This window comes from Curcuma longa, chromosome 4 (assembly GCF_044706935.1).
Source record: "Curcuma longa cultivar G26 ecotype Majalengka, Jawa Barat chromosome 4, ITB_CL_G26_1.1, whole genome shotgun sequence".
Lineage (NCBI taxonomy): Eukaryota > Viridiplantae > Streptophyta > Magnoliopsida > Zingiberales > Zingiberaceae > Curcuma > Curcuma longa.
Window position 1 is genome coordinate 2,888,884 of NC_133864.1, and position 72,089 is coordinate 2,960,972.

The window sequence follows — 72,089 nt, forward strand, 5'->3', positions numbered from 1 at the left end:
ATTTGGGTCTAGACAACTATCGAAGTTAAGGGTCTCAAGAGGCAATGCCCATCCTTAATCTCCATTCAGGATCTTAGGTATGTTGTTGCAATAATGACATGACTAGTACTCAAAGCTTGGTTTTACTATGAACTACCAATATTTTAATTATGATTATTAAATCAAACTTGCTGTTTTTTACTATAGACACTCAAGGTATCCTAGCCAGATTTGAAAGTCGAGATTTTCCTTAGGCATATTCAACTTTTGTGCTAACTATTCAATTCTTGTGCTAAATTTCACTTAATTAAGACCCAATGACCTTGAAAGGAAAAAATACTTATTAGTTGAAGAATAAATCTAAGAACCAAGATAACTTGTCTGCTAGATGAGTATGATTTACCATATTCACACAATTGATTCCTTACAGATAACTTGCTAGACTATTAGAGACTAAGGTGAATAAGGATCCATCAAACATGGAATCGTCAAAATGAAAAGACAATTGACAAAAAAATATGTCTCACTAAATGATTTACCATATTCACACAATTGATTCCTTACAGATAACTTGCTAGACTATTAGAGACTAAGGCGAACAAGGATCCATCAAACATGGAATCGTCAAAATGAAAAGACAATTGACAAAAAAATATATCTCACTAAATTTTAGAGGACTATCTAATAAGTACGCAAACATGAAACAATGTTTCTTTAGTGAACTAAAAAAACATGCACAAATTCTTGCATAGATCCTAGTTCTACAATCTATGAATTTTTAGTTAAACGAAAGAATTTTGCAAAGAAAAAACCAACAGTAACTTAATCCTAAGAAATTCTCTATCAATATTTTAGAGAAAACCTTCAATAACAACTTAAATTGGCCCTTTAATGATACAATCTCAAGAGATCTTCCTATTGACTTGCCCTCTTTATCATATCTCGTTATAGCTCATTCATGTTACTTAGAGGAACCAACATGAACTAGCAATGCAAGACACCAACTATAAATTTGCAAATCAAATTCCATACTAGTTATTTATGACTTCAAATTTCGAATATGAATTTTCTCATAACATCTACTTTAGGAGTATTAATATCCTTTATATTTACTTTATTTGACTACATTGTGACTTTATATTTACTTTATTTGATTATATTGTGAAAGAGACCAATTATAATTCTTCTTTATTTACCTTTCCAATTCACTTAACACAAGTTTAATTTTTAAATCAGGGAATATGCTAATTTGCTTGAAAATTTCAAGTGTCTCTATTTGCATGTTGAGTTTATCACAAAAATGCAAAATCATTCTCACCATTACCCCCTTCATGCCTCATGATTTCAATAAGGCTTGGACAAGAATTCACCTTATTCGTTGGAAAGAGAGAGTGAAAAGGAACAAAACAAAGTTAATGTGCGAACAACAGAGCAAAGTGTGTTGATCTCTTCCTTATTGAAAGGGAATCTAAAGGAAAAGAATAATAAAATATATATATATATCTAATAAAAGCTAGTGAAATGATTATTCTCTATACTTGAACATGATAACCCAAGAAGAGAAGCTAATAATCCGCCTAGAGTCATGTTCTCCTCAATTTGATAGAATAATGCAAATTAAAAAAATCACAAATAAATTAGAAAACAATTAAAACTTGGCACATCTTCAATTAGAGGAACAATTAGGAAATAATTCAAAATTGAAACATCTGCAATTCAATTTTAAATTTCTATTTATCATTTGGCAATTTAGGGTTGTCAAGTTTTCTCTTTTGTATAATCAAGATAATTGTATTCCTAATTATGATTTAGTTGTGTTTTCTAATTTGGATTATTTATTTTCTAATTTGTTTAGGACCAAGTCTATGAAATATGTATCATGTTATGTAATATTTAACTTTTAAAATTAATGATATATTATACTTTTTCAAATTTGTGTGATTAAATTTTCCCCTTCACTTTCATATAGATGTAGGATCATGTGTATTGCAAGGTTTGGCATGCCAAATGGTTGGCGAAATAATAAAATTCAATTATGCAAGTTGTTTCTTCTCGATATTTTAAATTATCATCTATGGAGATTCTTTTTATACTAATGTCTAGTTGAATTTTAAATTATAATGTCAAGCATAGTAGAATAGGACACATTACTATCAATCTATGTTGAGAATGACCATTCTTGATTTGATCGCTAAACTCTCATATGATTTTGATTGTTAAAGTAAACTTTGTACATGATTAATACAACATATAACCCTTTTGAACTCTTTCCTTTTAAGGACACAACTATTAAGATCAATACAGTTAAACTTTGTACATGATCAATACAATATATAACCCTTTTGAACTCTTTCCTTTTAAGGACACAACTATTAAGATTAATACAGTGATGTCAGTGATTCTAATAAAACAACCACAAGAGTACATAGAAATACTTTGTGATGTATGATCACTCCAAGTATTGCTATACCTATCTTTTAAAATCTATCGATGATCTTAAACCTTTAAAGCCCAAGATGAAACTTGAAAATCAACTTCAAGAAAGATAAATATCTTTAAATTTGATAAATTATAGCTTGAACAAATTTTTTTTCTATTCTATGAAAAGCATGAGATAGTTCATCAAGTATTCCCCATAATCTAATGGAGTTGCTGAAAGAAAAAATTATTAGGTATGATTAGTTCCAATTTTCCCTAGAACATATGGGGATGCGCACTTGTTTGTTTGTGACATTTTAAATTGGATTTCAGCAAAGGACAAATGCATAGCTAGATTTGAAATCTTGAATGGTTATACGTTGAAACAGGAATACTTTAAAATGTGAGTCTGGCCAGAATGATTTTAACTTTCTCAATGACCAGAATGAATTTCCCGATCTAAAGGTTCTAACTGACTCTGGATAAAATCTATGAAATCTTAGGTTGGGATGTAGATCACTAGTTGACATGTTTTACCAATTTCTAAGATCCTGTTTGAAATTTTTCAAGCATGTACATGAACAAATCAAATAGAAACCTCATTATACATCTATAGACAAATTGCATAATTATAAATGTTTACCTGAAATAAGTTGTTTCAATTGAGTAATTAGCTTTACAGATAGAAGAAGCTTTGACTGAAGTAGAATTGGTCAAACTTGAACTGATTTGACAAACTTTCTCCAGTTCATGATGTTTTGAAACCCACAAAAGAGGATGAGAGAAATGAATAAGTGAAGGCAAAGAGAAAAAGAGCCTGTAAATTGACTATGAAAAGCACAACTTGCCCAGTCAGTTTGCTTGCCAATTCCAATCCCCTAAAATGAATCAGTTTTATAGATAAACATGTTGCAAGAGGAATTTCCAAAAAAAACACTTTAATCACAAAGAAATATAGGCCAACTAAATAATTAAAAAGTAAATCTTTTTGTATCATCAGAAGAAAAACACACACACAAACATACATTGAATAACCCGACAATCTTCAAATAATACCAACCTGCCTAATAGTTTCAGATAAGACAGAAAATAAGCAAGAGATAGAAAAAAAAAGTAAATAGAAAAGAAACAGTAACTGGTAAAGAGCATAGACATTAAATTAGTAGAGGAATCATATACAATACTTAAAATTTCAGCTATTTGCAACATAGAAGTTTTACTAAAATCAACATAAATTAACATAAAGGTACCTTTCTCAAAGAAGAGGCCTGCTCTTCCAATCTCTCAATTTCATCTTCATCCATTTTCACATCCAACGCACTTGTCTCCTGTACAAGCAACCAAGTAGTTAGTAACTAGCTCTAACTGTGTATCCTCAGCCTAGAAAATGCATACAAACAAAAAGATTGTGTATATCATATTGCTTTAGAGGCCAACATGCAAAGATATCATTGTGAATACAGTAACTAAAGATGGCATGGTGTTTAAGCAACAAGGTGATCCAACGAGATCCTTAGGTACATCTTTTTGAGAATATGAAATGATCATAGACAGAGTAGTTACCTAGATTGTCTATCAATAATCCATTCAGAGAACAGATCGAGATCAATACTAGAAGTTAACAGAAAGAGGGAACAATCAATGGCAATCTTCAATGGTACGAGCAATTGGATTCAGGAAAATAGTTTAAACTAAGGTATGAAATCAGGCTCTTCAATATTATTCCAAATTACTCGTTCATTCCCCAAAAGTATCATCAATCTCCCATATGGATAATATTATAGCATATACAGGAACCGAATATGACGGACTTCTTATAATAAAAAAGCAGAAGATCTAGTTAAGCACGATCTATACCTGGGTGGAGCTGGGAATAGCAGCGATACAAGCACGAAGGGAAGCAACAGCAGACCTGTAACGCAGCCGTGCCTCGTCAAGGGCACCGCCACCGCTTCCGCCTCCAGCTCCTTCCGACGAGTGCGATGAGGAATCGACCGATGCGTCTCCAGTACCATCCAATGCGGCGGCAGAGTGGCCGTTAGAGTTCGCAGACCAGAGGGCGGGGTTGCAAAGCTCATCGTTCATGGAGGAAAGGATTTGAAACGCAGCATTGATAGTTTCTTCGAGGTGCCTCTGCCCCTCCAACCCCAGCTCCTGCTTGCTCTTTGCCGCCATCAACATACCACCACTTCCATCTCCGATATCCTTGTAAAACCTAGTTGAAACTTTTTCTCAACAAGCCCCGTGGTTTCTCTAATTGTAAAAATATTCATTAGAATTTTTGAATTGGTGATTTACCAAAACGCACACTTAAATTTTTAAAAAAATTGTACATTACATATTATTTTTTATTTATTTAAAAATATTTTTTTCTCAAGATACTTTTCTATCTAGCAACTCCAAAATAAAGTAAAAAAATAATTTTTTTTCGAACTTCATCCAATGAACCACTATGCTGTCTGGAAACGGCATTTACACCGACGTCCCCGTTTCCGAAACGGGGGGAAACGTTTCCACGGATAGAAACTTACCAGAAACGGGATCTGGTCCGAGAATCACTCCGGCGTGGAAAGCCCGAAGCGAAGAGGGCAAGCCCGAAGCGAAGAGGGCGTACGAAGAGATATTTGAGGTTCATTCCCAATTTCCGAAACTCAAAGCTTTAGAACCGATCAAACTTACCCGAATCTGGCCTTCCTTGCTCGGTTTGTCGCGCCGATCGCCGCCGTCCTAACAGCCGATCGCGCCACCTCTGGCAATCAAGCAACCACACGATCGAAGATCTGGGACCTCCGGTAGCTTCCCCGTCGCCGGCTCCAGCTGCCAGCCCCTCCCTCCGCGTCGCACGATCGGAGCGAAGAAGAGGAAACAGGGGTGGCTGCGGGAAAGAATCGCGAATTTTGGGGAGAAGAAGAAAAGCGTAGCCGGCTTTTAGGGTTTAGGCTTTCCTTAACGGGTTCAAATCCTATACCCCTTTAGCCTTTAACCCATTAACCCTTTTTACCCATTAACCTTTAACTCATTTAATCAATTACTCTTTAATTGCATGAAACTTACTAAAGCTAATTGGGTCTCAATTGGGCTTCCTAATAGACTTATTAGGACTAATCTAATTAACTATGTAAGTAGGTTGGGATTTAACATTTAATTAGGGTAAATTTCTTTACGAATTACCCCTCGAATCCAGAGGCATGGAGAGGGGCGACGGTTTGGAAGAGGGATCGGCCGAGGAAGAGGAATAAAAGGGTCGGCGTTTCCAAAATCAGGAAACTTCAACTATTGCCGTTTCCTGTTTCCGTTTCCGCGTTTCCCGTTTCCCGTCTCCAAGTTTTCAGACAGCATAGATGAACCAACTTAATATTTAATTATGTTATCAAGTATTTTTAATTAATAATTATTAAAAAATAAAAATCTCATATTGATATTAAATTAATATTATTGCATTAATCATCCCTAAATCTATTTATTTTTTAAATTTAAAATTTATTAAATGTATTAATAAGTCTTAACCAAAATTTTAAAAAGCTTAATATATTTTAATTTATATCATTATACTCCTAAATCGATTCATATTCTTATTTTTAAATTTGAAATATCAATAAAAATAAAAAAAACCTAAATTTTTTTTAGTCTTCTATTTTTATTAACTAATTAAAAATAAAGAAAAGAAAAGAAAAATAAGAAAGAAAATTAAAAAACTTTCAATTTATATTAAATTAATACTATTGTGACTCTCACAATTTATTCATATTAAAAAAAATAAGCCTCTTAGTCTACTTAATGATCTTTAAAAAATAAATCCTTTAAATCTATCCATATTTTTATTTTCAAATTTAAATTTTTAATAAAAATAAAAAACTAAAAAAATAGAAGAGAACCTTAATAAAAAAATCTAAAAATATAACTTTTTAATTTTCTATTTTTAATAGTTAATTATAAGAAAAAAAGGAAAAATACAAAGTTAAATAAACAACCTTCGACAAAGCAGCTCGAAGGTATTTTTTAATTTCTATTTTTTATTTCATTTTTTCTCATGTAATTAGCTATTAAAAATAGAAAATAAAAATATTTTTTATTTTTTATTAAGATTATTTTATAATTTTTAGGTTTTTATTTTTTATTAAGACTCCAAATTTAAAATTAAATTGGTGCAAGTAGGCATTAAGTTATTTTATAACTAAAATATGTGTAAAGTATGTCGGTGCAAAAAAAAACTTGAAAATAGGATCTGTTGGTGCAAGGAGCACCATCAGATCGAACCTTAGTTTTGATAATAGTACTAAGTTCAAGTTAAGAGTGTATTGGACTAATGATATTAATCTAAGTGTGCAAGGAGCACATGTTTGACCTAAGTCTTAGTGGAAGCTAGGCATTGGAAAGTCCTGATCTGGAGGATCAGACAGAAGCCTTGGCAGAGTCGAAGCACCAAGTGAAGTCTGGCTAGTCTGGAGGACCGAGCCGCAGCAGAAGTCTGGATTGGTCTGAATGACCAAGCCGCAGCAGAAGACTGAACTGATCTAGAAGATCGAATCGCAGCAGAAGTCTGGCTGGTCAGGGAGGACCGAGCCGCAGCATGATGTGCGTAGGATATATAACTGTTTCTTATACTTTATTCGCATATCTTTCTGCTTTTCATGCTATATCTTGCGTACATTACATCCTTTATCTATGCATTTGGTATTGTATTCACTATTTCCTAGTTCGGAGGACTGCTCATGTATTTGTGTGTTTCAGGACGGAAAATGGAGCAAAACAAGCGAAATGGAGCACTAATTGAAGACATGGCAAGACAACGCCGTGCTTCATAGGCACGGCCGTGTCTATCACCTCCTGAGACCATGCCTCAAGGGCACGGGCGTGCCTTCAAAACAGAATATCAACAAGCCCAGACCATGCCCCAAAGGCACACCCGTGCCTTCCTCCTATAGCAGCCAGACATGGCCGTGTCCCTCAGACACGGCTGTGTCTCCTCAACAGAGCCATGCCAAGGCATAGTCGTGTCTCCCAGACACGGCCGTGTCTCCCACCAGAGGAGCACCTGCCCATGGCCGTACCTCAGAGGCACGAGCGTGTCTTCCAACAGAGAAGAGTCTGTCTCTTGTCGTGCCTCCCAACAAAACACCAACTCTTCTTGGTCGTGCCTCCACCACAGCAGGGCGGCCACACATGGCCGTGTCTCCCAGACAAGGCCGTGTGACGGGGGCGTGCTTGTTTGTTCATAGGGCAATTTCGTAGGGCCCTATAAATAGACCCCCTTAAGTGCCCTGAAAGGGGGGAAGACCTTGGAGAGCCACCGGAGCGTGCTAGAGCCACCAACGCCTCATTCCGGAGCCAGATTCGACGATTCGTTTATCCGTCCGAACACTCTACCACATCCACGTCTCACCTTCGTAGAGATTGCAGTCCGGAGAAGAAGAAGCTCATCGATAAGTCCTATTTCTTATTTTCTTCTTAGATTCTTGGAATAGGAGATTACTTTTTTTCATAGGACTAAATCGATCATTACTAAAATTAATCAGTTCGAAGGATTAGATATCTTATTAAAAAATATTATATTTCCTTATAGTTTTTTTCTTTTTCTTTTCTTTTAACTTTTGCGGAGGAGAAAAGGCAGATTTACAAGTTCAACCCATAAATTTTTAGAATAAAACACGATTTCTAAATGTTAAGGGTTCTTTATGTAAAATTTAAAAGACGGTGTTTTCTATAAAATGCAAAAAATATTAGGCTGTCATTTTTTTAAAAGGGCTTTTGGTAAAAATACCAAATAAATCAATAGGTATCTGCGGTGCCCTTGTCCCTTTCTTTCTGATTACCCTCCGGAAGGCGACCCAACGACGACCCAACGGGCACGACTTCTCCTCTCACGTCGTCGTCAAGTGGCCGGTAACAGTAGGACTGTTGTTGATCGACTCTCTGGAAGTCTAGCTTGTATGCGAAGGGTGATATGATTCTTGGTTCCTATGTCGTCCGACTCCCTCCTCAAGTGGTGTGGCTGATCAGCAACCGTACCTTGACACCGGCAGCGACGTTAGAGATTATCCATTAATTTGAGTGCAGTTGGAGGTAGCTTGTTGGTGAGTTAAATTTTCTGGAACCTTTTTGGCGAGTTAGGTTTAGTTTATCTATTTCCCTGGTGTTCTAGAGTTTCTTTGTCTGATGGATGCGTTTCTTTAGTTTTTACTTTATAGATATTCTTTGTACTTTTTTTTCTGGTGGATAGTATCAACAAGCATGAGACTCTACTGGAAGTAGTTCAAGTCTCACAGATCTTAACCTTATTATCAGGAAGGCCTACATATCTTCCGATAGGAGTTGGTCCAAGAATAGTATGTTTCTTTGCTTTGTATTGCGGGAATCATCTTTGCTTCTCTCTCTCTCTCTTTTTTGATTTGAGGAATTTACGTTTTCTCTTCCGTTTTCTGTATTTGAAGTGATAGACCAAATGAAAATAAAGTATTGAACAGAGAGGTTATTTTTGACATTCAAAAGGTTCTTGATTTTTTCATGCTTTTCTTTTAATTTATGGCTCTCTAATTTTGTTGCAATTAAACAAACTAGTAACTTAGCTAACTGATAATGCATGAATTACTTCAAATAATTATTTGAGTTGTCATAACCCAAAAGCATTTGCTGTCAAGCAATGACCAATTTATATATTTGTAGTTTGCTTCCTCCTCAAGTTTTTCCTGAAATAAAAAATTCTTCTAATCCTCTCATTCATATTATAAATAGGATTGAGAAACAAGAACAAGCCTAAAGATCAAATGTGTATGCAAAATTAAGTCTATTCACAAGCAGTTAAATATGTGAAATGTTGAGAGTGAGAGTTAGTGTTGAAGTTGGCAACATAGATTGATAAAATTAATAGTTAGGATTGAAGCTGGCAGTATGTATTGACGGCATCTTGGAGATTTGAAAGGATTAATTAGTTTATCAGTTCAGAATCTAATTTGTGTATTTATGATTGGGAAACTGACATTGATGTCAAAAGTTTCTCTTGACTTTTAGATAATTTATAACTCTTTTTTGTATTTTCTCTCAAATTGCACGGTATATAACATATAATTCCTTTAGTTCAGAGAATATTTATGCAGTGAAATAATTATGACTTTTTTCAAAATATGGGCATACTTAGAGGATCTATTTGGATAAATTTTTAATTATTTTTTTCTTAATTTTGACATGTAATTTTTCTCTGAAATTTTACTCTTTTTGTTTTTGAGAATATATGTTGTAAAGTTGTTGCCGTGTCATCTTGTAGTCACGGTTTTGAATTGTGGAAATAATCTATTGCAATGCAGGGTAAGACTGCGTATAATAGATCGAATATGATTTGACTCTTCATCGGGATTTGCATTCACGGGAGCTTCGTGCATCGGGTTGCCATTTATATATTATATTTAAAAATTTGTTAGTATTTACTTAGTGCACAATGTTAGAAAAAATCCTGGTTGCAAAATGAGCATGACTACTTGGATTTGTTTGTCGTGTTGACATAGGTACTGGTAGGTATATATGTCGAATCTAACTAACAAAGCTATTGACCATCTATTGTTGGTTAAGCTAGTTGTTGATTTTCATATAGGTTTGCTTTTGATAATGTGCATGAAAGAAGCTGCAAGTCTGTGTCATTGCAATCTTAGGATCAAACTCTACCAGGAGAAACTAATGAACATGTTGAAGGACTGTTAGACTGTAGCTTGCTTCTAACTTTTCCTAGGCTTTGAATGGTGGTGTTTTCTCTTTCGGTTGTTTTGCTACTGATAGTTTAGAGTAAGAACTTGACTCCTTTGTATAGTAGTTGTGGATGGGGCAAATTCATTTTGCAGAAATTTTCTTATGCTACACTAGTTGCTCTCTTGTTAGTTAAAAATTGTTACTACTGTATCCCCTTAGGTCCTCTGATTTTGAGCAAATAGTCAGATCACCTCTTCCTTCCTTAGAAGTTCAACAGAAAATTTTTCAGTTGGGTCTTTGATAGTAGTTTTCTCAGATGCTTCTTTTCATGAAATAGAAAACATTTTTTTTCTCATATAACTGGTTTCGCTAGGCAAAAAGAGCTCACTTCTTTCCTAACATGAAATCCATTGGTTTGTAATCAGTGCTTTTTCCTCTGTTACAGCAGTGCCAAATCTTGGATCGACAAACACTTGATTATAAATGAAGTAGCTTAATTTATTTAGCATAAATTGCTTTTGGATATTCAGAAAATGTCTTCTCTTCAGTTTCTGCCACTAACTGAACATGGGCGTAACATTCTGGCATCTAGAAGGTATGCATGGCTACATAGAATTATCCTGTATTCTATGTTGTTTACTCAATGACATTTTTATCTGTTAGTTGGTAGACTGTGATAATGTTGAGCACAAGCTACTTTGATTCACTTGTAAATTTATTGAATAGTAATGTTTTTTTAGTTTTCAGAAAAAAATACAACCAAAAAAGAAAATGGCTGACGGTGATATACTATTTGGGGAAGGCTTTACTTGTTTTATTGAGATAGAGATGGTTAAGTGTTTCTTTTGTTTTTGTCATGCCCTAGATTTCCTACCACGTACAAGGAGGTACCTCTTTGGGTAATAATTGATGAAAACACCTTCCATATCCTTGATAACGTGCATCTAATTTGCAGCAATCAAATACCATATAACATGACTTGTATTTTATTTATTCTCAAAGTATTATAAACAAAAATATATTGTTTAAAGAAATCTGCTATACAGAAGATTACTTTTTTGTTACTAAAATATATAGCAGTGTGTAATAGTATCAAAACACTAAATAGATTGGTAAAATAAGCAAAGCATGTGTAGACACAAAATTGGCTTCTAGCACAGCACATCTAAGTTTCTTTAAGCAACTTTATATTCTGGCTGGAACCAAATAAGGTATTAACACCTTGCCCTTCCTTTTAAATCCAGAGGCTAGGGAAAACTCCGAATACAAATTACTGAGTAGGGAATATAATCTTATTTAAGAATTCAAAACCAGTCTATATTCCACATTCAAACTTTATAGTTTTCACTTAAGCATATAATTAACTTTCAATATTTATAATGCTTAATAGTTATGGCAGCTTTTTATGTATCTATATTACCACAATTAACATAGTTATTTTATCATGAATCTGTCCACTAATAATGAATTGTTGTCTTTAGAATATATCACATGTGATTGAAAATTCATTGGTGATAAATAGTAATATTGTGAAGCACACAAAATGACCACATGTGACACATGGTATCATAGAGCATATGAGCGGCCAGACACCCCTAATAATATCACTAGGCTTTGAGGATTCACTTTTTTAGCATTGAAACCACCGTTTACTATAGCAATTTCCTTTAGCAATTAATAATAATAACTATTCCACCTTTGACATTTCATCTCATATAACAATTTCACTTTTAAGGATTGGTTAGATTGAGTCACTAATCTATGTTATCATTTATTAATTTTTGTGTTAAATCTCTAGCATAATGTAAACATGCAAACATCAATATAAAAATATATCAAAGCATGGAAGATGAAACAGTGTAAGATAAATATCTTTGAAGATAGATATCAATCTATGAAAGATTAAAGTATAAGAACATCTTATCTTTTAAGAAAACTCCCCCACTTGATTTCCATAAGATAGCCATCATGTAATAAATAACATTTAACATATGAAAGCGAAGATAGCTTAGCAAGTTAACCTACCCATAATATAACCAATAATTTTGTTCTTGTATCACCATTTTGCTAATTCAATATCATTTAGATCCCCTTTCAAAAACATTGATAATACCAAATGTACCTATTCTCAATTTAAGCTATTTATAAATTTATTTCATGCACAAGGGATTATCTCAAAAGGTATTAGAGTCGATCCCAAATGTTCATGAGCATGTGCTCCTTTTAACTGAGTGTCTACATATTCAACACAACTATATCTTTGTAGCTAATGCATAAAGAAAAATGGTACATATGGTACTTGAGATTAATGCACCTAACCTTAATCCACTAATCCCTAATACTCTTAATTTAAAGATTAACCATTATAAATAAATAGTCAACTTTGAAATCCCCAATTTAACAAAGCTAACTTTGATATCAACGCTATTCTAATTCTGGTATAGGAATTATGCGGATAATTTTTCTCCTATAACTTAGTTAAGGCAACAAAAGTTGAGTTCCAATGATGCAAAACTTTAGACCTCTCCAAACCTTGACAAATAACAACCTGGATGAATTATAGGTATTTCTCAGTTGAGGAAACAAAAGTTGGGTTTCAATGATGAAGAATCCTTGGACCTCCCTAATCTAAACAAATTAGGTCTAACAATGTATAACCATTCAACCAAATAGCCAAGGAAAATGCTCACTGAGTCTTTACCTAAAACTAAGTAATCAGTGGCTCTCTAATCTAAAGGAGATAAACTCGATTCACATCCAAAAATGAAGTTAGAAGGGTGGAAAATAGAGTTGTTGCCATGTCAGACAGGAAGGAAAACACTACCTATAAACAAATTAGGTAGGTTTCACACTTGGAAAGAGGATTGGTAGGCAATAATGATGCATGCGCATGAAGGGCAACAACGGTTGGCGCACGACCCATGTGCGTGAGGGTTGATGACAATTATGCCTTGTGCATGCATGAGGTTAGGCAGTGGTGGTGGCTCATATGTGTGCTCGACGATTATGTCAAAGTGAGTGTGAGGGTTGCGCGATGATGTAAGGGTGCGCAGTAGGGGTTGGCATTGGTTTTGCATCTCCGTGTGTGTGTGAAGGTCGACAACGACCGATGCTTTGAGGATGTGTGATGAAGGTGAGCTAAGTGCTAGTAGTGCCTATGCGTGTAGTGAGGGTTGGATGGTGGTGTCCTGGTTATGAGAGGGAAGAAGAAGAGAGAGGGATGACGCTCTATGCACATGTAGGGAAGGGGCCAATTGTGGTTGTGAGGGAAAGAAGGGAGAGAGACAAAAGCTTCAGGTAGGTTCATGGAATAAGTAGCTCCGTGGAGGAAGTATGAGGGGAAAAAGAGGTTTGTATATTCTAACAAGGCCTAGCCTACATTTAAACTTTCTTCAGCTATAGATAGGTTTAAATCGAGCATGGGTTGGACCCACCTCATTGAAATCTCTATGCTTAACGGATGGACTTAATCAAATCCTAATTAACTCTCAAACGGTCCCTAAGAGCTAATAAGTTAATTCAGTTTAGCTTATTTGATCATCTAAAATTTAAAATAAATTATGATGAGTAATTTAAATACAATAGAATATTGATATATAACATTTATTTAGTTTAATTTAACCTTTTAGTTTTTGTAACAAAATATAATAAAAAATAATGATGATGATCATCATTTTTCTTAGAAATTGGTAAATTTTGGTTTTTGATTGCTATTGAAAATGGACCTATCTTGTAGTAAGTCTCCTAGAATTTATGTGGGAAGATATCTCATCATCCAATTGGTTAGTTATGTGAGCGAGATTTAGGGTCAATTTCCTATGGGGAGAGTGAAACCAAAGGAAAGGATGGAATTCAGAGACCATAGAGGTTATTTCCTAAGGAAATATTAGCAAAGGAAATGGGAGCGAAAATATCACCCTCAAAACCATGATTTTGGCTTCCACGCATGTTGAGCAGAGGTCACTCAGGTGAGTGTGGGTATTTTCTACTTTTGTTTTTTTACCCTTTCAAAAGCCTCCTGACTCATCTATCCCTTATCGACATTGGCAAATTCTCTCCAATTCATCTTCTTTTCTTGTCACTCCAACCACAAGGAAACCTAGCTATAAGTCGATCAAGGCGAATTCCTCTCCATTGCTTCCTCAGTGAGAGATTATTTTGGCTCAAAAGAAGCAACTCTTCTCCGGAGGGACATCGAGCAGTTCTCATTCGGTCAAGGAGATTTCACATGTGAATGCCCACCTTATCGGCCAAGAACAATGAATCATGGTGGATACAAAAAATGAGGAACAAGGGTGAAAACTATTTTCATGGGTTTTGAATACTTTTTTCCATTCCTTCTTGGAGGAATCAGTAAGCCGAGAAAGTAGCTAATTTAGTTCCATCCACCGAAACACATTCAGGGAGATGATTTCCTCTATGCAACGTCTGGATATAATTCCTCTGCTTCTTCCCTTCCAGACAAGTTTCCTCCTCCCTACGAAACTGACCCTTAATTTGCATAAAATGGCATGAAGTAGCTTTTCTCCATGATTAAATCTTTTGCTTGTTTTACTAAGAAAAAGAAGGCTAAGTTTTTCTTCTTGTTATTTTTGATTTAATTTAACTTCTTAACTTTTCACTGCTAACCTAGATAGGTTTTTTCTTTTAGAAACATTTTTTTTTCTCTCTTTAGTATCATATAACTTCACTAGTCTCTCGGAGTCAAAAAGGTCCTGCTCATCTACAATCGCCATTTCTTAATTGCATGGTCATCATCATCTTTTAGCATTTTATCCTTTGAGCAATGATATGCAGCATGAAAAAATGCAGCATGAAATCAACATGACACATTGCATGCAGTGGATCCCACATCCATGCAGTGGGACCCACAACCATGCAGTTGAGTATGTCATGTTGGTTTCATGCTGCATATCATTTCTTTTATCCTTTACTGGTCAAATCAAGGTGATATGAGTTTTGTTGCATGCATATGTTTGCTAATGTCTCTATAATATCAAGCAGAAGAACATTGGCAGCAGTCTCAGCGGTCCTGGTGGCTGGTGGCACTGTCGCATTCATGCAAACACGCCTCTATAGGAGATCCTATAAATCTGGTGACAATGGTGAAAACTCAAGCCAAAATGGTATTTGTAATCAGCCAGTTCAAGTGGCAAGACCAACTAGCAAAGGATTGAGATCCCTGCATTATTTAGCAGCAACCTTGCTTTCACAGATGGGTCCTAATGGGATGCGCAACCTTATGGGACTAGTGGCTATAGCGGTGAGCTCTGTTTTACTCTCCTTCCTTGCTTCTTGTGGACTGTATGCTGTCTAGTTTCTGTTGGTTTACTGCTGCACTTTCATGTCCCTGTAGGAAAATTTATCTTTGAATTACTCTTATTATTATTATTTTGATTGGGTATGTGTTGATGCAATTTCCATTCTCCCTATAACTAGTTAACATTATCAGCTACATGCATTAAATCTATTTCTTTTTTTATCCTAAAAGTTCTTCCTATTTAGGTTCCCTTGTTGAATTGCTTATTTGTCATAAACCCTGCAATAATTTAATGTTATATACTGGAAAATGGGGCCCTTATATAGCAGTCAGCATTCCATGTTGCTATTTGAAGTTGATTTTTCCTTTTTGCTGTGCTATAGAAAGTGCTTAACAGAAATAATATGGAGGTGCATGAGTAAGTATTTGTGTTGATATCAACCTAGCAATGATACATTTTATATTCCATTGAACATTGGTACTACAAAATATTTTTTCTTTAAAATAGTAAGATGTTTGGTTCATGAAAATTTTCTATTTTTAGTTTTTAATTTAAAAATAAAATAAAATTACAAATTTAAAAGAAAAAATATTTATCACATAACTCACCTTTAATAAATTCAAATGTGTAAAAATTCACCAAACTATATTGAAGAATGTCTTTTTCTTGATTTAGATTGTTAAATCCAAATTAATAAAAATTACTTAAATCTAAATTTAAATATAATAAATCTGGTTTAATCTGAATTTAAACAGTTAATATGATTTAAATTTAATTGATCTGATTTTAATTAAACTAAATCTTATTTTAATTTGATTGGATTTTTATTATATATTATTTTAATTAATTAGATTAATTAATTACAACAAATATGATTAATTGATCTGATTTTATTGACGTCTGATTTAATTAAGTCAGATTAAATTACATCAATTAACTTTATAATCAGATTAGAATAAATAAATAAAATAAAATTAAGTTTGATTTTTACCTATACTTGATTTTAATTAAATCAGATTAAATTAAATTAAATTCGATTTTGATTAAATTAAAGATGATTTAATATATCTGATTTTAAATAAATAAATATTTTGAATTGTTAAAATAAAATGGATTTTAGATTTGTTAAGTTAACTTGATTTAATTGAACCTAACTTTTAAATTGCATTTAATTAAAATAGATCTGATTTAATTTTAATTTATTCTGATTTTAGTTAATTAAATTAAATTAAATTAATTAATTAGATTATGTTTAATTTGATATTAATGAAATCTGATTTAATTAAATAAAATCAAATTTAGTCTTCTTTTAATCAAATTTTGTAATTAAACAATTATTAACTAAACTATTAATAATCATACATATATATGCTTTACTTACCCTAGATCCACCATCTCAAATTGCAAGCTAGGAATTCATGAGTTCTTCCTCACTTACTATTTGCTTTGATCAAATGGTGGAACAACCAACCCATTACACACTATCGGCAATCCTCATTGAATCATATATATTTCCCATCATTTTTGCTCAAAATATCATCTAATTACTATTAAGGCAGATTGAGAATGGGATTCTAATATGTTAATGCCATAAGTAGCCCTTTCCTAGTTCAACTAAATATACTAAACAACAACAATAACAAGTAAACCTTTATCCCTTTAAGTAGGGTCGGCTATATGGATTCTCTTACGCCATTAGGTTTAATCACCTACTATATCCTCATCTATATTTAAATGTATTTTATTCTATTTTATCGTTGCTAACTAAGTCTTCTTTAGTCTTCTTCGATCAATGTGTGCATTATGTTTTTTTAGGTAAACATAATAAATAATAACAATAACAACCAAACTTTATTCCACTAGGTGGAGTCAGCTATATGGATTCTTCTACACCATTGGGCTTTATCCCCTAGTAAATCATCATCTGCATTTAAATAAATTTTATCCTATTTTATCAATGCTAATCAAGTCTTCTTTGGTCTTTTTCGTTTAGTGTGTGTATTTATTGTTTTACATTGCCTAACTAGAACACTTATTAGTTGTCTAAATACATATTCGTAGTATCTTAAATGTGTCTCTTAGAGTTTTTTCTCAATAGGCACAAATTCGATTTTTTTCCTAATGTTCTCATTTCTTATCCTATGCACCCTCGTATGTCCGCACATCCACCTGAACATCTTCATCTTTACGACTCTCATCTTCTGCTCGTGTGTTCGAGTCATAGTTCAACATTCAACTCCATATAACACAACAAGTTTAACCACTATTTTATAAAACTTCTCTTTAAGTTTTAAAGGTACTTTACGATTACAAAGAACACCTGACACTCTTTTCCATATCAATTATCTTGCTTGTATTCTAAGTAAGATATCTCTCTCAACTTCTCCATCCTTTTTATAAACGATACTAAATACTTAAAGCTTTCAGTTATAGGAAACTTGTTATCTCCTATCTTAATAATTGTCTTTCTATACAACAACAACAACAACAACAACAACAACCAAGCCTTATCCCACTAGGTGGGGTCGGCTATATGGATCCTTTTATGCCATTGAGCTCTATCTCCTATTATATCATCATCTATATTTAAATAAATTTTATCTTGTTTTATTGTTGCTAACCAAGTCTTTTTTGGTCTACCTCGTCCTCGTTTGATATGCGTATTTGTCATAGTTTCACACCGCCTAACTGGAGCATTTATCGGTCGTCTAAGTACATGTCCGTACCACCTTAAACGTGTCTCACGGAGTTTTTCCTCAATGGATGCAACTCCAACTTTCTCTCTAATGCTCTCATTTCTTATTCTGTCCATCTTCGTATGTCCACACATCTATCTTAACATCCTCATCTCCACAACTCTCATCTTTTGCTCATGTGCTCGAATCATAGCCCAACATTCAGCGCCATATAACATGGCAGGTCTAACTGCCGTTTTATAGAACTTTCCTTTAAGTTTTAGAGGCACTTTACGATCATATAAAACACCTGATGTTCTCCTCCACTTCAACCATCCTGTTTGTATTCTATGTAAGACATCTCTCTCAATCCCTCCATCGGCTTGCAAAAATGATCCTAAATATTTAAAACTCTCAGTTCCAGACAACTCATCATCTCCTATTTTAATACTTGTCTCATTACGTTCAATATTGCTAAATTTAAATTCCATATATTCTGTCTTTACTCTACTAAGCCTAAAACCTTTCTCTTCTAGTGTTTCTCGCCAAGATTCTAATTTAGCATTTACTCCCTCACGTGTCTCATCTACCAATACAATATCATCTGCAAACAACATGCACCACGGTACGGTATCTTGAATGTGTCCAGTAAGTTCATCCATGATTAGTGTAAAAAGATAAGGACTTAGAGCTGACTCTTGATGTAACCCTATCTTTATTGGAAATGCTTCAGTTAATCTGCCTGAAGTCTTCACTCTAGTCGTTACTTCCTCATACATATCTTTAATTAGGTCAATATATACTACGCTAACACTTCTCTTTTCTAGAATTCTTCATATAATTTCCCTTGGGACTCTATCATAAGCTTTTTCTAAATCAACAAATACCATTGACTAAGAACAAGTCCTTCAGCTGTTCTAAGAATTTTAATTCCTAAAATTACATCAGCTAGATCTATGTCTTTCATGTCAAATCTTGAATTCAATATTTCCTTAGTGGATTTAATCATTTTATCATTATTTTCAATAATAAGTATGTCATCTACATAAAGACACAAGATGACAAAATCATCTTCAATGTTTTGTTGTTGGCTCTCACCAAACACCGTGTTGTGGTGCGATAGAGGTGAAGTTGCACTAGTTAGGTGCAACCAAGACTGGCTCATTAGCCTTCCTGTGCTACTGCCTACTCCACCACTTGTTAGTAGTGGTTTGTTGTTGGAGCTTCGTACAGTTGTTCTGTTTGGCGACCCAGTTCACTGTGCTCTGGGAGGGTGACTGGGATGGTCCGCGAACGGAACCATGCATACTGTTTTGCGATGTATGTTGCTTAGTTGTATACATGTATTAGCAGTACTATTATTGCTGCATTGTTGATTACAACATGTGTATGTGGATGTTGCACTTGGTTGAAATATGATTGCTGCATCATATGGTTGTTGCACCGATTTTACATGTCATGCATTATACATTGCAGATTTCATGATTTCTATGACCTATATTATTATTCATACGTAACACTCCTGCTTATTCTGTACTATCAGTAGATACCTTAGTTGATATATTCTCACATGTTGTACTCAGTTGACATATGATATATCCGGTTGATACTTAAACTTATTTCAGTTTCGGCTGCTAGCATTTGTCAGTTCCTGTTCATTACTATTCCTGTTGATACACTCTTTTTACTATTCCTGTTGATTATATATCTTTGTTGTTTACCTGATTATGCACTTCTCTCCTGTACCCACTAAGTATCTAATACTCACTACCCAGACCTGGGGTTACTTTATTTTCTCCCTAGGTAACAGATAGGTTACTTGGAGCTTGGAGTTTCGGTCGACTGCTGCTGTCTCACATCAGAAGGTTGTTGGTAGTATAGTTGTTTTCTTTCAGTTATGTTTCGTACTCCGAGGACATTTATTTATGGTCTGGATTGTAGTCGTGTTGGATTTATGTCGTGGTCACTCGTTTTGTTGGATTTACGATGTTTCAGTTTCGTAAAATTTAATTATGTTGAGTAGTATGCATGTGTTAGCTGTTGTGTGGTCGTGTGGGCCTTATTCTATCTTTGTTTGCAGTTGTGTATGTCTATTGGACGTGTAGTCCTATTTTCGGCCGCCTGTGGCCTTGTATTTGTGCATGTATTTAGGGAATTGTCATAGTTACTGGGGAGATGCTGCCGAAATTTTTCGGACGGCATTCTCGGGGCGTGACAAGGGCAACGAGTACTGGAGTCACGTGACTTCTCTAATTTGGTAATCCTATTTATCATTTCCACGCAATAATTTTTCCCACATAAACACATAACTCTTTGGGCAGGTTGCTCCTCAAAATAACTATATTAAAAATCTTTTTTTCTTTTTCAAAATTGGAGAGAGAAATTTCATATAGAATTTTTTTTTATTTTATAAAAAAATATTGTACAAGGAAAATATAAGAAATAAAACAACTTGATAAAGATGCATTCAGAAAAAAGTGCAGCATAACACAGGTCAACACTTGGGTGAAATAATCAAGAATATGACAGGCTGCAATAATCAAGAATATCCCGATATTTTGTAGTTGCTTTTAAAGTGCTCATGCTCAAAATTTATAATATGTTACTAATTAAACAAATCCAATTCCAACAACATACACATTAAACAATCCATTCCAATAACACATTTTTGTACCAAATAATTCAGTGTCATCTAGAACTTGTTTGTACCAAATAACTCAGTGTCAAATTCTACGAGCCCTAATTAACAAGTTGAAAATGTTACGATCCCTAATTAACAAATCTCGCAACCCTAATTAACAAGTCATGCAACCCTAATTAACAGTTTATTAATTCAATATCAGGTTCTACAATCCTTAATTAATAAGCCATGCAACCCTAATTAACAAGGTGAAAATTATACCTTACAAAGGGCCGGAGGAGAGGAGAAGTTTGGTGCAGAAGAAATTCGACGGGCGTAGGAGCTGAAGGAGAAGTTCGGTGCGCGTGGGAGCCGGAGCCGGAGGAGAAGTTCGGTGCGGGAGGCTTGTTTGACACCACGCGTGAGGGAGGTCGCTGCTGGTCAGTTCAGTGAGAAGAGGTCGCCGGGGGAGAGGTTGCCAGAGGAGAGGCCGCCGGAGGATAGGTCGCCGGAGGAGAGCACCGTGAGTGAGATCAGTAGGTTAGGAGAAGAAAGATCGCGGAAGCGGAAGAAAAGGGGGTGTCAGGTGAAAATTGGCGATATTAGTGACGGGAAATTATTTCCGTCGCCAATTCCATCGCTAATCAGCGACGGAAGAGTCATTCCGTCGCTAATTAGCAACAACCCATTATTTCCGTCGCTATTCCGTCTCTATACTAGGGTTCCGTCGCATTAACGATACATATAGCCGTCAAGTTGGGTTAGGGCCGCCGGGTTGGCCCGCCCCGCCAAGTAATTTAGGCGGGGTGGGTTGAAATTTTATCAACTCATTTTAAGATGTGTTCAGATGGATTGGCATGCTTAGGCCCGCGACCCGCGGGGGTTGGCCCGTGGCGGGCTTCGATTGGCCCGCGGTTTGAGAAAGTTTATTTATTTATTTTAAATTTTAAAATTAAAATAGAAAACTCGATGAATTAGTAGGTTCGATCCATTTAAATTATAATTCAAGTTTAAAAATTATAATTTAAACTTAAAAATTTTAACTTAGTAAATTTAAATTATAATTCAACTTAAAATTTTAAATATTTTAAATATTTTTTTTACTTTTTAACAGACCCGCCTTAAATTGGGTTGGGTTGGAGATTTCCCAACCCGCCAAATTGGTGGGTCGGCCCGCCCGCCCCACCATATGATGGGTGCGCCATGGATTGGCCCGCCCCGCCATGGGTTGGCCCGTTTGACAGCTCTAATGACACAGTAGCAATGAAATTAATTTTCCATCGCTTTAATGACGCATTAGAGACGGAAATTTATTTTCGTCGTTAATTAACGACGGAAATTATAATTTCCGTCGCTAATTAGCGACGGAAATAAATTTCCGTCTCTAATGCGTCGCTATATTTGAGTGTCGTCACATTACTGACGCATTAGAGACGGAAATTATGATTTTGTTGCTAAAAATATAGCGATGGAATATAATTTTCGTCGTTAATTAGCGACGGAAATAAATTTCCGTCTCTAATGCGTCGCTATATTTGGCTGTCGTCGTATTACCGACGCATTAGAGATGGAAATTATGATTCCGTCGCTAAATATAGCGACGGAACTATATTCCGTCGCTAATTCCGTCGGTAATTTTGATTGTTTTTGTAGTGGTTGGTGGTTTATTTGATAAAAAATTTAAAAATAGATTTGAAAAATTATATATATATATATATACACTAGATATTATTTTATAAAAAATGTTTTTAATTTTTTAAAATATTTATGAATTTTTTATTTTAATAAACGAAGAGTATAATAAATATAGATTAAAATAAATTATTTATATACTTGAAAGAAAATATCTCTTTTAAAAATTATCAAACCAGAACCATACTCCTAATTTAATATTTAATAGATCCTTTGTGCTTTATAATACATAGAACACCTTTATTCAAGGAGAACTAACTTAACTTCAAAATAGAAATATATTTAAATAGATTCGATCATAATTTAAAATCATTAGTTTAAAATTGTCCATTGCACGGTTTAAAAAATTTAGATCATAAACCTTAAAGTTCAAAGACGATTACACGATTAATTATTAATTATAATTTGATTCACAATTTATATATATAATATAATAAAATCAAAAAGTTTAATAATTTTAATTAAATTTGTTTACTTTCTTTTGTTTTGTAATTATAACTTCTAGTTAATTAAATATTTTGAATTGTTGATATTGAAATGAATTGAGATTGATAAGGATCGTGCATATATTTTTTTGAGTGTCTATTTATTTGCTATTGGTCTCGTCTCTATGGATTGATCATAAGTCTTCTCTATGGATTGATCATAAGTCGAAACATGATTAGAGCATGATGTATTTTGAGCTTATACTAAATTCGATTATTATTAATCTTGTAGTATTTTTTGATATATTTGATATTCAACAATTAAAAAGGAATATTTTCTCAATATTTATTATAATCATCGCAATTGCAGTGTTATTATCGACTATGACTCAAAATTATTATTTATATTTAAAAATATTTAAATTTATAAATATGAAAAAATTAAGAAGTAACTCTATTTATCCATTTAAAATATAAAAGAATTAAAATCATATAGTTCATTAATTTTTTCAATATTAAAATCTTCTATTTCGTCCTTTAAAATTATATTTTCTTAATACTTTATACCTTGCACTCAATCATTAATGTTCAAGCTTCTAAACAATTGAAAGCTAAAGTAGATTGAAAACATATTATATTAAATTTTAAATCATCTTTATTTTTTGTTATTAATATGTTTTAGTCAATATTAATATTATTATATTTCAATATGATATATTATAAGTTATATCTTTGATTAGGTTCCATGATAATTTTCATTATATATAATATGATTTTATTATTGAATAAATTATCTAAATTTATTATTAAATATATGTCAAATAATTTCTATAAACTTAATAATAACTTATTTATCGACGGACTAACGGATCGGATCATTGACAATCAATTCTGTTCAAGTTGACCAGCTTTAATTTTAAGGTACGTGAACAACTTTATCTAAAAATCTACTATTTTAAAAATAAATTTATCAAGATTATTTAATTTTAATTAAAATTATTTTAAAATGAAGTATAGAAGATATTATTGATAATAGTAAAAAAGTAATAATAATATAAAAATAAGATCGCTCATGCAAATGCTTTGCTAAGTAAGGTGCAATTATTGCCATGCATTCAAATAATAATAATAATAATAATAATAATAATAATAATAATAATAATAATAATAATAATAATAATAATAATAATAATAATGCCTGTGTCTCAAGCTCAGAGCCAACTACTCTCCGGCTTCCTCTGCCATCCTCTTCAGTCTTCTTCGTTTACATGAGAAAGGAGAAGATCTCAGGATCCCACTTCGATCCTCGCACCTCTCTTCTCTTCCGCTGATCCTCCGGAGATGTTCCTGCTTTCCTGCTTTTCTGCTGTTTTTAGTCGTTGACTCGGTCTCCGGGGATGTTCTCCGCCAAGTCGACGTCCTGCTTCTGCCCCTCCAAACCTCGGATCGGGGCTGGAAGCGGCAGGAGGGCGCACCCGCTGTGTGTCGGGAACCGCCGCCAGCGGTCCGTTTCGGTACGGCAGGTCAGCGCGGTGATCAGCAGCGACGACAAGAGCGCGCGTCGGCACGCGCCCGGCCGTCGCAGCCGGCGGTCCCAGGAGGCGCGTTTTGGCCCTCGGTGCTGCCCCAGGCGGACGCGATCGATGTGAGGCTGGTGCTCACAGTGAGGAACAGGATCAAGGAGAGGCTGGTGGAGAAGATCGAGAACCAGTGGGAGTACTTCGTCAATGGGATTGGGCAAGGGATAAGGGTGCAGCTCGTCAGCGAGCGAGGAACACATTTATGTCAAATTAGTTATTTATTACTTAATGGATATTTAATCTTATAAGAATGGTATTTTTCAACATATGCCCACTACAATTTCCAAACATAATATAAGATTCAAAAATGATTTTCATTTTCTTGTATGAACGGTTAGACAACAGAAGTTGTAATGTCTTAGTCAAAAATTCTTCCAAGTCATATGTCATATTCATAATCAAACTAGTTATCTATCACTTAACAATAGATATTTGATTTTTTTTTCTATATAAAACTTTATGAGTTCATTACAAAATCATATATGAGAAGATACCAATGCATATTTTTGAACATATCCCCACTACAATCTCCAAACATAATACAAAATTCAAAAATAATTTGTTATCTTTAATGAAAAAAAACTTGTGTATATTTTCAGGAGATAATATTCTAGGAAACTAAATTGATTCTTTATGCTTGAGATTTATCTATTTGTTAGCACAATACAAGTAAATTTCTAAAGTTCCACGTGAAGAAAAGCATAAAATGACAAGATTTATGATAAAAGAAACCAAAGGAGGCAACATAGTGTCGAGCTGTCAAGGCATTGAATTATATGGAAAAATAAAAAGCAAATAAACATATAGAAATGAAAAAAAATATTGTTCACCACAATTCTGGTTGCGCAGGCACACTTCCTCCTCCCATCAGGAAAAAAAATAGCTGCTTCACCGCGCCACCTTCTCACAATCACACAACTTTCTTATCTTAAAACCTACCCTACCCAACCACAGATTCTCTCCACAGCCTAGCCCACCTTAACCCATGTTCCCCACCACCGACCAATAGCAGCGAGCCACCGTCGGCTGGCCAGCGGGCTGCCGCCGGCCGGCCACCATCACGCCACAAAAACCACCGCGAAGAGGAGAAGAAAAAATAAAAAAATAGGAAAAATAGCTTTTACCGTCGCCTCAAGCAAATCCATCGCCTTTGTAGTCGCCGGAGGGATCCGGAAGGTTGGAATCGCGGTGGAGCATGCGGAGGAGGAAAAAGGGAAGAGGAAAAAGGGATCGGGCGGAGTGTTTAACCTAGGGCATTTGGTGACGAAATCATCTTCGTCGCTAAATTCGTCGCCAATTGGCGATGAAAATACTGTTTCGTCGCCAAATGGTGACGAAAATACTGTTTCGTCACCAAATGGCGACGAAAAATATTTTCGTCGTCAATTTGCGACGACTTTCGCGACGAAAATGATTTCGTCGCCAAATTCACTAAAAATGAGCCCACCCATCACCCGTTTAACTTAGCCAAATTGGCGACGAAAATCCTATTTCGTCGCCAAATTGGCGATGCCAAATGACCCTAACTTCGGGCCGGGACCTTTTTCTTAGCCGTTTCTGCAATGAATCCTTTCATTCGTCGCCAAATTTGTGACAAATACTACTTTCATTGCAATACTAGCGACGAAATTTCTTATTTATCGCAAAATGGTGACGAAATTCGTGACAAAACTTGATTTGTCCCAAAGTTGCAACAAAAATAAATTCGTCGCTAAAGTCGTTGCAAAATGGCGACGAATATTAAATTCGTCGCCAAATTCGTCGCTAAATTGCGATGAAAATTTTTCGTCGCAAAATACCGTCGCAAAAATACTGTATTTTTGTAGTGCATTTCTCTATAAATTATGATGCAATATAAATTTGAACTATCGAAATACCTAAGAATTAAGAACGAAATTGATGGAGCAAATAACAAAATAATCTCATGCAAAGAAAAAATTCAGTCAAATTGAAAATTATATTAATTCAAAGAAAATTTGGATAACAAATACGAAAATAATATTCTTAATAAAAATATAATAATTTAGTAAGGATTATAATTAATTCTTTATTTATTATTTAAATGGAAATTATTAATTATCGAATAACAAACAAATTAAATGATTAATTTATCATAGATCCATCAATTTTGAATATTTTAAATTTATTTTTATTTATTGTTAATCTTGAATATATTTTTAATTTATTTCCTTTTATAATCGATGAATCAATTTAAAATTTATTTTTAATTTAATTTCTTCAAAATTATTTCTTTTTCTACATAATTTGATTCTATGTTGTCTGTATTAAATTGTGTTTCGAATTTATCGAGTAGGTGTATAAGAAAGCATGCGAAGTTCGGACACTTGATTATAAAAAAAAAAGAGTAAAATTATTTGTTTTGCTTTTTTTTTTCTTTGAGAAATTATTGAAATCAGGCCTCTTTTAATTTTTGAATTAGGCTCTCCTGTTCCAATTGGGATTTTGTAAATATTATTTTTAAAAGTTAAATATATTTTCTTATATTTTTACTATTTCATTGATTCATGAAGTAGACATTCAATGTTATAAAAAAAACCAAAATTCAATTAATCAAACATTTTATTATTTTTCATTTACTTATTATTGTTTTTCAGTTTTAGTGTTTGTATCCATTTTATTAATTTTATGAAGAGCTAATTCCCTCGATCTAGAAGCTAAATTTTAGCCGATCAAATGTCCAATCCTTGTTCCTTCTACCTTAAATATATTAATCATCGAATATCCAATCTAGAATAGTGTTTCAATATCGTTGCTAAAATTAACTCTACTACCACTACAAAAATTAAAGGAAATAGCGACGGACAATTTTCGTCGCTATTCGGTCGCTAATCGAGATTAACGACTGATTAGCGACGGAAATAGTCTATCGCCTAAAATTCCGTTGCTGACGTCATTTTAGCGACGGGAAAAAAATTCCGTGACAGTACCAATTATAGTAGTTTGGAACAAAATCATTTTTACAGATATGCACTTTCACGGTATCCTCATCACGAAAAACTTTATTTCGGCATTTGCAATGATTGCACGGACACCGCAACTCTGCACCATTCATGCATTCTGGATGACTTTTAGCAAAGTTTACAAACTCTTCAACTCCAGCATAAAATTCGGCTCGAATAAATCCATCGTCTAATCTATTGTGCATCCAAGCTTTATTCATATACATTGTAACCTTCTGCAAAGACAAATTTTTATTGCATATAAATGATACGTTAAATTGAACACACACATTATTTAAAATGTTTTTAATCACTTATACTTTATACTATCACTTACAAACTATTATATGTGATAACAAGATTTATACTTATTTTTTCACACATCGCTGAGGATGAGGTAAGCATGCACAATTGAATTTGCACAAATGTGTTATCTTTATTCATCCTCTTGTGTGTGTGATTATATTCGAGACAAGCTATGATTACATATCTTTTGATCATGTTCATTAGCACAGTTAAGTCACATATCTATTTTATTTAGTCATTCGTAATCAATTTAATTTTTATAGTTAATCAGCGAATGCCACTGGGCTATGTGAAGCTTTATGCCTACCAGGTAAGTTTATGTTCTCTCTTCTGTGGGTATTTTAGGCAACCATGTAACATGAGAGTTTACTTGGATTTTCTTCAGTTGTTTAGAGGTTTGACTTATATTCATACAGTTCCTGGTGTTTGCCATAGAGATGTTAAGCCACAGAATGTTTTGGTCTGGCTGCAGTTGCCATTTTTTTTTGTCTAGGTTTATCAGTTAAAATCTATTAATTACAATGAATCACTCTCTTGCAGGTAGACCCTCTCACTCACCAAGTCAAGCTATGTGATTTTGGAAGTGCGAAAGTGTTGGTATGCTTGCAAAAAAATATTTTGAAGATTTGATAGTTTAACTATGATTAACTACTGAAGATTACCTTCAAAAAGAAATTGAGCACCGGGAGATTCACAACTGGGAGAAGCAGCTGAGGAGAGGGAGCAGCCGGGAGAACCAGGCGAGGAGAGGAAGCAGCCGGGAGAAGGTGCCGGAGGGAGGAGGTGCCGCGCGAGCAAGAGGTCGCCGGAGAGAGGAGGTGCAAGAGGGAGAACTTCGCCGAAGGGAGGAGGTGCCGGAGGAGACTTCGCCGGGAGGAGAGGTCGCTGGGAGGTGCCGGAGGGAGGAGGTGCCGAAGCGAGGAGGTGCCGCGCGAGCGAGAGGTTGCCGGAGGGAGGAGTGTTGGCGATCTGGATCTTTGTCCCATGTTCCGGATTCTATTTGCTCCGAGAAGCATAGAACCCCACAGGACAAAAATTTTATCCCGCCCGGATCAATCGACAAAATCTTCAAAGAAGACTAAGTCGATCGATCCACAGGATCGCCGATTCTAAATTACTACGGTTTTAATTATTTAGTTCTAAGTACAAATAAAACTGCGGAAAATAAATTTATACCAGAACCCGGTTTGAACCTCAGAATCTTCTGCTGTATTCCTTATCTCTTTCTCGGGCGTTGTGTGGGCAACGATCTTCCGAGAACTAAGGACTTCAACCTCTGCTGGATGAAGCCTTGGATCGCCTTGCTTCTTTCTCGAAGCAGCTTCGTTCTTCCTTGCCTTCACCTTAGATCTGACCACCACTTCAATGAAGAGGTTCGACCACCAAGAGCAAGGAAAGAAAACAAAACAAAGAAGAAGAAGAAGAGAGAATAGTGGTCGGCCAAGAGAGAAAGAGAGAAACTAGAGCAATTGCGAAATCGAAGAGATTTCGTATGCTATTCTTTCGTTGTGTCTCCTTGGCCGCCCCTCCCCCTCTCTTTTATAGCCTCCCAATGCCCAATCAATCCTTGGCCGCCCCCTTTAATCTAGGAGTTGATTTGGACTTGTTTCCATAAATAACTTCCAAATCTAGAAAAGAATATGCGCCGATTATTTCTTCCCTTGATTGCTTGACGACCCCCTCAGTTTTTTTATTAAAAAAACGTTTTCATATCTAGGAAATAGGTGGCCGGCCAAATCAAGAGGATTTGGTTCAATTTGTGAACCAACTTTGTATTAAAGAGAAATAAAACCGAACCGAAGAGATCTCATCCATCGGATGCAACTTAACCTCATCTAACGGTTCTAATATAATCTACTTTAATACAACTTAATTGCTCCAATCTAACGGCTACAATTAAATGGCTTTGGGCGTGAACCAAACTCGGTTCACCTCGTGAACCGGGTTTTGCATTTAAAGAGATTTAAAACCGAATCGGAGAGATCTCGTCCATCGGACGCAACTAGATCTCATCCAACGGTTCTAATCTAATCTCTTTTGATCCTCTGTATTTATTTCGATCCATTGGATGCAACTTAATCTAATTCCATGGATACAAGCTGATCTCATCCACTAACTCATCCTACGGTTGAGAACCAATCTCATCCATCGGTAGAGATTAAATCTCATCCGACGGCTGAGAACTAATCTCATCCGTTTGATTGCATCTCTTAGAGATTTCTTTAGGCTACAGCAGGGACCTCGAGGAGGTATTGGATCTGGCCTTCTGATGGGTTTCGGATCCCGTATTCAACTCCGAATACACACCTACATCCATCAATAACGATCCATTCCACTAGAGGATCATTATTGCACTACCAATCTAATCCCCAAATTACGTTATGAGTTCCTTCTTATTATTTTATGCATTGCTCCCCGTGTTTAAGATATCGTATGTCCATCAATTATCTGAGTTCACTGACAACTCAATAATCGACATCTAAGACCTTGAATAGTACCACTCATCCTTATTGTCAGTCGGACTAAGTCCACTTGCAAGATTTGACATGACAATCCTTATGAGCTCTTCAAGGGGACATCATCAGCCCTACTGGGACACGGATTCCTTCTATAATTAATGGCACACCATATAAATAGTAACATCACCCAACTTACCGAGAATATTTGATCTGACGGAAAGATCTCACCCTTTGGTAAATCAAAGCAATAATTACTAAGTATAGGTGCCCATTTATTACATCGGGATTAAGAGTGCATAAGTATAATAACAGAGGTCTTGTTCAATTTACGAGTCAGTGTAAATCGAACAACCTCAATGGTCCTACTCAATACACACAAAGTGCACTAGTGTAATTCTACAGTCAAGATAGACAGTCACCGAATTACACTACAACCGTTCTCGATGGTTTGTCCAAAATCATCTTGGTTGTGAGCCTCAGTTTATAATTCTACAAGGAGCTGATAATCATGATCTTCTGTGTCTCACAGACACCATGTTATCTACAATGTAAATTAAGGGGACATATTGCAAGTCTAATCTATTGCAACCATTTGACCAAAACATGATTCCTTTATTTCATAAAATGTTTATATACAAAAGAGCTAGTCTTTTCAGTATAATCTAACGAAGTTAAATTCCGTCGCTAAATTAGTGACGGACTATTTTCTTCCGTCGCTAAAGTAGCGATGGAATTTTCTAATCCGTCGCTAATTAGCGACGGAATTAATAATCCGTCGCTAAATTAGCGACGGAAGTTAAATTCCGTTGCTAAATTGGTGACGGAATTTTTATTCCGTCAGACCCAATTACTATTCCGTCATCGACATGCGGGGGAAAAAATTGGGGAAGGGGCCAAATCGCGATTTTAGCGACGGACTTTTTATTCCGTCTCAAACTTAGCGATGGAATAAAATATTCCGTCGCTGCTAATTTCCTTATTTAGCGACGGAAATAATTTCCGTCGCTAAAATAGCGACGGAAATATAATTCCGTCGCTATTTCCGTCGCTATTCCCTGTTATTTTTGTAGTGTACCCACCACCATAGCCACTTAATTATTTGTGTCAAAAATGTGAATGAAAATTGATGAAATTAACTCCGATTAAAATGTAAAATAATTTTACATTGAAAATTTTATGATAAAAAAGAGTTGGTTTATATTATACAAATACTATTAGATGAAATACGTAGCTTGATTTACACTAAAATTAATAGACTTTATTTGATTTACGCTAATACTAAATGCGAGATCAAGGTGTGAAGTCGAAGATTACACCTTCTTCAACTAAGAAACCTCATTCTGCTCTCCAACGGTCACAAGGATAAAAGATGTAAATTAAGAACAAGTCAGCTAGGGCTATATATATATAGCAACATGATTTGCTGTGCATTTTCCTGTGCTTGTAGTATCCGCGATTGAGTATGCGTTCGGATGAGTCGGAGCATTCGGAAGTGATCTGGGTGTCCTGCGCATTCAGTCGTGGATGAGTGTCGCACATAAGAAGGTGTGCATATTATATAATTCTGATATCATGCATGATACTTGTGCATAGGGTGTCCGGATCACTTTCAGACATCTCAATGTGCACTGAGTCATGGACGTTGCATATACAGAAAGACGCATAGTATATATATGAAATACTTAAGTAAACAAATAAAAGAATTATAATTTAAATTTTAATAGAAGTGAATATTTTGAGTTTTAAATATGTATAAATTATATTTTAGATTTATTCGATAAGATGAATTAGGAAGATTGGAAGTCTTAAAAATAAATATAAAAAAAAACACAAATGCCCGTTTCCAGCACTCCACCTGACACTCCTAATGGCCAGGGCCTTTGGGGCTTGGCCCCGAGACCAGCCCCTCCCTCAAGCTCGCACTGCTGGCCTCCCTCACCGCCGGCGACCCAGGTGGCGCTCCCCTGGCAGCCACCGCTACGCCGGCAGAAATGATCACGAGAACCACCATGAGCAAGAACACCCCGGTCGACGACGCCACTCTCCTCGACCTCATCAGGCAGCAGCAGGAGTTGGAGTTGGAGTTAGTTAGTTGCAGAAGGTAACCGGCCGGGGCGTGAGATTAATTAATATAGCTAGCTAGGTCCATGACTTCAGTGCCCTTCTGCATGGAGAAGTACGTGGGGGTGGTGGCCGGGAGCGGCCGTTGCGGCGGAGAAGACGGTGGCTCGGCTTTTAATTTGGAATAGTATTATTATAAGGGGGAAGTGCTGCGAGGAAGGGGGACAGGGCTTGGGGAACGAGAGGAGGAGGATTAGTGCTGTTGCTGCTGCGTGCGTGAGAATCTTTCTACAGATTTTGCAGGTTTCGAGGGTTCGTGGGAAGTTTGGGGTTTAGTAGGGTTTAGGGTTTGATAGGGTTAAGTAGTGTGTCATAGGCCGGCAGTTGCTGCATGGATTCATGCAGTGATTGATGCAACTTTTATTTTTATTTTTAAAATTAGAGTTTGCAGGCAAATGATTCGAGCTGTTTATTAATTGAAATTTTATGGTCAAGGATTCATTCTTATGCAAAAAAAAAATAAATAAAATAAAATTCATCACCTTAGCGGCCCTACACGGTCAGTCCTTACGTCACGACGTAGGAGGGTATTACTTATCTTCGCCAGAATTCAAACCCTTGCCCTCTTCTGCAACTCTGATGCGTTGTAACCAACTCAGCTATATCCCGAGGGTGGTCAAAGATTCATTCCAAGTATAGAATTCATGACTCTAATCAATTAAAATGAATTCGAATACATTTGTTTGATACCTTATGGGGCTTCTTGTTGGTTGTATCTGATGAAACTTTCTATTGGTGCAATTATACTTTAGCTTAGTTATGTTAAACTAAGGTGTTTTGATCTTTAATCCAAGGTTTAAGTTTGAATAATTATTTAAGTTTTTTTTTTGTTAACCTAGGTATCTATAACTCATTGAACTGATTAATCTTGGAGGTGATTAGTTCGACCTCACAAAAAAATTTTATTGGTCATCAGAGTAAATTGATAAGCACAGATGGATCCGGGCAGGTAACTCAGCATTATAATTTGTAGAATCGTGATCCTATGCAGGATCGATCTGGGATCAGGATCGGATCGGTTGAGATCCGATCGTAGAATCGTACATCCTACCAAAAACTCTTGAAATTTTATGACATATGATTAATAATTAGAAAAAAGTCTAAAAAGGTCATTTGCATATAAATAGATTAATAATTTTGTATATAGATGCAATCTATCGTCCACTCGACACCACAGATGACATTACATGTATAAATTTAAATTAACTAGTAATTTAGCTATCATTCTAGCACAATAACACTCAATAATATTTATATTTTCATATCACAAAAATGAAAGAGTATAAAATTTCTACTAACATAATAATAATATAATAATTGCATTTAATCACAAGAATGTTTCATTGGTTCACAAGATACTTAATTTAAAGGCCAACAAAGTAATTGACATAACGGAAGCTATTGAAACATTTGATTTGACATGAATATCGAAAATAATCTTCTAAAGACATGTTGATTCCATATAATATCAAGCAATAAACATCTAAAAATTTATTATTTTGGAGAAAAGAAACGATTGGATGTTATTGATTAAAAATTAACTTAAAATAATTAAATAGATGTTTAAATAGTCTTTAAAACCCTTGACGGTAACTAATTTTGCAAAAGTTGAAAATAATTTAAATTATAAAATAGTCTAAAAGATAATAAAAAAAGATTAAAAATCTTCCAAGCTTCTAAAAATGCTTTATATGATATTTTTTGGATATGAAACTGGGTGGTTATGGGTGTAACCTCGAAACTAACTAACTAATTAAATAGATCTCTGAATACTCTTCGAAATATATTATAAATACTGTGGTTAATCTCGAGTAATAAAAAGTTAAAATCTTTTTCAAAAAGCTTCTACTGGATGATCTTGCTCCTGATCTTGCTACGATCCTATCGATCTTGCTTGATCTTGCTCCCGACCTATTGATCCTACATCCCACTGAATTCTGTTAATGATTCTACAGTAAAAAAATGATCCTACACGATTCATGATCGATATTTTGGTTGTTCCAAATCGTAGGATCGTACGATCTTATGATCCATGATTGTGACTTTGCAAAAATGGCTTAACATCACGTGTGGTTCGAGCATTGCGGGCATTCGATAGTACCCAGCGTGAGAATAGAATCTTCATTGCATGAGTATACCACCCTATCACTTACCATCGCACCATTGCCCGGGGACTTGGATAATTATTTAAGTTAGATCAATATGATGCAAGTATTGAAAATTAATATGGTGTGCCAAATAGATCAATGTTGATAAGATATTTGATAAGTGGAAATTATGATGGGTCAAGGTTCAACATATGCTTGACAAGTGAAAATCTCAATGTGTCAAAGTTTATCATATGTTTGATAAGTGAAAGCTTTGACAAGTCAAGATTGATTGGATGCTTGACAAGCAAAACTCTTGACAGATCAAGGTTGATCAAATTTTAGCAAGTAGAAGTTTCGACATGTCAAAATTGATGAGATAATTGGCAAGTGGATCTTCCAATCGGTCAAGGTTGATATGATGTTTAGTAAATGAAAGTCGCAATATGTCAATATTGATTTAATGCTTAGCAAGTGAAAGTTTGATTAAACCAAAATTGATTTAATGCTTAACAAGTAGAAGTTCTAGTAGGTCAAGTTTAAGCAATGCTAAATAGATAAGAAAGTTCTAGAGGCAAGTTCTTTTGGCAAAGGAAGTTCCGAAGACAAGACATCTTGGCAAAGGAAGTCCTGAAGACAAGGTGACTAGGAAGACCTAGAGGCATGACATCTTGACAAAGAAGTCTAAGCGAGAGTAGAGTCTATATGTCACATGTAGTTTGAGTTTTCAGTAGACTTTGACTTAGGCGATAACTCGATTTTAGAGTTAGTCATAGTTGATCATCCAATTGATTGAGCTAGTTTGGGGTAATCTGTCTTATTGAAATATTATTGCTTTACAATAGATGATTTTAATGACATTATTGTCATTAACTTAGTTTTATTTTTGGATGTCATACAATAATCAAGCTATTTTTATGATTTTAAAATAAAAGAATTACGATGAAAATGGCAATTAAAGTATTAAACACTAGTAGAGAAGAAGAATTATAGGAAGAGATAGTTTAAGGAGGAAAGGAAAGTTGAGAGTCGAAAAAAGCAATAATAACAAGATGGGCGGAGTTGGAGGGAGGAACCAAGCTTGAGGAGAGAAGAAGAAAAGAAGGGTTGCGGTGGTCGATGATGTAGAAGAAGAAGAAAAATGACGGTTTGTCGATGAACGAGGAGGAGAAGGATAGAGATGGTCAATGTAGAGAATAAAAGAAAGCGAGAAAGACGAGTCACGAAGAATATGGGAAGGCTTAGCAAGGACACGAACTACTTATTCCATAGCTCAAAGGGTGTCAAGTTGACAATATAATGGGTAAAATAGTGTTATTTGCAAAAAAATATACTTGCAAAGCTATTTTTTATAGTCAATTAAGACCTCAAACATAACACTAAAGAAACTCATCTCACTTTCTAAATTGCACCTTCACAATTTTAAAATCACCAAAATACTTCTCCTACCTCTAAGCCTTTAGCATCATTACTTCATCTAATGCACTAGAATAAAATTTCCAACTTGAAAACTCTCTAGACTTTTTGATAACTTTAAAGCCATGAAAAAGTGAATAAATGATAAATGGGCGGGGAAAGTGAAAAAAAACCACAAGGAGATCTCATAAGGTCAAATGTTTGACTTGACGACTTTGCATACGGTAGACGCATCACCGTTCAATCCGACTCCATCACCAGGGGCCCGCACCGAAGATAACATCGGACGGTCAAAAGCATAGAGTCGCATAGGGTTTATATGCAGTTGTCTTCACACATCATGTTCATGTTCGCCGTCTCTCCTGGGCTAGTCGAGGACTTCCCCATCTTTCCTTTCTTCCACTTCTTCTCTACGCCTCCTTCCATCGAACTCTTCTTTTCCAAATCAATATTTGATTTTTGTTTTTCCAAACATCAATTTCAAGGGCTCGGCAATCGGATTGAGGAGGCGGCGGAGTTGAATTCTTGTTCTCCTTTCGATTCCAAGTGGCGGAGTAGTTGATCTGTGTCGCAGTTCTTCTTCCCTAAGAAAGACTTGCCGTAAAAGAGGTGACTTTAATTTTCTTTCCATGTAATCGATTTCTTCTCGAACAGAATATCGATCGAAACCTTGTGCTTTTCGTTTAGTTTAGCTTCAATTTTCTCCTACAGAATCGACAACATAGAAATCAACGAAGAATTTTCCATTTACTTCCTTAATTAGGTATTAGGTATTACGTAATTATTGCTACTCATGAACTTGTTGAATGCTTGGAATCACCTGTACTGATTTCTAATGTTCTTAGATATCTTGGCTACTGTGCAGATTTTAGGGATTGGTGCTGCAATGGACGCCCCTGAATCAGATCCTTGGCCAGTCAAGGAGAATGTGCCTTTGTTTAATTGCGATCAGTTCGACAAAGCGGTGGCACGAAAGATCTCGCAACTACTGCTCTTTGGATTGGCCACAGCTTGTGTGGACAATACAACTGGTCTGTTCAAGGGCCCTGCTTCAGTGGCTGTGGTCATTAGGAAGGAGATGGTAGACTATCTCAAACAAAGAAGTCAAGCGTATATTGCAGAAGCCACAATCCAAGGAGGTGCTAATGCCACATCAGTGGATGAATTTCTTGAAGGTCCGACTGAAGTCGTGTCTGTTCTTATTGATGAGTTTGTTGGTACAAAGAGGAATTTGTTCAGTCGTGTTTCGGGGTGGTTATCGAGTGAGGGCCGAGAGGAAAAAATAGATGATTTTGTGCAGGAAATGGAGACAAATGCATTTTGGCCAATGGATCGGAGGGAAGTGGTTGCGGCAATTCTGATTCGAAATGTGGATTTGAGGAATGTTTTCCACTGTTCAATGAAGTTTGATTCTGCAGAACAGCTTGCGGAGCATAAAAACCAGTGTGGATATAGGACATTGAATTGCATGAACAATGGATGTAAGGCTAAATTTTCTGCTATGCATGCAGAAAAACATGACTTAGAATGTCCTTTTAAGATTATCCCATGTGAGCAAATGTGCCCAGAGATGATTATGAGGCGCGAGATGGATAAGCATTGCGTTACTGTATGTGCAATGAAGCTTGTGAATTGCCCTTCAGTCGCATTTACTGTAAGTTGGCTGTGAGTCAGCCTTTCCTCAATGTAACCTTGAGAAGCACTGCTCGGAATTTCTTCAGTCGCATTTACTGTATGTCCTCGGAGTGATTCACAAGCAAGAGGCTTCGATGGAAGAGTTAAGGATGCGTGTACAGTTGCTCGAAAAGGTGATATTATTTCTTCAATTTAATTCTATTATCATTGTCACATTTTCTTTGGATCTTTGTCTAGTTAGAATTATACTTCCAGATCTAGATCTCGATTTGATTGTATCATGATTATCATATTGTCCTTCAACTTGTAGTTGCTAGTCTAAAATTATAAATGCTTGTATTTGCTACTTGTTTCAAGTGGAGATAGTACAATGTCCTAAAATAGTACAGAAATAATACTGTAACATTACATACTGAGTTTTATGATCCAATCGAAATTAGGTATAATGCAAACAGCATATAGGACAACCAACAGGATATCTCGAGGATTAGTGGAACCTTTCTTAAAATGTTATTTGGCCATGGAGCCTCTTTTAAATTTCATCTCAATCCTCTCAAGTTCCAACTACTAAGACGCAATGCCATTTTTAATGTGGGTCAATAGATTTTCCTTTTAGATTGATAGTTCGTGCCAATCTTTCATGCATGACAAATATTACGTTATATTTATGAAAACTGATACTTGTTAATAGTATCTGAATATATAAGTTAGAAGTCACTTGCCTATAAATTTATTAGACACACTGTCTGCAAGATCTGCTAGGTGATTGTGAAATCGTTTGTTGATTGTCAGAAGTATCTAGGCATAAAGATTGCAAATAACTTAGGAGTAAAACATGCATTCTTTAGACAGAGATGCTTGATGTATGCTGCTTTTCAACACTATGCAAGTGGTAAATGTTTAGGGTGAGTCATAGAGGATTGGGTTATAATAATTAAAAAGTTGTCAAAAGCCTCATTAATCTAATTACAGAGTGGATGTAAGCAAGGTTGTTAGGATTGTGTTCCTACATAAGAACAATCTGGGGTTTGTAGGTTCGAGCAGGATCTTAAATCTTACAATTCAAAAACAATACTTTTTGTTTATTAGGGATCTATAACTCATAACATTTATTATTTTTCAGTCTCTAGAATTATTACTACATCAAACATTACATTCTTGTAATAGTGTAACACAATTAACACGGATAGTAGATATATAAACAATGTTAAACATTAAGCTGTTACATTTTAGGTATGAAATAGTAATTTTCTTGTCAATGAAAAAACTAAAAAGATTTCTTCTCAAAAATTAAAAAGGCTTCTTATATAATTTGACTTTTTACGATGGTACGATGTGATGGTAACTTGCTAAATTCGTTAGAACCGAAGCCAATTTAGATCTTACTCAGGATATGGGCCATTGAGGGAAATTTAGTCTATAAACATTTTCTTACTTTGGAGAACAATATTAAAAGAAAACATCTATAACTTGTTTCCACATGTTATTGAAGCTAAACCAAAAGCAAAGAATGGATGTGTTGGGCAAAAAGGAAATCCAATCCATCAATTTCTAGTCCTCTAAAAGAGGTTAGGGCAAGGAAAAAAGGTCGCGAAGCAACTTCATGCCTTCCAAATGTCGCCGGTAGTGATGTTATTTGGATACCACCAATGGACATGAGTGTAGCTTGTAAAATAAAATCTTAACAATCAATGTGAAGCACATCTAAGCTTGAAATCAAAGTTCACATTAGGAAACCTATCGACTTCGCTTGTGAATTAACTCACAAATTAGAAATATAAATTCCTTGCATAGAACAGTTGAATCATGTTATTTTCTGGTAATCGTGCACCGTATACTTGTGTCAAACTAGTTATGCATGAAAAATGTCAAGTGTTCATACTTGCCAATGTTGTTATCAGTTTGCCAACCTAGCTATAAAATAGAGGGAGTAATTACTTATTTCCATAACTCTGTAAATTTCAAACACAATGTTGAAGTCGATCTTCATGGTTTTGCAGGCGCACTCTATAAATGAATTATCTGAAGCCTTGGGTGTGAGATCGCTTACGCTCGTGATTAAGGAGCAAGAAGCAAAGATGAATAAACTCGAACGCAATGTCAGTAAAATTCAGAATCAACAAGAGCTGATCAAGAATACAAAATGAGCTACAAAATTATCTTCTGCCTTTCTTCAGTCATAATCTCCGTTTATTTATTATTTGGAGTATACAAATGATTTCTTTGCTATGTAAATTAGATGGATTTTATATCAATATAAGTTCAGGAAGAGGTGTCCCAAAGCTGCCTTGTCTGGGATGGTTTCAAACTTCCAACTTGGATATGGAATGGGGATACAAAGGCTATCCATGATCATTTCTTCAATGTTATTTCATTTGTTATGATAATTGCCACAACAAAAACAGGTTTACCATCACAATTTGTAATACCCCAAAGGTCATTATAGATACAACAATTATTAGATCTTTATCCCACTAAGTGAAAAAAAACCGAAAGAACAAAACAATGCCCTTTGTATGTCTTCTCTATGGAGCTACCAAAAATCTCCACAAGAGCACAATCCATCCTTGAAATGGTGGAACCTACTTGAATCCCTCACAGTGATTTCTCTCTTGACAATCTTGGCTATCACCTTAATTGCGGCATGGCAATCTGTGCATGCTCGTATGTTCTTCATCACAACTATAGGCGTTCCAGGCGCCGTGTTTAGGATAGTGAATGCAATCGCTAGCCTTTCACTGTGGTACCTCAAGGACTCAATTTTGATCTCTTCATCTACCAAATGAAGTGCACAGCCAGTATCTGGCCTATAACCTTCCTTGTTCATCTCCTCACTTAGCTTATCAAGTAGAGCTTTGATCTCACTAATCTGAGGATTCATGTTGTCATTGGAAGAGAAAACAAAGATTTTGTGCATGATCTCGACCCAACTATATGCTGGTTCCTTCCTCAGTCCTCGGTCCCTCATCATCTTCTTAACCTCGGCAGCAGCTTCCCATCGGCCAGCTCGAGCATAGACATTTGACATGATGACAAAAGGAGCAGAATCCTTGATATTCATACTAAAAAGTCTATCAGCTGCATGTCTAGCCAATTCTTGATTCCCATGTATCCTAGATGAGTTCAGGATAGAGTTCCATATGATCTGATCGGCCTCGAACGGGATCTGATCGACTAGTTTTTCCACCTCATCTAGCCGCCCGACACGACCCATCAAATCTATGACACAAGCATAATGCTCTCTCTTTGGCTTCAGTCCATATAATTCCCTCATGGAATGAAAATACTGTAAGCCTTCTTCCACGAGGCCATTGTGACTACAAGCAGAAATAACAGAGAGGATAGTGACAGAATCTGGTTTGACATCCTGCCGAAGCATTTCTTCAAATAGTTCAATGGCTTCCCTACCCTGTCCGTTCTGTGCGTGTGCAGATAACATTGTGTTCCATGAAACTATATTCTTGTTCACCATCTCATTGAAAATTCTCCTAGTCAAGATAAAGTATCCACATTTTGCATACATGTCGAGAATTGCACTCCCCGCAAACACATCAGACATGTAACCGCACCGAATTACGGTAGAATGTAGTTGCTTCCCGAGCGAAAGCAAAGCTAGACTAGAAGCAGCTCTCAAGATACTTGAAAATGTAGCTCTATCAGGACTCATGCCACCTCTTCTCATCTCGCAGAACAGTCCTACGGCTTCTTCGAATAGCCCATTCTCTACATAGCCTGATATCATAGCAGTCCATGAAACTGTGTTCTTATCTATCCCATTCCTGAATATCAACACAGCAGTCTTGAGATGACCACATTTTGAGTACATATCGACAAGGGCATTGCACGCAATGTTATCGCTTGCCGACCCTGTAAGAATCACTTGAGCATGGATCTGCCTCCCCATTTCAAGATCTGGTAGACCTCCTGCAACACTTAGCAGACTTGGAAAAGGAAACTGACCCCTATCAAAACCAAGGAACTGCATCTCTTTAAGGAGCTTAATTAGCTCCTCGATGTGCCCATCCCAAGCATAGCCGGATACCATAACATTGTAAGAAACATTGTCCCTCTCTTCCATCTCATCAAACAGTGCCCTGGCCTCAGTTAAGCAACAGCATTTTGAATAGAAATCCAGCAAAGAATTGCATACGAACACGTTCCAACCGAAATTTGTCTTAACGATGAGACCATGAATTTGTTGGCCTAGTCCAAGATTAGACAAACCAGCAGCAGTGGCTAGAATTCCAGAAAATGTGAACTGAGATGGCTTCAGCCCCAAGTTCCTCATGGTGACAAACAGCTCCAATGCCTCGGAGTAGGATCCTTCTTTTGAGTGACCCATTAGCATTGCATTAAAGGTAACAGAATCCCTTTCTGGTGCCTCATTAAACAACTTTCTTCCCAACTTGGAATTGCCGCACTTGCAGTACGAGTCCACCATGGTATTGTAGACCATAACTGTGTTGCCGAATCCAGACTTGATGATGTGCGCGTGAACCTGAACGACACAGCTCCATGTATCTGCTGAGCAGCAAGAACTCAGCAACGCCACGATCGCCACATGATCAGGACTGATTCCCGACCTCCACATACACCGGAAGAGGTCAAAAGCTTCTTCAGGTCGGGCAGCCTGGGAGTAGGCATTGATCAGGATAGTCCACGTGACGGCAGTGCGGTCTGTCGTGCAGTTGAAGAGTCGACGAGCCTCTTCGAGGTAGCCAGACTTTGCGTAGCCAGAGATCATGCGGTTGGCAGTGAAGGTGTTCTTCATAGGCATTTCGTCGAACAGCTTGCGTGCTCTCAACAGTTGCCCCTGATCAAGAAGAGACTGGAGGTGGTGATTAGACTGGTAGGTTTGCAGATCAAAGCCAGTCTTGATCATGTGAGCGTCGACATGGAATGGACTGACGATGGACTTGAGGCTTACTTGTTTGGAAGGAAGACAAGGGATGGAGGCAAATGCTTTGGGTTTAACTAGTTTCATCACAAATGCGATAGGAAGATTCTCAAATTCCCAACCAAAGCTCTCTGTTTCTTCGATTAGAACAATAAAAATCCGATTTTTATCAACAAAACGTAGAAGAAAGCCGAGAACAATCACAGGGTGATCTCGACCTCATCTGCACCCTTCCCAGCGACCACGACGCAGCCGCCGAGACTCGTCCTCATCGGCTTCCTCGCCGCCCTCCTTGTTGCTGCTTCATCCTGTGTCGACCCGTTAGCACCCTGCCTCGTTGTCTTCTCTCCTTCGAACTCGAGTTTCCTCTGCTTTATAACCGATTCCGACATTTTTGAACCATAGATTTTATATATATATAAAAATAAACTATTTTTCTACTTTTTAAAGACTTTTTAATTGTTTTTTTATTTTTTAAACTATAGTCTAGACTGAGCTCAGCATGGCCAAACCGTGTTAGGTGACTGGTCCAGGCTTAGTCGCATGGCCCTGTAAAAGTTTTCATTGGTCATTAAAATAAATTCAAAATATCATAGACGAATTTTGATAGATCTAACCCTTATGCTTTCGGAGCATAATTGAATTGGTTAATATGGAATAAATTTATTGAAGTGGACAAAAGTCAAATCTCAATGAAGCCAAGGTAATGTCCTCCTCCGTAGTAGTCAACTACAATTTCTCGATTTATCTCCACCGAGTAATCCCACATGATCGACTCCACAATCATCTGTGAGAAGGTAAATCAAAAAGCTACAATTGATTACTACGGGGAGGGCATTGCTTCGGTTTCATCGAGATTCGATCTTGTTCACTTTAACAAGTTTATTCAGTAATAACCAACTAAACTATGCCTCAAAAACATTATCATGTTTATTCATAAACATTAATAAATCGATTACAATGTTATTCATTTAATTTAATGAATCATCCAATCTTATTGATTTAACTGTTCGTTTGTTTATTGAAAGAGCATAATCAAACTCTTACCAAGTCGAAAATTAAATTTGATCACGATCATTTAATTTATTTACAACTCTAAGAATGATGCTTGAAGGTACATTGTTGGGACCGGGCCGAACCACCTAAAGACCAACCTTCGATTGAGTCCATGAGACTGACTGGGATTTATCATTTTTTTGAAGGTACATTGCTTTTTTTCTGCAAAGCAATTTTGCAGAATAGCATGCCACATATGAGAGATTAATCCAAATTGAAGCTAAAAGGGTATATAAGATCAACTTTCACCCCAAACATTAAACTAGGCCAACCTTGGACGAGAATCCATATGCATACATTTATACATATATACGGATTGTACATTGAGTCAAGAAAGACCTTGCGAGTCAAATGATCAGACGCTGAGCAGAGGAAGCTCAAACAGATCTGAAAGATTAGATGTTTGGCAAATGATAAATGAAGGTAAACTCCTGAAGTGGAGAGGTTTTTCTATAAAGAAGAACAAGGACGAGTCCTCATTATGATGACAACCTTAGGCAACAATCCGACTAAGAGTTCTACTCGTATTTCAAAGTTGAGAACGATTAGTTGATTAACTATCTAAGTAGAAATACTTAGCAATTGTATTATGTTATATTCTGTGTTAACTTTGTTTTGTAGGATTTGGGTGACTGAACGAGTTAATTAATCCGTCGACCAAAGGGTTCGGGTGATCGAACAATAAGGTTCAATCGATCATAAGTTGAGGTGGCACAGTGTGTGATTTGGCAGCTGAGATGCCCAATGTGTTGATGTGGAATTCGAGGTGGGAAAGAATAAGTCTCAGATGATTGACGTGGCAAGGATAAAGATCAGCTAGCTGATGTGGCACGAGGCGCGGTCAAGGATAAGCCCTACGAGGTTGACGTGGTCGAGGATTGACGTTAAGGTGCTGATGTGGCAAAAGGCAATGGCAGAATGCAGGTTTGGTTGACCGAACCTATACACTGATTGATCGATAGACCGGATCTGGATCCGATTATCGAGGGGATCAGGCGATCGATTAGTCGGATTGGGCGACTGATTAGTTGGATCAATCAACTGATAAAGTGTTATATAAGGAAGCTTGACTAGAGGCTTCAACATCAACTCTAATATGTCCTCTTGTTATCGTCTTGTTTAAAATCTCCATCGCCAATCTGCTATTCTCCTTCGACAATGAAGCTTCGCTAAACTAGTCTTGTTGGTATACATTTTATTTAGTCTTTTCGTGCTTTCAATTTTAAGGGTTGGTAAACTTGTTATCGCACCCTATCTTTTGTAAGAGGCTAATCTTCGTCTCCGAACAGTTGTTCAGAAAAAGGATTATTAGTGAATTGTCCAGTCGCAAGCGATCATCGATCACAAACTTTGAAGTAGTAACCAGAGGCTATGAACGAAGTAGAGACAAATTGAGTGTTTGTGTTGTTTTATTTTTCCATTGCGTGTTTTACTCTTAAGTGTTGGGTTGCAAGGGTACAAATATAGTCTCACATCTAAAACACATGGAAAAGATCATGGGTTTAAAAAAAAAAATTAAAATGAAACTTTTTGAGTAGAGCCCAAGAACAAAACCATGAGGGCTTAGGCCCAAAGTGGACAATATCATACCATTGTGGAGATATTTTGATTCCATCGGTACTAACATTAAGTTTGAAAAGAAAAAAAAAATTAAAATGAAAAGCGAAGTGTGTTCTACACATCTGAATATTTAATCAATCCTTAATTTACTATTGAATATTTAATTAGTCATTAATTAGCGATTGATAATTTAATCGGTCCTTAAGATTTAAAAATTTATTGTTAATTAACGATAGATATTAAAATCAATCACTAATTTAACGATCGAATAAATTTTTTATTGCTATTTAATGGCGATTATATTTTCGATCGCTAATTTAATGATTGTTAATTTTCATCATTAATTAGCGACCGAATTGATCGTTAAATTAGTGATGAAATTTAAAATCGATCATTAAATTAGAAATCGATTAAATTGTCGATCGCTAAGTTAATGATGGAATTTGAAATCAATTGTAAAGTAACGACTGATTAAATTTTGATCATTAATTGAATTACTTTACTCTCTCCGTTCCTTTCCTTTCCTTGATTCATCCCTAATTTCTCTGCTTCGCACTACTCAACTATGCCAATTTCCCCTAAAACCTAACCACATTCTCGTTATATCCTCTTACTAGACCTGACCACGATTCGAAATCGATGGTTCGACTGTTTCTCTTAGGTTAACCCTTAACCGGTTAACTATCCAAGACAATTATAGTTCACTTTTCAGAACCGTTGGTCTACGGTTCAGAATCGTCAGTTCCTGGTTCGATTCACGGTTCATTATGATTCATGACATGACAAATGATATAAATACAACAGCCCTCAACCATTTTGAACTGATGTGAAGATGAGGTGAACAAATATGGTGTATTTTATCAATGAGTTATGAATTTATGATGAACTTTTAATTTTTTTTTTAATTCAGATTTTTTTTAATTCATCTATTAAATAAATCTAAAACATAATTTATATAATTAATTTTTAAAATATTTATCTCATATGCAACACGCCCGTCAGGGCATTACTTTATATTTTTTTAAGTAACGAGTCTGAGATTGCGAGAAGATGATTTCACTAATTTAATTACTAATGACTTATTATATCTATGCATATTAAAAGGGTGATTTCACTAATTTATTTAATCAATTAGTAATAATACAACTAAACATAAAGAGTTATTTACTCAATTAGTAATAATACAACTAAACATAAAGAGGGAGTCTAATTCAATATAAAATCTCAAAATACTCAAGTAAAAATCTTAAAATAATAATATATATTTTTTAAAGGTAAATATTATATATATGATAAAATAAAGGTATATATATATATATATATATATATATATATATATATATATATATATATATATATATATATATATATATATATATATATATATAAGGTGATAACGAGGAAATTCTGACAGATCAAGGTTTATCAAATGCTAGGCATGGAAAAAGTCTCGATAGGTCAAGGTTGACTAGATGCTAAGTAATAAGAAGTCTCGACAAGTCAAGGTTGACTAAATGTCGGACAAAAGAAGTTTTAATAGGTTGAGATCAATTGAATATCAAACAAAACGAGAATTTGGCTTTGGTAAGATTGAAACAAGACTATTAGTCAATTAATAGGGTGTATCAATTGTAACAGACGCAGAACCTTAAAAATACAATCGCTACAATATTGCTATAGTACTACTATAATGTCATTACAATGTTATGCAGACTATGAAGAGTATTTTGCTAAGTACAGTTGACTGATAGACACTGTAGTAGTGTATAGAAGCTTCAAAACTCATCAGAAACTCGACTGATGTCATCAGTGGACTGATGAGTTTAATTAGTTGACTGATGACACTGTAATAACGAGTAAAAATTTCAAATATCGATTAGAAAACTCAACTAATGGTATCAACCAACTGATGATGAGTATCAATCGATTAATGTCAATTAGGAGTCAAACAAAAACTGGTCGATTCGAATGTGAGATTTGACTGATTGCTATTAGTCGATTGATCAGACATATTAATCAATTGATGTTCAAATAATCGATAAAATCAAATAGATTTTAGAAAGTTTAGAGGTTGTTCAATGGCAAAAATTGTGTTGGAGACTATATCAATCGACTGATGTTATCCATCAGTCGATTGATAGGTGAAAATTGTTGGTGCAATCAACCTCAAGTCAATGTTGACCAAGTTGGCCAAGCTCGGTTTGACTCGAGTTGGAATTTTGATGTTTGATCAATATGTTGATAAAATGTCAAGTAAGTCTAGGTTGACTGAATACTTGATGATGAGAAGTCCAAGTGGGTTATGGAGAACCAGAAACTTGGTACGAGATGGAAAGTCCAATATGGAAGTTGGCACGAGGAAAGTCCAAGTGGGTCAAGGTTGATCGAACACTTGGTGAGTGAAAGTCTTTACAATGTAAGGCAAATGGAGGAAAGTCCTTGCGGGCTGAGAAGACCGGACGTAAGGCAAAAGGGAAGTCCGAGAGGATCGAAGAGGCGAGCTCTTGGCACGGGAAAGTCCTTACAAGGGTAAGGCAAATGGAGGAAAGTCCTTGCAGGTGAGAAGACCGGACGTAAGGCAAAAAGGAAGTCCAAGAGGGTCGAGGAGCGAGCTCTTGGCACGGGAAAGTCCTTACAAGGGTAAGGCAAATGGAGGAAAGTCTTTGCGGGTAAGAAGACTGGACGTGAAGCAAAAGGGAAGTCCAAGAGGCGAGCTCTTGGCATGAGAAAGTCCTTACAGGGTAAGGCAAATGAAGATCAAGAAGGTCGACGACCAAACTCTTGATCAAGCGAGGAAGTCCAAGAGGTGAGCTCTTGACATGAGAAAATCCTTATAGGGTAAGACAAATGAAGATCAAGAAGGTCGACAACCAAACTCTTGATCAAGCGAGGAAAGAACTCGGTAAGACTTCATTTCAGCCACTTAATCCTGGTGTCAGTCAACTAATTTTAAAATTCAGTTGACTGGTTTTACACTTTAGTTGACTGGGTTTATACTCAAGTCGACTGGGTTTATACTTCAGTCGACTGGGAGCGAACAGAAGGTAAAATAACTCAACTGGATCTTCACATCAGTCGACTGATGGGAAAAACCAGTCGACTGAAATTTAAATTCCAACAAAAAATCAGGTGTGACTTCATGTCACGCCCCGAGAAGGCCGTCCAAAAAATTTCGACAGCATCTCCCCAGTAACTATGACAATTCCCTAAGTACATGCACAAATACACGGCCACAGGCGGCCGAAAAATAGAACTACACGTCCAATAGACACACACAAACATAGAATAAGGCCCACACGACCACACAACAGCTAACACATGCATACTACTCAACATAATCAAATTTTACGAAACGAAAATATCGTAACTCCAACAAAATGCATAACTACAACGTAAATCCGACACGACTACTGTAATATGATAAATCCAACCAAGACTACAATACAAACCACAAATACATGTCTTCGAAGTATGAAACATAACTAAAAGAAAACAACTATTCTACTACCAACAACCTTCTGATGTGAGACAGCAGCAGTCGACCGAAACTCCAAGCTCCAAGAAACCTATCTTCTACCTGGGGAGGAAACAAAATAACCCCAGGGTCTGGGTAGTAAGCATTAGATGCTCAGTGGATACCAAATAATAGAAGTGCATGCAAAGGTAAATAGGAGAATAGACACTAATCAACAGGTATAAGTATCAACAGATAACAGAGGTCATGGTAATCAAGTATGGTATCTCAACGAGAACAATAAGGAAAAAGAATACAAGGCAACATGTATATATATGATCATGTATGAAATGTCATACAAATGCAACAATCATAGCAAACAAGTGCAACAAACATCAGCGTATGAATAAAAGAAACTATATAATAACCTACCAACGAATGCATGCAAATGAGCAGCAAACATAGCAATCAAATGCAAGTCACTGTCTGCGGACCATCCCTAGTCACCCTCCCAGAGCACAGTGAAACTGAGGTCGCACAACAGGAAATACTGCACAGACTCCAACAACAAACCACCACTCATCTAGTGGGGAGCGGGCAGTGTGGCAGGAGGGCATAGAGAGCCAGTCCTGGTGCACCCAACTGTAGTACAACATCTTACCTATATGGCACCACAACACGGTGCAATAAGATCCACCAACAAACAACAACGACAACTATCATGTATGCATGGTGATCATCTCAACATGTAATAGCTAAATCAATCAGCATGCTCAACAGGAATCAGTAAGGGTCTACATAGGTCAAGGATACCATAGCTAAAACTTTCTGTCTATGGATAGATTATATAGGGATCATACAACAGGTAATAAACAACGAATCTGATGAGTACTAACTGGATAAACCCTACTGGAAACAAAGATATCAGCATGACATCAAATAGATCATCATAAGGTCAACAGGTAAGTATCAAGCAATGAATATCAACAGGTATCGACTAAATACTATCTATAAGGCGTAGGTATCAACAGGATAGTAACAGATAATCATGCACTATGAAAAGGAGACCTGTGTTGACCAAGCACAGGAGTACCCACCTGATCAAATGATCGTCGATAATAAGACTCCAGAAAATATAACCGAGACTCCGTATAGGACCAATTAAATCAAGGTCCTGAAATAAAACAACAAAACAATGCTTAGATTAAATTATATTTAATCTAACCTAATCTAATAATCCTAACTAATTCGACAACCATCCAGTTAAGCTAGCCAACTTCACTCTTAACATCCTTAATTAACTCACACTAACCTACGTGGTCTTAATTATTTATCAACTAATCCTAATCTTCAACCGATTACTAATAAGCATGATCAACTAATCATCCCAGTATGGGTCCTAATACAGGTCAACCTCAACCACAATAAACTTTTGTTAATTTCCAACATCAACTTAAATTTGTCTTCTCAAAAATTTACCATTGATTACAATCTAGCAAGATTCATAACATAATCCAACCTATTTTTCATGAACAGATTGATAAAACAGTAACCCTCTAATCAGAACTTAACCGGATAACATCACACCGATCCCTAATCTCATACTTACCGAAACTAATAGCGAATTTCCAAGAACAGAACAACAAGATGCTACAAGAATTGGTTTTAAAGACTTACCTCAAATCTATGCCCAATCAAGCCCTAAAACCAAGCTTTTATTTTCTCCTTTCTTCTCTGCCGAACAAGAACAACTCACACTAATGAGCTGTGGAAGACAAATCAATCTACAAATCTAAAGGGATTCAAGCTATTCACAAAATCTAACCCAATATCAACAAATCTTGATCTCTACACTCACATTTAAGGAAATTTACCTAATTCAGAAACCTTAGCTTAACGGCGGCGGACCACGAAGAAGTTGCTCGGGCAGCTTGAGGAAGAAGGCGGTGGACAACGACGACAAAGCAAGTGGCAGCGGCAAAGGCTCGTGCGAGGGAGGCGGCGGCGGCGAGCGTCGCTGAGCAGGGCAAGCGGCGGCGGTAGTGAGGACTCGATCGGCCGACGGTAGGCAGCAAGCGAAGAAGGGAAGGAGGCAATGGCGAAGGGCGCGGCGGCGTCTGGCGGCGATGGGCGCAGCAACTTCGGGCGGCGACAGGGCAGCAGGCGAAGAAGGGAAGAAGAGGAGAAGGGGGCGGCGGCGGCAACGAGGAGGACGAGGAGGCAAGGTGGAGGCGCGCGTCGGGCAGAGGAGGGCGCCGCGCGGAGGAAGAAAATAGGGAAATCGCGAGTTTTAGTTTTAAAGAGGAATAAATAGTAACCTAAACCGATTTAATCCTAATCGGCACCGTTTAAACTAGGTTTATTGGGCTAAACCAATTTAAAAACCTAGGATTTATTATACGACTGAACTGCTTACTGTAGCAAATCGGGTTCAATCTTGGTTCGCTTGGTTTACTAACCAAACGACCTCTGATTTGACTCAAACCAGTTTCGTTGGATTCATCTTCACGAGACGAACCTTTTCATCCCTTTTTTTATTTATTCCTTAATATTATTATTATTTAATTACAATTAACCCCTTTTTGGTTTCGGTATTTTACACTTCAGCAGTTCAGTGGTCGTTTTCTGAGTTTGACTAAATCAGTCGACTGGCATGGTAAAATTAGTCGACTGATGACATAAAAACTGAACATGTTTAAATGGTGAAGAGCTACTCGTGGAAGAGCAACTCAAAACTCTTTATGCTCCAAGTGCTTGTGCTCTAGTGATCAAAAAACCTACTGGTGTTCATCTACAAAGCTTGGAGCAACCTCTTGAAGAAGAAGAAACATTCTCATCACTTTTGTGTAATATCTTTACTCTTCTTCTTCCTTGTATTGTTTGGTTGTTTGTATACAACTTGTAATCTGTTGTAAGAAGGTTTCTCCGTGATGAGTTAGGGTTTTATATATTTTTAATCGATTTATTTTTGGACTTTTACATGAAAATAAACTATAAAATGAATCGATTTGATCTTAATTGCCATATATTGCATAATCTGAGGCTTGATTATAATTTTCATAATTTAATAGTAATTTTTGTATTAATTAGATTTTAATTGATTTTAGAGTTCAAATCGGATCAAGCTCGAGCTCAATCGTGGTCAAATCGAGCTAATTTGCCCAAATTGATCAAGCCCACATGGAGGACATAACTTAGATCAAGCCCGATCAAGATCCCTCAAATTTTTGGAAGCCCTAAGCTGCCCTAGAGCTCAGATCAAGTCTGCACCGCTGGATTCAAAATCAAGGGTCCAGATTGATCAATTAATCAGCGATATTTAAACCCAAACCTTACCCGATGAACAGTGGCTGCGCCACTGTTCACCGTCTTCCCAAACCCGCACGTGATTCCTCTGTTACACACCGTAACTCCCAGGCCAGCCCCGTCCACCCAATCTTTTTCCATCACGTTCCTTGATCCACGAGGAGTCCGAAGCCACTTCTTTGGGCATATTCTGGCAGCTGGATGAGGCGCACCGACGGGGGTTCTTCCGGCGGCTTTCTCCCCTATTTCGGCGTGTTCCGGCCAACCACAGAAAGATCCGGTGTTGCAATCCTTTAAGGGGTTCTCCTAGGAGCGCCAAGCATCCGGGAATTACTAGCAAGTCAATCGGAGCACGAAGAAGAGAGGAAATCCAGTTTTTGCCATCTGAAACTCGTCCGCGCAGTGATCTGTTTGCACTGAAGAGGGTTTCTTCGAGATTTTTCAGCATTTGTGCAGCGAGCAAACCACCCGAAGACCACGTTGAAGACTCCATATGGATTGTCGAAGTCACATTGTTGGATTAGACCACTTGTTGACGCCAAATTGAGGGGATTTGAAGGAAGAAAGGAGGGTTGGATGCGTTTTGTTTATGCATTTGCCATTTCTGATTTTGCTTCTGTTTCATTTCTGTTTGTTGTTTCCGTTCTTTTCATTTTGTTTCTGAATTTTAGTTCTGATACATCTTGATTGTTCAACAAATCTGTTACAATTCTTGATTACGAATTGCTTGATTAACTCATTATGCTTGTGTAATGGTTCTAGTTTGATTAAGCATTTCGTAGTTGAACTCTCTTGATTCTGGTTACTGTTCTGTGCCAATGTCTACTGTTCAGTGCCGGTTTTGTGTTCTTGTTCAGTGACAAAGGATCGGGTGAGGTTAGCTAGTGATTCCATTAGCATTTACTTGTATTTTGCATGGAATGTTAAGGTTGAGTCTTCCATTAGGGTTTCATGTTCGTAGCATTGAGTTTGAGTTTCATAGATAGTGGTAGGGTTTGGATTTTTACAAGCTTAGGAAATTGAATTGCACGTTTCATGATTAGGTTCATTCCATTAGATTCTAACTAGTATAGATTTTGCTCATTAAATTAGGATTGAGTTACATGATTAGATTGTTTTTATACCTTGTTTTGATAGTTGCATCTTTAGATTAGCAAACTTGCATTCCGTTTCATTTACTGATTTTGAAATTTACATTTCGTTCCAAAACATCAAAACCCCCCATTTATATCGAAAATCCCAAAAAGAACGACACGTAAGTTCGAATTAAACGATTTTCTACTAGCCCTTAGAAAAATACGACTCGAGGCCCCTATACTTCATTTGTTTGTATTTATCGTGGGTTTTCAATATTTAAAATCAATTTGCAACCCTATTCGTGACACATATCCATCAAATATAGGGTTGTCACTCCGCCTTCGGGGTTTGTCCGAAAAGGAGAAGATATAGTGGAAGAGTGAGCTGAGTGAAGATCCTTGGATTAGTCGCCTCAAGGAGGCGGATGCTAAGTAAATCTTTCGCGTTAGCATTGTTGAGTTGAGAGGGTGTGTAGCGAGGATTCTTCATCAACGAAAGTTCAAGCTTGATCAAGTGAAGCTATTTAACCCCCCCCCCCCCCCCTTCTAGCTTACAAGGTCCTAACAAAAATCATCCCCGACTTAAAAGCTTTAAGAGAAGGGTTTCGAGGAAATTTTTGAAATCAATTCTTAGGAGTTTGAGAATGAAGTGTTACTGCGTTTTTGAATTAACAAGAAGCAATTCAAAGAAATAACAAGCATCTAAAGCAAAACTTACTTGTGTAAATGTGTTTGTTTTGATTTCTTTTGATTTCATTTGTATTTTTGTATTTTCTTGTGTTTATTGCAAAAATAGGTTGTAAAAGGCTTCTCCACCTTTGGAAGATATTTGAGACAGAGAAGGTTAGTAGTGATAGTCCGTTAAGACTAGGTCTTGGATGTAGTCGCCTTGCAAAACAGTGAACCAAGTAAAACCACGAGCATTAGCAATGTGTTGTGCTTTTTTCACTTCAAAGTTTCTACTACGCTAATCTCAACATCAAAGCGATCAAAGTTAATCATCCCTCTATAGCGCGCGTATGAATCCTAACACATAGTACATTTTAAAAAATATTATCTAATTTGATTTAATTCTTTCGCTAGAGATACAATCACTTTAATAAATAAATATTTTATATTATGTTTTTATTAATTTAAATAATATAATTTTTTCATGATTATAATATAAATTGAAAGAGTCCTTATTATTGTTTTGGCAAAAAAATACCTTTGAAAAAAAAGAGGTTAAAATCTTAATAAATAAGGAAACAATTTCACCTAAAAAAATATTCGTATAGAAAAATTAAATTAGAAATTATATTTAATTTTAAAATAATTAAAATATAGAACTCTTTATTAATTTTATATACTCAACTCAACGATAAAAATATAAAAATAAATTTTTTTAAATAAAGAATATATACTAATATCTTAGTAGAGATTATAATTATTCCATACTTATTACTAAAATAAAAATATTAATGATCAAATAATAATAATTAAATTTATTACAACTGCATCAATCTTGAATAATTATTCCATATGACAATCTTGAGTATTTTTATTTTTAAATTTCTTTCCTCATCGTGCATCAATATATCTGAAATTTATCTTTAATTCATTTTTTTAAAAAATAATTTCTTTCCCACGATATTTATTTCCTTCTTTGTATTACTATTTTTTTAATCAAAATATACTTTATCAAATTTGACGAAAATAGATTTAACTTGATAAAATCATTTAAAAATTTTTATAGCAATTATAATTATAGTTGTTATAAAGTTGAAACAATTATATCATACTTGCTACAATTATGGAGTTTTGAAGTGATTTTAACCAATATAAAATAATTTTTAATAAGTTTAAGTAATTTTGATCAAGTCAATAAAAAATATTTTGATATAACAATATTTTATGTATAATATTTTTATTTAACTTGAGTCTATTTATTTTAACACATTGTACCAATCGTAGCTATATAATAATACTAGAATATGAATATTTTCAAGATGAAAAATATACTAATGTGCTATTTTAATATTTTTTAAAGAAAATGAGTACTCTTTCAACAAAAATGAAATTGAGAAATGCTCTTTAAATTTTTTTCCCGTATAAATTACTATCCCTAACTAAACTCATATTAAATGTACAATCAAATTCATTAGATTTCTTTCCTAAAAATAAAATTCTAGCATAAATTAATGACTTATATTATATCTATGCATATTAAAAGGATGATTTCATTAATTTATTTACTCAATTAGTAATAATATAAATAAACATGAAGGAGTTTAATTAAATATAAAATCTCAAAATATAACCTAAGTGAGTTTTAAAAAAACCATAAAGTTACATATAAAAGTTCATTATAATATATATATATATATAGAAAAATGATCCTGAGCGCCTCCTGCATGCATGCCTGTGAGTGCCACCCTTGACTCTCATCGTTGTCGGCCGCCATCGTCGCACCGTCCGGCCACCATATATATATATATATATATATATACAGGAATGATATCCTGCGCGATGAGTTTACGCGACTCCGTGCGCGACAGCCGACGTGGCAAGGAGTTTCACTGTTCATCTTCCACCGTGGCCGAAACGAAGCAAAATCCTACAAAATCCCGCCTCTCCCAAATCGCGCGGCCAAACCTCAAAATCGCGCGGCCGAATCACGATTGGAGCTTACCTACCTTCCCTCGCCGTCGTCTGCTCCAAAAATCGCTCGTCTCCTCTCCACGGCGATTCTGATATCCCAAAATCAGCCTCCTCTACTCCACGCCATTGGAAATCAGCCCCGCTCCGGCCAGACAGCATGCTAGGAGAGGGAGGTTTCGGTTCGGTCTTCAAGGGTTGGATTGATGAAATCACATTTGCAGCAGCCAAGCTCTCGCCAATCGCGTCGGTCGTCGCTGCGTTCAGGCCCGAGGTTAGGTTTTGCCTCCGCCATCACTTCCGCCGCCAGAGAGATCATCGAAGCACACCGCCTTCGAAGACCTCGATGGTGGTGGCTCCACGTTGGTGCTTCTGAAGGTACGACTCTCAGCCTTCTCACGGAGGAACATCAACCTGACAAAGCTGGAGGGGATCAACTCATCATCGCCGAGCTCGCGAGGATCTTAGGGTTGCTACACTGTCGACGCCAAGATCTACGACCTCCATTAACAACCGTGATCTTCTCAATAATACCTTCCTACTCCAGGTAATCATATCATTGTATTTGTTGTTAGGCTTTATATTCCTTTTTTTTCTTACTTTTTGGGTTGAAAATTGCAGATGCTACCTCTATTAATCCCAGGTTGAACCTAAACCAACTCACAATTAGTGGCAATGTCGAAAATATGAGAACTGCAACTAACAGTGCTTATCATCCCCATCTCAATCAAAATAGAAATCAGTGCCTACAATCCTACTTATATCTCTTCTTCCATTTTTAATCATGGAACTTGCTTCTATTCGCCAATTCTGCAGAAGTTTATGTATGAGCAAGAAAATGGTCTGTTTGATTTCACGCGTACGAAGTTCTCCCTGTTGTTGCTTGTAATCGATCGGAGGGATGATCCAGTTACACCCCTACTGAACCAATGAACATATCAAGTAAGATTTCAGTTTAAATATGCTGAATTGGTTGATTGAAAGATTGTAAATGACCACTAGTTCTTTCTTATGCTACAGTTAGGAAAATGTTTGAGTTGGGCAAGTAGATCGATTTTAAGTAATTTTGAATTGTATATTTCCTTATCCTTCTAGCTGATCAATTACTATCTACCATTGTCTTTTTCAGACTTGTTCTTTTTTTCCCCTTTGCTGAAAATTGCTGCAGCTTGTTTGCGGTTATGGTTTGGCTGGGACTTTCGCTTGCAAACATGGAGGAGAACCAGCCATTGCAACTAACTCGATCAAAGTACCATATTGGATATTACTTGCATTCATCTGATGAGAATTTGATATGGGAGCCATTGTGGGATCAGAAGTCAAAGGACATGGGATTGTTAGCTACTCATGAGGTTCATGCAATGGATGAAGTTGACTATGTTGACAACCAAGAAATGAAGACCTTAATCACACAAATATTGGAGAAAGCAAGACAGGGAACACTTATTGTACAAGATGTTCAAAGAATGTTTTTTGACTTGAATGATTAAACTGAAGGAAAAAATTGATTGACGGTTGAGTTTTTTATTTGACTCATCCATCCTCATCAATCTAACTTATTTTTTCAACTTGCTAAATCCATTCTTTAATGTTCCTGTACAGCTTGTTCTAATGTATTCTTATAGCACAATTACCCTTTTGTGAGTAAATGTTAAATTGACATCAAACTTTTGAGTTCAAGTTTGGTTTATTTTCGATATTGTTCATTGAATGGCCAACAAAAACCAATTCTTAAATTGGGTTAATCTCCACCTCACTTGCAGCATGCCCTTCACCTGCTTGTATAAATGCCTGAACCACATTCTCCCTGAGCACAAACCACTCCCAATGAGTTCCCTGCACTCCAGCATGAACTGCTCGATGTGAGTTCCAAATTTAATAATGTTAGCACTTTAATGATAACAAAACAGTTGAAAAACACGAGATGAAAAATCTAATAATGGAAATATCTTTAGCACAACAGTTGAATGATCAAATCACAAACTATAAACATCATACCAGTAGGGGGTTAATTGGTAAGAAAATCTTATAACAATCAAATTTGACAACAGAAATTGAACAAGAATAAATAAATCATAGAACAACTTGTCATCTATAAAATGAACATTGTAGCTTTTCCACCACAGCTCATATAGGTCCAGAATTTCTAAGACATATTTTGAAAAAAAATGGAAAAATAAAGAACACCAATGCAATGCGATACATCGTGTTGAAAGCAACGATTTTTTCCGCTCGTGCCCGGCATGTTTAGTGGGGTGGAAATTTTATTTTCAATTCTACATAGATGATACCCCGTGTCCGAAGACACCAATGAGTTCCTTAGACTCTCTCACTCATGTGGATATAAATTTTTTATTTTTCTAATATCAATTAAGCCATCAGCCGGTTTTGGATAAAACCGGCTGATGGACTTACACACCTCGGAATGACATGATGCAAAAAAATTTTTTGCTCCTCTTGCACTCTATAATGCGTATTAACCTCAGAATGCATTGCGATATATCGTATTGGAAGCAACGATTTTTTTCGCTCGTGCCCGGCATGTTTAGTGGGGTGGAAATTTTATTTTCAATTCTACAGAGATGATACCCAGTGTCCGAAGACACCAATGAGTTCCTTAGACTCCCTCACTCATGTGGATATAAATTTTTTATTTTTCTAATATCAATTAAGCCATCAGCCGGTTTTGGATAAAACCGGCTGATGGACTTACACACCTCGGAATGACATGATCCAAAAATATTTTTTGCTCCTCTTGCACTCTATAATGCGTATGTAACCTCAGAATGCATTGTGATACATCGTGTTGGAAGCATGAATTTTTTTCGCTCGTGCTCGGCATGTGGATTGAGGTGGAAATTTTATTTTTAATTATACATAGATGATACTTGGTGTTCAAAGACACCAATGAGTTCCTTGGACTCCCTCAATCATGTAGATATAAAATTTTAAATTTTTTATTATCAAATAAGCCATCAGCCGATTTTGTCCAAAATCGGCTGATGGACTTAAAGACCTCGAATGCACATGATCCGAACACCTTTTTTGCTCCTCTTGCACTCTATAATGTGTACATCAACTCAGAATGCATTGCGATACATCGTGTTGGAAGCAGGAATTTTTTTCGCTCGTGCTCGGCATGTGGATTGGGGTGGAAATTTTATTTTTAATTCTACATAGATGATACTTGGTGTTCAAAGACACCAATGAGTTCCTTGGACTCCCTCACTCATATAGATATAAAATTTTAAATTTTTTATTATCAAATAAGCCATCAGCCGGTTTTGTCCAAAACCGGCTGATGGACTTAAAGACCTCGAATGCACATGATCCGAACACCTTTTTTGCTCCTCTTGCACTCTATAATGTGTACATCAACTCAGAATGCATTGCGATACATCGTGTTGGAAGCAGGAATTTTTTTCGCTCGTGCTCGGCATGTGGATTGGGGTGGAAATTTTATTTTTAATTCTACATAGATGATACTTGGTGTTCAAAGACACCAATGAGTTCCTTGGACTCCCTCACTCATATAGATATAAAATTTTAAATTTTTTATTATCAAATAAGCCATCAGCCGGTTTTGTCCAAAACCGGCTGATGGACTTAAAGACCTCGAATGCACATGATCCGAACACCTTTTTTGCTCCTCTTGCACTCTATAATGTGTACATCAACTCAGAATGCATTGCGATACATCGTGTTGGAAGCAGGAATTTTTTTCGCTCGTGCTCGGCATGTGGATTGGGGTGGAAATTTTATTTTTAATTCTACATAGATGATACTTGGTGTTCAAAGACACCAATGAGTTCCTTGGACTCCCTCACTCATATAGATATAAAATTTTAAATTTTTTATTATCAAATAAGCCATCAGCCGGTTTTGTCCAAAACCGGCTGATGGACTTAAAGACCTCGAATGCACATGATCCGAACACCTTTTTTGCTCCTCTTGCACTCTATAATGTGTACATCAACTCAGAATGCATTGCGATACATCGTGTTGGAAGCAGGAATTTTTTTCGCTCGTGCTCGGCATGTGGATTGGGGTGGAAATTTTATTTTTAATTCTACATAGATGATACTTGGTGTTCAAAGACACCAATGAGTTCCTTGGACTCCCTCACTCATATAGATATAAAATTTTAAATTTTTTATTATCAAATAAGCCATCAGCCGATTTTGTCCAAAACCGGCTGATGGACTTAAAGACCTCGAATGCACATGATCCGAACACCTTTTTTGCTCCTCTTGCACTCTATAATGTGTACATCAACTCAGAATGCATTGCGATACATCGTGTTGGAAGCAGGAATTTTTTTCGCTCGTGCTCGGCATGTGGATTGGGGTGGAAATTTTATTTTTAATTCTACATAGATGATACTTGGTGTTCAAAGACACCAATGAGTTCCTTGGACTCCCTCACTCATATAGATATAAAATTTTAAATTTTTTATTATCAAATAAGCCATCAGCCGATTTTGTCCAAAACCGGCTGATGGACTTAAAGACCTCGAATGCACATGATCCGAACACCTTTTTTGCTCCTCTTGCACTCTATAATGTGTACATCAACTCAGAATGCATTGCGATACATCGTGTTGGAAGCAGGAATTTTTTTCGCTCGTGCTCGGCATGTGGATTGGGGTGGAAATTTTATTTTTAATTCTACATAGATTATACTTGGTGTTCAAAGACACCAATGAGTTCCTTAGACTCCCTCACTCATATAGATATAAAATTTTAAATTTTTTATTATCAAATAAGCCATCAGCCGGTTTTGTCCAAAACCGGCTGATGGACTTAAAGACCTCGAATGCACATGATCCAAAAATCTAATTTGCTCCTCTTGCACTCTATAATGCGTACGTAACCTCAGAATGCATTGTGATACATCGTGTTGGAAGCAGCGATTTTTTTCGCTCATGCCCGACATGTGAAGTGGGGTTAAAATTTTATTTTCAATTTTACAGAGATAATACCCCGTGTACGAAGACACCAATAAGTTCCTTGGACTCCCTCACTCATGTAGATATAAAAATTTAATTTTTCTAATATCAAATAAGTCATCAGCCGGTTTTGGATGAAACTGGCTAATGGACTTAAATACCTCGTCATGGTCATAGAATTTTCGTGGTTTAGATTATTGCCTTATTTTTTGCACCAATTGTCTGCCTCCATTTTAGGGCTTGCTTTCCTACAAGGTTGTATTATTCTTTTGCTAATGGAAGTGTATGGTTTTTCACCATGCTTCATATTCATGCTCTCTTCAGGCAAATGACGTCGTTACATTTTTGTTTCCTAATTGAGATCTTATGAAGTTCATGATTTGCAATTAGGGATGCTCTCAATATCATGCTTCATATTCATGCTCTTAATATAGCCTGAATTCGAGGGCACAAGCTGCAGCAAATAATGACAACAAACACCTCCTCAAAGAAGGCAGAAACATAATTTTAAGTCGAAACAGGATTCCTACAAAAGATTCTCATGACAAAAAATTATTTTAAATAGTATTGCAATCAAAGAGTACATGAAAGATAAGCTCAGGGCAAGGGTTCAGACAACTGAACAACAAAAGAAGAGCCTCTCTTGAAATGGCTGAAGAGTAGCATTGTTGACTTGAAGAATATTCTGATCATGTGCCAGCTTTACGGCGGCCAACTCGAGCCACGAAACCAGCTTGGATTGGTGCCACTGACCATGAAGAACCACCCTGCAAGTTGAACAAACAAATCAAAATGTAGTGTATCCCAAAATGCCTAATATGAGATTAACATTAGTAAAAACAAATCAGCATAAATCTCATTTTGGTAGAAAATTCAAAAATCTTAATAATTATTCAACAACTCATCAAAGTCATCATCTTGGAAAATCTTTTGTATCCAATATTGAGTCATCATAAAGACTTGTTGCTTGAAGGAAAGAAATTTTATAATTCACAAACCGCATTGTGTCATGTGTGGTTTGTGCAATGGAGGAATCGATCCTCCACTAGATGAGCCGCGTTGTGCTCTGACCTCGCTGTGGTATCAGGAAACTGAGGGTCGGCGGTCGAAGAAGAGGGTTTCGGCGGAGTCGAGGAAGAGAGGACTGCGGAGGAAAACCTAGCTCACGGCGCGATTATTTCATTTTGGGTTTCGAAATTCCGCCGCGACTTCGTAGCCACGCACAGAAGAGAAGCCACGTCAGGCGCCACGTGAGCAGGCGCGCACGAGGAGCTCAAACCAAGCGCCCATATTAGCAAAAATGTATATATATATATATAGAAAAATGATCTCATGAGCGCCTCCTGCATGCACGCCTGTGAGTGCCACCCCTGACCTCCTTTGCTGTCGACCGCCATCACTGTGTCGTCCGACCATCGTCGACCGTCGGCCCGGGCACGATCGACGCGCCACTTGTCAGCGCGTCGATCAACGTCGGATTTTGGCTTGATTGTGATCGGAATCCGGCGTAATTTGGCCGGAACGCGACGGCAGTGGCACGTGTCAGTTTCCGACCAAATCACGATTCGATTCTGACCAAATCGCGGCTGGAGATATATATATATATATTGAGAAGATGGCTCTTATTGTATACACAACAAGGTTTGAAAGATAGTGATTCTTCACTCCCGAGCAACCACCACCAGCTGTTTCCCAACGTTGCGACCGGAGAAGAGCCCTACCAGAGCCGCCGGAGCATTCTCGAGTCCTTCAGCAACATCCTCAACGTACGTGATCTTCCCTTCCCTTATCAGCTGCACCACCTCGTCCTCAAACTCTCTGTAGAGGTGATAAAAATTGGACACCGCGAACCCTTCCATCTTGACTTGATTCATGATGAGACAAAACAGGTTGTGCACCGGGTCAGGCTTCTCCAGGTTTAACTGAGATATCATCCCACACACAGCGATTCGACCATGCACTCGCATGTTAAGAAGAACCGCATCGAGCATCGGGCCTCCTACGTTCTCGAAATAGATGTCGATCCCTTCGGGCAAGCACCTGGCAAGGAAGAATTGTTGTTGACGACGAAGAACAAGGGATTCTCAGAACGGGGCCGGGTATTACTGACCTCTTTAAGGCTGTATTTAGATCAGTTTCTTGCTTATAATTGAAAGCTTCGTCAAAACCAAACTTGTTCTTCAATAGGTCCACCTGAAGAATAATTCAAACATTTCAGTTCAGAATGGGCAAGCAGCATAGAATTAAGGATCCATTTCATCTGATCTTGAATCGATATGCTGCGAATTTGAGTTGCATTTTGGAACAAACCTTTTCGTCAGAGCCAGCACTCCCGACCACGTAGCAATCCATGAGTTTGGCAAATTGCCCAACAAGTTGGCCAACAGCACCTAAGGCTGCAGAAACAAAGACCCGTTCGCCTTTCTTCGGCTGCGCGACTTGATAAAATCCAGCATAAGCTGTAATGCCTGCCATGCCTGAGACCAAACACGATGGAAAAGATCAAGTCACAAATCCTAAAAAGAGTCCATTTTAGGTTCTACAGGATACTTTCTTCAATATAAATAAATAAATTGTCCTTGTTTGTTATATATTATTCTCTTTCAGTAGGAAAAATCCATGTTCCATCCAAAACTGGATGTAATTATTCTATTTCGAAGTTGGATGATATAACTATGAGAAGGACCTACATATTTGCATACATTTTTAAAAACTGAATTCAAATAGTCATGCAAGTTCTTTGTTATGAATCATTAATGTAAAGTTAATGCTTCTGATTCTGCGGAATGAATGAATCTCAAGTAACATTGAAGAAGCAATGGAGTCACTTAGATCGGAACGCTTTTAGGAATGAATGACCTCGGAGCAATCAAATGGGATGCAGTTTTATGCATGCGTTCCTTCAGTTTAACCTCGCAAATCATAAAAATTAATTAAACCACAATTAATTGTTGATGCAGATCAGATGCATGGAAAGATCATGAGGAGAATACTCAACAATTTAAGGCATAAAAGCTGACCTAGAAGACCGGTATAGTAAGAAAGGGGCAAGTCCGTGTATCTGATCTTGAAGAAACTCCCCAAATCAGAGACGATGAGGCTGTACTCTTCCCATCCGGTAATGCCCCAAATCAGATCGCCAACCATGAAATCGGGATGCGTGGAATCCACCACTCTGCTCACTCCGAAGCCAGTAATCACCTTCGAACAAAGTAGAAACATGCATTCGAATCACATTCAACTATTATCACAGTACGTAATCGACTCGATCCTAGGGTTGCGATGTGCGTACGTACAGAGCCGGGAGTGAAGTCGGGGACGAAGCCGGGCGGGTCGTGCTTGGCCATGCGGCTGCGCATGTAGGGATCGCAGGAGAGGTAAAGATTCTTGACGAGCAGCGCCGGCGGGGAGCCATTGGGAATCGCCAGGACGACGGTCTCCGTCGCGACGACCTCCACGTCGCTCTCCCTGGGGCCGCGCCCGGCCTCCACGTAGTGCTTCAGCACTACCTTCTTGTTCCTCACTGCTTCCGGCGCCATCGCTCGCTCTTCTGCTGCTGCTTCTCCTCCTCCTCCCCTGGCGGCCGGCGTTCGATGAGACAACGGAGGTGGAAGAGGCGTCTCGATTTATAGAGGGGAGAGGAAGCTTCCAGTGACAGCGACATCCGATGAGCTGGCGCTTATGATTTCGAATTTTCCATGCAAAACAAAATTTAAATAATTAATTAAAAAAAGTTTTTTATTTTTTTCGGTGAAACTTAAAAAGAGAGCTTTCGTTTTAATGGTCGAGCGGTCGTGTGAGTGAGACCGTCCGCGACCGTGGGATTTCTCGTGATCGTGAGCAATCTCGTGGCGCCGTCGGAGAGACTCGAGCGCGGTAGGTTGACGACCATGACTAAGGCCACGAAAGCATGTTCCTTCCCTCTGATTTTGAACGGATTAAATATATTAAAAAATTAATGCACGAATGAATTTTTTAATTTATCCGTATATTGTTTTAGAATAGATTAACAGAGAAAGGGATATGCAATCTATTATTTCTCTAAATAAATAGATATAAAAGTAAAATAAAAACATCTAGAATGTTGTTATAGTAGCATATTAATATAAATCAATTTAATTAGTCAAAATTATCAATATAAAAAAATATATTTATTAATTTAATTAAAATTATTTTTAAGATAAAATATATTAGGATATTATTTTAATTTTTAATAAAAATAATAATTAGCAACTATAAAGAGTGTCTTTTTAATTTTACTCTATTTTTATTTTGAAATAAAAATTATTTAAAAAATAATTAAAAAGGATCAATATTCTATTCTTAATGAGGAATTCCAAATAATTAAAGATGGATCAATCATTCATTATTTTCCTAAAGTGAAGAAAAACAAAGGAAAAGTGTTGCTTGTAAAGAAAATTAATGTTAAGATTTCAATGTCTTGTAAAGATAAATAAACATTAATTAAATTTTTGACCAAAAAAAATGTCATCGAGTCATTTGTTCAATATGCAAATATTGGGAAAATGATATTACACGATTTCAATATGCAAATTGACTCATTTATAAAAGATAGTACATTTAAAGATATGTATATTATATAATTTAATTTAATTCTTTCGTTGGATCATACAATCACTTTAATAAATAAAATTTTTATATTATTTTTTATTAATTTGAATAACATAATTTATTCATGATTGTAATATATATAAATTGAGACGAGAGTCCTTATAATTTATTCAATATTTTTAAATTTATTTTTATTTATTACACCTACATCAATTTTAAATATTTTTTATTGTATTTGAAATTTATCTTTAATTTATTTTTAAAAAAATTATTTTCTTTCCCACAATATTTATTTTCTTGTTTGCATTACTATTTTTATCAAAATACTTTTATCAAATTTTACCAAAATAGTTTTAATTTGATAAAATCATTTAAACATTATGATAGTAACTATAACTATAGTTGTTACACTATACTAGAACAATTATATCATACTTCTACAATTACAATAGTTATGGCATAGCTATTATCGTGAAATGATTTTGACCAATATAAAATAATCTTTAATAAATTTAAATAATTTTAATAAGTTGATAAATAATATTTTGATATAATAACACTTTATGTATAATAATTTTGATTAAATTGAATTGATTTATTTTAACATATTATATTGTCGAAACTACTTCAATAATACTTGAATATTAGTATTTTAAAGATGAAAAATATACTAGGATGTTATTTTAATTTTTTATTTTTAAAAAAAAGATGTTTTGCAACAAAAATGAAAATGAGGATCGCTCTTTAAATTTTTGCCCATATAAATTATTAGTCCTAACTAAACTCATATTAAATAGAATGAAATTCACACTAGATTTCTTTGCTAAAAACAATATTCTAGCATAAATAATTAATGACTAATGATATATAGCTATCCATATTAAAAGGATGATTTCATTAATTTATTTACTCAATTAATAATAATACAAATAAACATTAAGAGGGAGTATAATTCAATATAAAATCTCAAAATACTCAAGTGAAAATCTTAAAATAATATTGTTAATCCCACTTATAACATGGTAATAAAGTAATTTAGGGAGTCTTTTAGCTTAAATTTATTTAGATAGAACAACGAGAGAGTTGAAAATACAATAATCATAAAGTTATAAATAAAATTCTCCATTATATAAAAGAGTAGTTGATATCATTATATAATTAATGATCTCATATTACTTAAAGCATACTTTAAAAACAATCCTTCCATATTTATATCATTAAAAAGATATTTCTCTTTTAAAATTTATCAAAAGAGCATCTCATCTACACAAGGGTAGTCTAAAAAAATTATTTTTTAGGACTTTAATATTTTTATTTTTTTAATTTTCCCTCAATCTTTTTCATTTGGACTTGGGACCGATAAAGGTGGATTTTAATTTTTTTTAAATAAAATATTAATTTTTAAAGATAGAAAATTTGTATAAAATTTAGTTGTCTAACTTTTTGATAATTAAAATTTTATATTCAAGTTTTGTAATAATTTTTTTCAATTGATAAAATTACTAAATTATTTAATCTTTCTTCAGATATTAATTATTGAACATAAATAAACTTTATTAAATTTAATTTTAAAAATTTCTTTTTACTGAAACTAAACTAATAGGTATGGTCAATAATATTCTATAAGCTATGCATCCATTAGGGGAAGAATTTAATTTTTTTTATAAAGTTCAATATCCCAAGTGTTGTTTTTAATTTTTAATTTATTATTTTTTTAAAATTTTAATTCTAAAAAAATCTAAATCATCAATATCAAATAGCATATCGTGTGTTAAAAAAATTTCAAAAATTAAATATTTTATTTTTAAAAATCATCATCAAGGAATTTTAACTTTTCTATATCATATAAAAAATTAAAATTATCTTCGTATATTTATATTATTCATACCAATTTTGAAGTGAAGAAATAGTATAATCAATAATATAATTAAATTAATTAATTTTAAAAGATTCTTTAGGTGAAAATTTTACCTCATTAATTTTATTCTCATCAAATCATTTGTTTCTTCTAATTATACCTTTTTCATAAAATTTTGGTTCTATATTCAGTTCATTTGCAATTTCTTTGGCAAAAAATTACAATATAGATATGAATCCATTTTATCTATAATCATTAAAAAAAAGAAACAATACTTTTTATTAATCTAATGCAAGAGCAATGTTCATATCTTTATATTGTAAAATTTTACTTACAGTATTAATTGTAAAAAATATATCATACCAAATAGTCATACCTAATAAAATTTCAGAATTTTAAAACTCATATGTTGTTAAAGAATATGCTTTACTTTTTGTTGTAGGATCATCATTAGTTTTTACAAGTTTATATAAAGATTTTCTTATTTGTAGAACTTGATATTTTATTGCTTTAACACTTTCAATCTAACTTTCCCAAATATGGTTTAAGAGTTAAATTATAAACATGCAGAAATTTTCATCTTTTTTAGAAGAAGAAAATAATGAATAAATAAGTTGTATTACACCAAAAAATATTATAATACTAGAACAAGAATTAGTCATATCACATAGTACTAAATTAAAACTATAATAATCACATAGCATACAAAAATCTTTAGAATTTATGTCTAATCTCTTTTGTACGCCTGGTTGTTTACCTTTCATATTAGCACATTATCATATACTTGTTCTCTTTCATATTAGCCCCATTATCATATACTTGTTCTCTTATGTCATTTATATCAAGTTCAATTTTCTTTATTATACTAATAAGTGTATCAAAAAGACTTTTTCCTGATGTATTATCTACTTTTAAAAATTCTATAAAATATTCTTCTATTTTAATTGAACTTGTTTAAATATCTACATATCTTAATATAAGGACATTTATTTTTAATGACTTATATTTGGAGTACATTCAAGTATACTTGAAAAGTATTTTGTTTCTTTTATTTTTTAATTATAATATTTTTTATTTCTTTTCTTAATATATTTATTAAATCATTTTGTATATTATGACCAAGATAATGATTATGAATTTCACAATTTTGAATATGTTTAGTGTTCTTGCATTATAGGATCAAATTCTACCATCATTTCAATTAAACCTAAAAAATTTTCATTATTATCTTGTAAATCTTCTCATTTGTACCATGAAATGCCAAATTAATTTTTAATTTTTTTTAACAATAACAATAATTCTTATTAATATATTCTTTCAATGTTCTTTTTTTTCTTATTTATATTTTCTTATAAATTTTGATCAATGGTTTTATTTTTAAGCAATTTCATTTAAATATCAAACCAAATATTCATATTTATAATTCATTGTTTGTTTCTTGACTTTTAAGCTTGGTACTAAGTTTTTTTTCAATCTCAACAAACTTCGTTTGCTAATTGATTTTTGATTAAATAATTTACAACAGCAAAATATTTTATCTAATTCTTTTAAATATATTAGCCATTTTTTATCATATTTTTCTCCATTTGATAATTTTTGAATGTAATGAATCTTAGAAAAATATCTAGAATTTTCATTATTTGAACAAGAGATATTGATTTCTCTAATTGAACTTTTTCAACTAATAAATCTATTATATTTATATTTATATTTGTTCATTATGCTAGATTATATATATTTGAATAATAATTTCATCAATATTATTAAAAAAATTATCTTCAAGATCTATTAATTCTTCCTCTAAATTATTATAATCTTCTTCATTAATATTAATATTTAATAAATTAGATTTGTGATTATTAAAAATTTCTTGATAGATTTCTTTTTGTCCTAAAGTATTATCTTCTACTGAAAATTTAATTGCTTTTTCATTTAAAATTTTTAATTATATTATTTTTTGAATTTTGATTTTTAATATTAATAACAAATCTATCAAGTGCATATTAAATAAATTCTTCTTCTTTTTCATATATTTTATACAATCAGAATCATATTTTTTTAATAAAGATATTTATATTTAAATAATAATTAAAAAATATATATAAGCCCCTACTATTTTATCAAAATAAAATTGTTTAAAATTAAGGAAAAAATAAAAACTGATTATGCCATGTAGTTTCAATTTAATGATATTTCAAAGTTTGACTATTACCTGCACAAATATAATCAAAAATAAATAAATATTAATTTTTATTTGGATCGATTAATTTAAGCATTATAATTCTATCAGATAGTATTCATAAATAATTTTTTTTATAATAAAAAGTCGAAACACAATCGCACATACCCAGTTAAGTCTGCTGACGACGTGAAAGCACACTTAACTTGTGCCTTCCCCTCGATGGCACAAAAATTGAAAAATAAAATATAAAAGAAGAGCACTGAGATCTATAACATGTTACATACGATCGAACGATAAAAAAAAAAAAATTATGAATGGACTTTGAAATAAAAAAGCAGCCGTAAGCATGCACGTAAATGACTAATCAATCCAAATTTTTAAAAACTATATATGAAATTATTCTCAAACATTAAAAAACAATCAATAAGTATCAAAAAAAAAAAAACAATCAATAAGTATCAAAGTTTTTATGAATCATGTTAAATTAGATACTATTAATAAAAATCTAGAGTTCCCAATCCGAATTAACGAGCAAATATTTATCATCATACAAAAATTGCAAAATGGGAAAAAAATTATTTTGATATTTAAAAGACTAGCATTCTACTTTGCATTGTATGGATAAAAAAAATCTTTAATTCATGCATGTTCTTATCGTGAAGAAGAAGAAAGAGCGAGGAAGAAATATTACCGACGAGGGAGAAGCTAGAGGAGCACCCTTTTTATTGGCGAGGAAGGAGAAACGTACGAAATCACTGATAAGAAAGGAAAATTAAGAGCACGAAGCACTATTGAGAGAGGAAAAAATTACGAGATCACTAACAGTTAGAGTTTTTGAGAGATATTGAAAAGGAAATAATTGATTAGGTCTTATTATCTTATAAAATAAGGCATATATATAATTAAATGGGCGTGTTTTCTGATTGCAAAATGAGATGGAAAGAAGAAAATAACATGAATAATAAATAAATAAATAAATAAATACACCATAAATTGTTAATTGTACGTATTTGTAGGATGGAATTTCATATAAAATTGAAGAAAGCAATTAATGAGTAAATAAGAATAAACACGAGAATTGAGCAGTGGATAAATCAAATTAAAATAAGAAGCGGAGTAGGTGGTATGATATTGTCCTCGGGACATAACTGAGTTAGTTACGACTGAGTAGAGTTGTAGAAGAGGACAAGGATTACAATCTTGATGAAATCGAGATAATATCCTCCTCTGTCGTGATTAACTACAGTTTCTTAATTTTTTTGATGATAACATTAAAATATGTAACGCAGTGGATAACCGATCAAAATAAGAAGCAGAGTAGGTATGATATTGCCCTCGGGGCATAACTGAGTTAGTTACGACTGAGTAGAGTTGTAGAAGAGGATAAAGATTAGAATCTCAATGAAACTAAGATAATATTCTCTTTCATCGTGATCATCGTAGTTTCTCAATTTTTTTTTTTATGGTAACGTTAAAATGTGTAACGCTTGGTGACTCAAATGTTAAAAATAATGGGCCCCAATTTCTTTTGGGGCCCTAAGCATAGGCATTGTGGCCTATGCCTTAAGTCACACCGTGGGTTCCACGGGTGGAGCTAACATGAGCCCTAATTAAACATCCAATCCCTAATTAAACTTTGTCTTCGTTCTCCACGCACGCCTCCTCGCCTTCCGCACATGCTCTCCGACCTCTGTAGTCCGCTCCAAGCTACGCGCCTCCTAGCTGCTTCCTTTGCCTTCCGCCCTCCACCTTCCACAACAAGCAATGAAGCTCGATCAAAGGTAACCCTAATTCCCTAAACTTTTTTCCTTGTTCCGGAAAAAAAATGACGCGCGCTGGCCTCTTTTGGGTCTTATTGTTGTGCTATGAAAAGTTGTATTCTTTTGAAATTTGCTTTCGAGTTGGACTTAACAGTTAAATCTCGATTATATTATAGATGTTTGATTTGTGGCCTCTTAATTTGTGAACTGGAGTCGGTCGTTGCCACGCTAGGGAACGACGCCACGGCTCGCGAAGCGACTGTTTTGGTTTTCAGCATTGCGCTTGTAAAATTGTTCTTAACAATTTGCCTTAGGAAAATGCCAATTTTAGAGGTTTACCTAGACAATCCAATTTCGTGTAAAATAAAAAATAAGATTAATTAGATAGACGGTATATATGAAAATGCAACATGAAATAATGACACACACAAGGTATGGTAGGATCCAAATTTTTTTGTTCATTGAAGAAAAAGGAGAGTGTTGACATCTTCTATTCTCCAGTTGAATAATCAATTACGCTAAGTAGTTAATGACCCGTATAGCCAACAAAACTCTATTTGAGACCTTGAAGTTTTTTTAAGCCATGCAGTACAATCAGGTATTAGATGACTTTAGGATTTTCAGTATTTAAGTTTGGATTGTTAATTTATTTTTTTATTTTATTAAAAAATCACTATGTCTACAATATATAGATTTTTTAAAAGAAAAAAAAAATCTAGAACGAAGAATAAAACATGGGAGATGTTAGAGTTGAAAATTTTGATTTCTCATAATTATTGATAGATCTTGAACTAAGGATTTTAATTTATGCTTATAATGCCGACATTAGCGATCAGCTCGAAGGATATATTTGCAAAAAGGTCCATGTCACCCTTCAAGCTATGAATTTTTAAAATGAAAAGTTGGAGCAAGCTAATTTAGATGGTTCAATCCTTCATGATTTAAGAAATTTGATGATTGATTGGAATATAGTATAGAAAAAAATACAGTATATTATTTGTATTGCTATCTCTTCAAGACAACTAAGGAAAAACAAGTAGGAGGAAAGACTTTTGTTAGCGAAGGATTCACAAATTAGAAGGGTAAAAATAGGTTAAATATTCATGTTGGCTAGCATGAAAGTGGACATCATAAAGCTTGAATGAATATGAAGCTTTGATGAATTAAGATGAGCATATTCAATCAATTTTGTACAAACAGTTAAAGCAAATGCGAAATGATTATCATATCCATCTTAATGTTTTGATTGATTGTATTAAAGTTTTGTTGCGATAAGAGAATTCATTTTAGGGTCATGACAAAATTGAAGGTCCTCTTAATCCAGGTAACTTTCTTATTTAACTAATGTCTTTAAGTGCTGATAATAAAGAGATTAATGATGTGATATTAAAAAATACTCTTAAAAATTGCAAGTTAACATTAACTGATATTCAGAAAGATATAGTAAGTGCTTGTGTAATTGAAATAATTAA

The 72,089-nt window shown here is 35.2% G+C and overlaps 4 protein-coding genes across 4 annotated transcripts; 1 reads left to right on the forward strand and 3 right to left on the reverse strand.

Annotated features, from left to right (window-relative positions):
• Nucleotides 1–3,110: 3,110 nt before the first annotated feature.
• On the reverse strand, nucleotides 3,111–5,284 carry LOC141826385 (mediator of RNA polymerase II transcription subunit 30-like). The gene is made up of 4 exons (XM_074713625.1): nucleotides 5,077–5,284; nucleotides 4,255–4,648; nucleotides 3,648–3,725; nucleotides 3,111–3,275 (listed from the first exon to the last, which is right to left on the reverse strand). Exons 2-4 carry the CDS (start codon nucleotides 4,576–4,578, stop codon nucleotides 3,111–3,113), a joined length of 567 nt encoding a protein of 188 aa, XP_074569726.1. The 5' UTR covers nucleotides 4,579–4,648; nucleotides 5,077–5,284.
• Nucleotides 5,285–28,166: 22,882 nt separating this feature from the next.
• LOC141828227 (uncharacterized) lies at nucleotides 28,167–39,680 on the forward strand. The gene is given in 4 exon segments (XM_074715609.1): nucleotides 28,167–28,190; nucleotides 36,542–37,324; nucleotides 37,326–37,484; nucleotides 39,312–39,680. Coding segments are annotated over 3 exon segments (1,068 nt in total). The 5' UTR covers nucleotides 28,167–28,190; nucleotides 36,542–36,562; the 3' UTR covers nucleotides 39,459–39,680.
• A 78-nt stretch (nucleotides 39,681–39,758) lies between these two features.
• On the reverse strand, nucleotides 39,759–42,462 carry LOC141828226 (putative pentatricopeptide repeat-containing protein At2g01510). Its single transcript, XM_074715608.1, has one exon. The coding sequence runs from the start codon at nucleotides 42,293–42,295 to the stop codon at nucleotides 39,845–39,847; it is 2,451 nt and encodes an 816-aa protein (XP_074571709.1). The 5' UTR covers nucleotides 42,296–42,462; the 3' UTR covers nucleotides 39,759–39,844.
• A 19,380-nt stretch (nucleotides 42,463–61,842) lies between these two features.
• Nucleotides 61,843–63,797, reverse strand: LOC141826604 (2-alkenal reductase (NADP(+)-dependent)-like). Its single transcript, XM_074713862.1, has 5 exons — nucleotides 63,542–63,797; nucleotides 63,266–63,446; nucleotides 62,556–62,722; nucleotides 62,356–62,438; nucleotides 61,843–62,285 (listed from the first exon to the last, which is right to left on the reverse strand). Exons 1-5 carry the CDS (start codon nucleotides 63,782–63,784, stop codon nucleotides 61,907–61,909), a joined length of 1,053 nt encoding a protein of 350 aa, XP_074569963.1. The 5' UTR covers nucleotides 63,785–63,797; the 3' UTR covers nucleotides 61,843–61,906.
• Nucleotides 63,798–72,089: the final 8,292 nt, after the last annotated feature.

What these genes read in the sequence shown, in the direction of transcription:
- LOC141826385 (XM_074713625.1), bottom strand. Translation starts at nt 4,578, where the DNA reads ATGTTGATGGCGGCAAAGAGCAAGCAGGAGCTGGGGTTGGAGGGGCAG. An exon ending in CTATTCCCAGCTCCACCCAG is followed by an intron (nt 3,726 to 4,254) that starts GTATAGATCGTG and finishes TTGCTTGTACAG; the next exon opens with GAGACAAGTGCGTTGGATGT. An exon ending in AGGCCTCTTCTTTGAGAAAG is followed by an intron (nt 3,276 to 3,647) that starts GTACCTTTATGT and finishes GATTCATTTTAG; the next exon opens with GGGATTGGAATTGGCAAGCA.
- LOC141828226 (XM_074715608.1), bottom strand. Translation starts at nt 42,295, where the DNA reads ATGAAACTAGTTAAACCCAAAGCATTTGCCTCCATCCCTTGTCTTCCT.
- LOC141826604 (XM_074713862.1), bottom strand. Translation starts at nt 63,784, where the DNA reads ATGGCGCCGGAAGCAGTGAGGAACAAGAAGGTAGTGCTGAAGCACTAC. An exon ending in TTACTATACCGGTCTTCTAG is followed by an intron (nt 62,723 to 63,265) that starts GTCAGCTTTTAT and finishes GTTTGGTCTCAG; the next exon opens with GCATGGCAGGCATTACAGCT. An exon ending in CTAAATACAGCCTTAAAGAG is followed by an intron (nt 62,286 to 62,355) that starts GTCAGTAATACC and finishes CTTCCTTGCCAG; the next exon opens with GTGCTTGCCCGAAGGGATCG.